This window comes from Pongo pygmaeus, chromosome 22 (genome assembly GCF_028885625.2).
Source record: "Pongo pygmaeus isolate AG05252 chromosome 22, NHGRI_mPonPyg2-v2.0_pri, whole genome shotgun sequence".
NCBI lineage: Eukaryota > Metazoa > Chordata > Mammalia > Primates > Hominidae > Pongo > Pongo pygmaeus.
In genome coordinates, this window is record NC_072395.2 from 39,728,621 (window position 1) to 39,800,709 (window position 72,089).

The following is a 72,089-nucleotide window of genomic DNA, read 5'->3' on the forward strand; positions in this document are numbered from 1 at the left end:
CCTGTCTTTACTGCAATCTCTAAACATAAATTGTAAAGATTTCATGGACACTTATCACTTCCCCAGTCAATACCCTTGTGATTTCCTATGCCTGTCTTTAATTTAATCTCTTAATCCTGTCAGTTGAGGAGGATGTATATCATCTCAGGACCCTGTAATAATTGCATTAACTACACAAATTGTACAGCCTGTGTGTTTGAGCAATATGAAATGTGGGTACCCTGAAAAAAGAACAGGATAACAGCAATTGTTCAGGGAATAAGAGAGATAACCTTAAACTCTGACCGCCCGGTGAGCCGGGCAGAACAGAGCCATATTCCTCTTCTTCAAAAGCAAATGGGAGAAATATCGCTGAATTCTTTTTCTCAGCATGGGATATCCCTGAGAAAGAGAATGTGCACCTAGGGGTAGGTCTCTGAACTGGCCCCCCCAGGGCGTACCTGTCTCTTACGGTTGAGACTGCAGGGGTGAAATAAACTCCAGTCTCCCATAGCTCTCCCAGGCTTATTAGGAAGAGGAAATTCCCACCTAATAAATTTTGGTCAGACCGGTTGATCTCAAAACTCTGTCTCCTGATAAGATGTCATCAATGACAATGGTGCCCAAAACTTCATTAGCAATTTTAATTTTGCCTTGGTCCTATGGTCCTGTGATCTCGCCCTGCCTCCACTTGCCTTGTGATATTCTATTACCCTTTTAAGTACTTGATGTCTGTCACCCACACCTATTCGTATGCTCCCTCCCCTTTTGAAACTCCCTAATAAAAACTGGCTGGTTTTTGTGGCTTGTAGGACATCACGGATCCTACCAACGTGTAATGTCTCCCCCGGATGCCCAGCTTTAAAATTTCTCTCTTTTGTACTCTGTCCCTTTATTTCTCAAGCCAGCCAATGCTTAGGAAAATAGAAAAGAACGTACGTGATTATCGGGGCAGGTTCCCCGATAGCAAACAATATTTACATTACTTTTAATGGCAAAAATCGCAATTTCTTTTGCACAAACCTAGTATAAAGTGCTGTGCTTTCCAGCTCTAGTTCCTCTCAAATGAATGAAACGTTGGTGGGATTGTTAATTTAAGGCATCAGTTTGATTGAGGTGCCCAGGTATTTAGTCAAACATTATCTCTGGGTGAGTCTGTGCAGGCATTTCTGGATGAGATTAAGGGTTGAATTGGTAGACTAATTAGAGTAGATGGCCCTCCCCAGTATAGGTGGGATTCATCCAATCCATTGATGGACTGAAGAGGGTAAAAGGCTGAGTAAGAAAGAATTCTTTTTCTCTGACATTCTTTAGTTGTGACATCATTCTTCTCCTGCCTTAGGAGTTGGACTGGAGCTCAGACTTGGTTTGAAACTTTCACTATAATTTCTCTTGGTTCTCAGGGCTTCAGACTCAGTCTAGATCCACAACATTTGCTCTCTTAGGCCTCCAGCTTTCCAACTGCAGATCTTGGACTTCTCAGCCTTTATAAGATTGTAAGCCAATTCCTTCTGGTGACTATCTATCTATTTGCCTATAGTAATAGTCCTGTTTCTTTGGAGAACTCAGAATAATACACTTGGATCTTACTTGTAAGTTGCTGATTCCCTAACAGAAATAAACTTTATCTGTGCATTTTGCAGTGGTGATATCTAAAGATATATCCGTTGTGCATACGATAACCATGAAAGAATATTGCTAGATTTAACAATGAGAAGATTAATTTATAAACTTAGTGACTTTGTTGATTTTCTATTATAGTTTCTCTTATTCCTCAGTTTCTTTAAATACATTTTGTGAATTTTGTTTGTTTGTTGTCTAATGGTAAGCCAGTCTTTCTGAAACAGACTTTCTTGCAAACCTTGTTTTACAATTACGCGTCTTTTCTTTTGGCCTGAAATCTTTTGTATCTAAGTCTTTCTTTGTTAGATATATTGCTAATTTTGAAGAAGGAAGTGAAAGAAAATGTGGAAATCAGAATAGACAATAAAAAGAGAGCATGTAAATTCAGCTATAGACGTTAGCAGACATAAAATTTAAAAATATATTACCAATATAAAAAAATGACAAAATGGAGGATGTAACTATAGAATTGGAATCTATTTTTAAAAGTACCAAATAGTATTCCTATAATTAAAAAAAACCTAATGCTTAGGAAAGTGTGTAACAAAAATGTGAGTAAAAATGAAAAGTTATAACATACATATAATTGGAGTCACCACAAGAGAAGAACATGAGAATGGGGCAAAAATTATATTTTAAAAAGTAATAATATAGAATTTTTCAAAACTGATTACAGACCTTGGGCCACAGGTTCAAAAACTTACAAACTTCAAACCAATTTAAATAAATTTTGCACATTTACATCATAGTAAAATTACTAAAAACCAAGAAAAAAGAAAAATCTTAAAAGTAACCAAAGGGAAATAATGAATTATTCTCAAAAGCAAAAATACCGGTTGATATCTAGCTTTTCAATGGAAATAATGAAAGACAGAAAAAACTGAAATGTCTTCTTTAAAGGGTTGAAAAAATATAACTACTAAATCAGAATGCTATTTCCAACAAAAAATATTTATTTTAAAAGGATAGAGAAGTAGACACATTTTCAGAAAAACTGAAGTTTTTAGCTCTCTATAGTCATGCACTTTCTATGTCAGCAATGGACCACATGTATGATGGTGATCCATGAGATTATAATGGGATCTATGTAATGTAAAACAAAGCATTATAACCTCATGGGATCACCGTCATGCATGTGGTATCATACATGTGATATGTTTAGCTACACAAATACAGTCGTCCTTCAGTATACTCAGGATTGGTTCTAGGACCTCCACCTATACCACTATCCCCGCATTCTCAAGTCCCCCAGTGGACCCTGCAGAACCCATATGTAGGAAAAGGAAAAGCTGGCCCTGCCTATACATGGGTTTTGCATCCTGGGAAGCATTATATTTTCAATCTGAGTTTTGTTGAAAAAAAAATATGCATATAAGTGGACCTGTCCCGTTCAAACCTATGTTGTTCAAGGGTCAATTGTATTTACCATGGTGTTAAAATTGGCTCCAGCATTCAGTACAATAACATGCTATACAAGTTTTTTATCCTAGGAGGAATAGGCTGCGCCTATTCCTAGGTGTATAATAGTCTATACCTATAGATATATAATGGTATACCCTAGGTATATAATAGTCTATACCACTGAAATTTGTACAAGATGCTCTGATGTTCTCACGACTATGATATCACCTAAAGATACATTTCTCAGAATGTTCCCATTATTATGTGATACATGACTGTATATATAAACACTGCATTCAACAATTGCAAAATGCATTATTTTCAAGTGTACATGGAACATGTACCAAAGTAGGTCACTATATGCTGGGCCGTAAAGCAATTCCCTACAAGTTTCAAAGGATTTGAAGATGAAATTAAAGAAAGTTTGTTCTGACAAAAATGAAATTAAACTGGGAATAAAAACAACAAAAATAGAAAGATAAGTAATAAAATTGAACTTTAAATATTAAATATTACATTTGGAAATCATCCATATGTCAAAAAAATCACATGAAAATTAGAAAATATTTTGGACTTTCATAATGTATGTAACATTGTCATAAAATATAATGACAATGCATAAAATCGTCTCTGTTCTAGTAATGTGAGTGATATAAATTAAGGTAATTTACTGAATTAGTAAAGGAGAAAAACATATGATCATCTGGTTAGGTGCAGAAAAGTATTGATAAAGTCAATATCTATCTTTTAAAAAATGTCTTGGAAAACTGGTAATAAAGGGAATTTCATTACTCTAATAAAGAACATTGTGTCAGTTTGTTATTATAGCCTAACAAATTATCTCAAAACTCAATGACTAAAAATACATATTTATTTCATTTTTGATACTTTGGATTGGCCCATGTCGAATGGATTTGCAACTAACAAATAGAAAATAAAATATATAAATAAGATTTTTAAAAATAGCACCAAACATATCTAATGCCTATAAGTAAATCAAATGAAAGATGTACCAAATCTCAACAAAGAAAATTACAAGACAAACATTACTGAAAGAATAGAAAAGTGCAGACAAATGCAATGATCTACCATGTTTATGGGTAGAAAGAATTATCACTTAAAGATATCAACAACGTCCCTCCCAATAGTAAATACAATACAATATCGCTCAAAATCTCTGCAAGTCTGCAAGTGTGTATGTGTGTGTGTGTGTGTGTGTGTGTGTGTGAATGTATATTAAAAACTGATTCAGAAATGTTTCTGGAAATTCAAGAGGCAAGAATAGCAAAGAAAATTGCGAAGAATGAATTTGGAGAATGTACACTACCAAATATCAAGTTTCGTTATAAAACTAAAGTAAAACTGTGTGGTATTGACACAATCAAACAAATAGTATAGTGGGAAAGCAGGAGGAATACAAAATGATACATTCATAGAAACAAACACACCATTATAACAAAAGTATCAAAACAATGCAGTAAAGAAAGGGTCATATTTTCAGTATATGGTGCTGGATGAAGTGGGTACCTATATGGGGAAAAATAGAACTTGAAATTTTCATTAGATGATGCTGGGTCAATTGGATATCTAAATGAAAGAAAAATTGAATTAAATGTTTTGTCATGTCTTACACCATATTTAAAAATTATGTGTAGATGGATTGAAGATTCGAGATGAATTGAAGATCTAAATGTGAAAGGTAAAACAATAAAGTATCCTCTTACCTTCAAATTGGGGGCTGTGTTCATTGTTACAATGTGGATGAGTTGCTTTATAAATTTAACTGTGAGAAGTCAGATAGGACAGAATGTATACTCTACAATTTCATTTACAGTATGTCCTCCTTAGCATCATTGATAGATTCTTGGAAACAGAGACCATAATAAGAAAAGCAACATATAATAAAACCAATATTACCATAGCCTGATTAATATAAAAAAGAGTTAAGTTCCTACAGCCTATTTCTCATCAGGAAAACATCACCAAACTCCTCAATAAAGACCCAAACACTTCTAACATTAAACATTGACATAAATGTGAGCTACACAACCATTTAAGAAAGGGAAAGAGGCCGGGTGCGGTGGCTCACGCCTGTAATCCCAGCACTTTGGGAGGCCGAGGCGGGGCGGATCACAAGGTCAGGAGATCGAGACCATCCTGGCTAACACAATGAAACCCCATCTCTACTAAAAAATACAAAAAATTAGCCAGGCGTGGTGGCGGGCGCTTGTAGTCGCAGCTACTCAGGAGGCTGAGGCAGGAGGATGGCATGAACCCGGGAGGAAGAGCTTGCAGTGAGCAGAGATCGTGCCACTGCACTCCAGCCTGGGCGACAGAGCGAGACTCCGTCTCAGAAAAAAAAAAGAAAAAGAAAGGGGAAGAAAAACAAGTAAGATAATTACTAGCCCAATTTTTGGTGGGTCACTGAGTGATGGCAGTCATAGTAGTGGTGGGTTATGTTAAGGAATAAATGTTTGCAAAGTGAAAATTCTAAGGAGCACTTCCTACCTCCACGCAGTTCAAAAACAAGCATTAACACATATGGCAGACTTGCTGAGTGCTTTCAGACCACATCATTGATTGTTATGCATTTGTATGGTAATAGTATAAACATTTTTATTTTGCAATAATTTGTATGCATTCATTCATTCATTCATTCCTTTTTCAACCTGCTTATTCCAGGGTCTTGGGTGACAAGAGCCTATTCTTGCAGCTTAGGAACAAGGCACAAACTAACGCTGGACAGGACGTCATTCCAACATAGGTCACACTCAAACACACACCCACACTCACTCAGACTGCAACTATTTAGACAGGCCAATTCACCTAATGTGTGGATCTTTGTGATGTGGAAGAACCCAGGGTACCCAGAGAAAACCCACACAGATATGCGGAGAACATGCAAACTCCACACAGAGAGCGGCCCCAGGAATCATTTTTTCCTCATCAACGCTACAAGGAAACAATGTTGAATGAAACAACTTTATTCGAGAACCTGCTATATACAGAGATTCCCCCATAAAGTAAAATGAATCAGTGATGCTGGAAGTCACATAGTAGCTACCTTGGAGGGCTAATTATGTGAATTTGTATGAGGTGTCTTCTGTAGTGCTGGTTATGTCTATAATGTCATTTACAACAGCCTAAAAAAGCTACAGATGCCCATGAATAAATCGAATAAAATATGTGAAAAGCTTCTCCATGGAGAACTAAAATATTAAAAACCTATTGAGAAAAATGAAAAAAGAATGCATGAATAAGTGACATACCATTTTCATGAGCTGGAAGATGCATTGCTGTACATATGGCATCTGTACCCTTAAAATAATAAATGCAAAGCAATCACAGTCAAGGTATGCTGTCTTATATTTCAACATAAAACGTATGTACTTTGTGCTTCAATAAAAACGGCACAACAGAAGAAATAAAACACAAAATGAATTGTAATTACTTAGAAAAAAAGAAATATATTGTCGTTGCAGCATATTCTTGTATTTTCATGGTTTAGATGATGAAAACGTAAGACTGTCTAAATATGGTGCTAATACATTTCATTGCTCATGTCAAACTTCTCACCTTCTCATATGGCATGAGTGCTCACACATTTTGGACCTTTATATCTATGACATTTTGGGAAATGGCTTTACCATGCCACAGTAATATTTTACAAGTGAACTTGATTTGGAAAGAATCACTGGCTTGAAATGTATTTGTTCTCTAGTAGAACTGTTAGCAATCTTCTTAGTGACAGTACATCACAATCATATCCACGTGCATCAGTGTTCTGATGCCCATTGTAACATACCTCACTATCACATGAGACAGGGCATAAAGGAAAGTTGGAATCAAAGTACTGTGTTCTACTTTTTTATTTCCAGTTAAAATCTGTGACCGAGCATAGCACATAGCAGGTCCAGTAATTTATGAACGTAAAATTATTAAAGAAGAGAAAAGCTATCCTACTTGTATAATAATTTAATAGTTTGTTATAAGGCTGCACGGTATTTTATGACAGTACTGAACAGATGATTTGTGAGTCTTTAGAGATAAATGAATCTGGCTTCTACTTGACACAGATTTCCCCTGACGTGGCTTTGTAAATGCTGTTTGAGTACCTCTAAAAATGTAAAATCCATTATGGAGCAGTTTATTAAATTTTATAGATTTCTATTAAATTATTAGAAGACTTTTATGCTAATCTAAAATATCTCTTCCTGTGATTGATATTTTAAATAATTCTTTCTTTTGGTGCACACAGAATAAAAGTTTAATTTCAGGCTATATGTCGCATACTCACTTTTTTTTTTTTTTTGAAACAGAGTTTCGCTCTTGTTGCCCAAGCTGGAGTGCAATGGCGCGATCTTGGCACACCGTAACCTCTGCCTCCCAGGTTCAAGCGATTCTTCTGCCTCAGCCTCTCAAGTAGCTGGGATTACAGGCACCCACCACCACGCCTGGGTAATTTTTTTTTGTATTTTTAGTAGAGATGGGGTTTCTCCATTGTTGGTCAGGCTGGTCTCGAACTCCTGACCTCAGGTGATCCACTGCCTCAGCCTCCCAAAGTGCTGGGATTACAGGTATGAGCCACCGCATCTGGCGTAGTCACATATATTTTTATATTGTTTACGATATTTTTTGGTCTTTTAAATAAAATCGAACTGAAAAACAATCATATATTTTGAGCCAGGTAACACAGTGTGTTCAATGTACTGAGTTCAATAAAAATAAACTTGTATTTTGATTTTTCATAAATAAGTTGATAATCGATTTCTATTCTAGACCTTCTTTACACATGTCTTCTTTATCCAAAAGTGTGGGATCATCAATTCAGTTACTAAAGCCAGAAATTCTTGACTCGAACTCTCCATATTGAACTTATCAGCAGATTCTGCAGGTTGTACCTAACAGGTCTATCTGACCTCACTTTTGATCTCTCTATTCCGTTTTTCACATAGAACTGGCAATCTTTTAAAATTAAAAAATCATGATATTTTGTAGTACGCAGCCTTCTAAGGCAGACCACAGCAATCTCCATCTCCTGATAGTCATGTTATTGTGCAATTCTCTTCCCCTGAAAGATTCATAGATATATTGACATCTAATGCATAGAATATGTATACCATTTCTGAGCTTATGTTGCAAAAGACTGTTACTTCAGTCTTGTTTGCTGTTTCTTTCTGGCTCTTCTCCATTACTCCCTCTGATGAGGGAAGCTGCCATGCTGTGAATTGCCTTATGGAGAGGTACATGCAGCAAGGAACTGAGGATGGCATCCAGCCAACAGCCAGTGAGGACCTGAGGCCCTCTGTTCAACAGTCTACAAAGTGCTGAATCCTGCCAACAACCACATAAGTGATCTTGGAAATGGTTTTCAAGTCATGCCTTGAGATACCTATATTCCCAGCCAACACATTGCAGTCTTCTGAAAGACCCTGAGCTAGGGGTTCTCAGTAAGCTGCAACTGATTCCTGAACTATAAAAATTGTAATTTGTTAAATGTTGTCTTAAGCCTCTAATTTTGGAGTCATTTTGGACACAGAAATAGATAACCAATGCATACTCCTTTGCATTAGTAAAAAATACAATACAGTACAAAAATCTCTTTGGTTAACTATGCAATCAATAGCCCACTACCTACTGATCTATCCTCCCCTTGTGCTTCTCCATTGCCTACAGTGCTCTGGTCAGACTAGGCTTCTTTTAGTTCTTGGAGCAAGTAAAGTTCTTGGCCACTTAAGGCTTTTGTTCATGTTGATGTCTCTACTGGTGTGCTTTAAAAAAGTATTTTATTCATACGCAATTTTACATATTACATATTTACGGGGAACATGTGGTATTTTGATACATGCATACAATCTGTAATGTTCGAATCAGGGTATTTAAGATATTTATCACCTTGAACATTTATCATTTCTTTTTGTTGAGAACATTTCAAAATTTCTATGTACTTTGAAATATACAGTATTTTGTTGTTAACTATAGTCATCCTACTGGGCTATCAAACATTAGAACTTATTTCTTCTATCTAAGGGCATTTTTGTACCTATTAACCAACCTGTCTTCATCCCTCCTCTCCACTCTTCTTTGGTATTAGTAGAGAGCAGAATGATAGTTACCAGAGACTATCGTTCTACCATTCTCTCATTCTTCCATGAAATCTATGTTTTTAGTTCCCACATAGGAGTAAGAATATGCGAAACTTGTCTTCCTGTGTCTGGCTTATTTCACTTACCATAATAATCTTCAGTTCCATCCATGTTGCTGCGAACAACAGGATTACATTCTTTTCTATGGCTGAACAGTATTCCATTGTGTATATATCTATTTATCCTTTTATTCATTGATGGACACTTAGGTTGATTTCCTCTCTTCTCATGGCTGGCTTCTCATCACCCTTTGGTCCTCCTGTATCCTCTATGTAATAAAGCTCTTCCCCAATACCTCAATAGATACTTTAGTCCTTTGTTATGTTCAGAGCACTTTTCTAGCTTGATATAATTTCAATTATGAGGCTTTTTCCTTTTTTCTCGTTCTACTGAAAAGAAACTCTAACTGAGGCCTGGTCCAGCCAGAATTCCAGCCAAGGTCTTGAGCACCTGAAGCCCTGTATTCCCACTGTGCCATGGCTGCTGACAACATTGGATTGTTCTGGTTTGTAATACTCTGTAAATTAATGCATTTGTTATCAGATTTTCATTGTAGTATTAGAGGATGCAATCTGAATATTTAAAAAGTTTCAATAGTATTTAGAATAACAATCAATAAAGAGTTACAACAAAGACCCAAGTCAAAATCAATGCCATATACTAGCCCTTTCATTCTCATTATGGAATTTATCTCTGTTCATATATTTTTGTAGAGTTTTTTTCCATCTAAGATTACATTATGAAGAGATAATTGAGACAATTTTATTGTTTGTAATCCAAAATATACCTTACAATTATAATTTAAAAATTGCTCAGAATATTACATTGGATTCTTAGCTGATAAATGAATACAGCATATTTTTCTCCTTCATCAGCCATTGTGTCCAGCCTGTGGGACACTTGAAGCCATTTAAAATGCATTGGTATGAACTTTTAGAAAATGTTTTCATAGTTGTATATTAAGGGGAGAGTCATCTGAGATGAATAAATATTGAGAAAAGTATCAGGGAGTAGATATATTTTAGTACTATACTACCCCTTTTTTAAAACAGTTATGAAAACCTCTCAGACTAAGTAAATGTCATATCAATAACATTAACATCCCTGGAATATTTTCATAGAGGAGCTCACAGAAATCCTTAGAAATAGATGGATGCATTGGTCTCCGTTTCAATGACACTGACTAGCATTAAGGATAAGATTCTATCACTTAAGAATTTACTATACTGAGTATCTAAGAGCCCAGTGCCACTTTCAGTGTGATTTATTAACATGATTCAAACTATATAAAATGAATTCATTCTTCAGTTGGTCAATTTTATTTGCCCGATTTATTGAATGGTTCCGCCAACTACGAGGAAGGACAGTCAGTTCTTTCTTCTTTTTGAAAATATCTAAGCTTTCCCTTTCTCCTTCCTTCTGCTGCTTGCCTCAGGGCCATTTCATGCTGAAAAGCTTTGGATTGATTTCTGTGCTCACTGGTGCTTCCATTTACCATCTGTTGGCTGAAGCATTTTTATATTTAGAAACAGAGGAAGGATAGCCCGTGATGAATTGGAGAGGTTTGAATATATAGCAACTATCAAACATTTTGTATGAACAAATAGTTATTCCTAATACGTGGAGAGTTGTAATAAGACGTGAGATTTTAAGATCATGGAATAGCTGAAAAAGCACTGAAGCAAAGGAAAAACAATGACTCAAAGAACGTGTAAAGAATGTTAGCATACACTGGAGTTTTTAAAACTAGAGACTTTTAAAAAAATAACTTTACTGATCATCTTAAAAACTGTTAACTTGTCAAAAAATTTATTATTGGTGGAGGCAAATGTGTGCATTAAACCTGACTGAAAAATATTGTAACCCTGTCTCGTGTCTTGATCAGTTTATTGCTACCTTGAGAGCATGAAGAGCTTCTTATTAGAGTACTAAAATTCACATGTATTAAGAGAAGGCAATGAAATATTTTAGTTTAATTGTGTAAATGCTTTGTAATTTGTGAGTTGTGTAAATTAATCCTTTTAAAAGCATATTGGAAAGTAAGCATCTTAGAATAATGTGAAGGTATCATTCTGAGGTCCGAAAAACTCGAAAAGAAGAACTTGTAGCATCTTTTGTTATTTAAGTTACTCTCTGAGGTTTTCACACATACACACACACACACTCTCTCTCTCTCACGCACACACATTTGAACAACCAGTGAAAAGCATTACTCATTCATTATTCTGTCTGGGTTTTTTGGCATTCTCTCTCCCTTAGCCTCCCCTTGCTGCTCCCGATATTTCACCTTATTTTTCTGCACTTCCCTTCTGGTTGTCCTGTGATTCTGTGCACCTCCTTATGGTGGACTCTGGCCAATGTCAACCATTGTTCCCATGATGTTTACTACCTCAATTAAATCAGGCTGCAACTGAGCTCTGCTTCCAAGATTTCTTTTCCCATAGCAGTAACTGCTCCCACAAAGATTACATTTACATAATATGTCAGCATCTGGAAAATCTGTGGAGGTTACAGCTTATGATCCACAGTTGGAGCTCTGACATCAGCAAGTGCATGAGGCAATGAATAGGAAGGAACTCAGGACATCAAAAACAATACCCATGGGAAGCATTTGACCCACCCTGTCTCTGTGTCCCCTGAAGGGATTCAGCAAAAAATAAAAATAAAAAATAAAAAAGAAATAATTTCCTTAAGATTTAATCTTTAGAAGAGGAAGATCAGAATACAATTATGAGAATTTAGAACCAAAGAGGACCTTAGAGATTATATGATTTATATGCTCCTTATCCTAGTTAATGATGAGACCTCGGATAATGAAGACAAGAACAAACAGACTTGACAACTTTTAATTATCTGGATTTTTTATATAGACACAGTTTGAAACTTGAATAAGATTAGTTTTTTGTTTACTGACCACTGCACTTATAAACTGGAAAAACTGTGTGTGTGTTTGTGTGTGTGTGATTGTGTATACGTGTGTGGTATATATACAAATATTTTTGTTAGCATTGATTTTGAAAATCTTTATCTACTTATATAGCAGAATTAAGATTGTTTTTGTAGGCTTGACTATAGAATAATAGACATATTATCATGCAATTTGTTTATAAGATTAATACATAACCATATAAGAATATATCATGCTATAACTCATAGTTGACATAGATTTACATTGTATAGGTACTTAATGATATAGTTATGAATTTAGCTTTGCAATATTCTTAAACATTTGGAAGCCAATACATATTCCCTACCCCAGGTCTCAAACATTGTTATATGCCCTTGGAAAATCAGGGTCCTTAGGCAGTGTGATTGTATTGCCTAGTAAGTAAAATAGTCTTGAATGTAATATATTGGAAAGAGATCTGAACTAAGAAAGAGAATTGATTTCATGTTTACCACTAACTAAATATATGTCCTCTGGAAAGTCACTTTTCCTATGTGGACCTCATCTGAAAAATAACAGAATTAAACCAATCATCTTTATATCAGTTCCAGCTCTAAGATACTAGGAGACTATTTTGAAAAAAAAAAAAAAAAAGATATTCCAGTCTCATTTTTCAACGGACAAGCTTACTTAGTCAACTCGCACTAAACAGAATATTGAATTGAAATAGGATTTGCAGTTTCTACTATACATCTCTTTTTAAAAATTAATGAGTTTTAAGGCTCAGATAAAAATATCATAAACTCCCTTTACGAACATCTAGTTTTCATTCATTTTGAGATTTTCTAATATGATTGATAAATATCTTGAGATATATACATATACTATATATATATACACACACACATATATATCTATATGTGAATTTAGGCTGTCATCTCATTGTACTTTTATTTTTATTTTGTACTATGATCGATAAATATCTTGAGATATATATATTTTATATATATATGAACTTAGGCAGTCATCTCATTATTGTACTTTTATTTTTATTTTGTGCTATCTACTTTTATTTTTTTTCTTTACAAAAGTTTAAAATGTGCATAGTGTCTAGATAAAAGCCACTGTAAGTTTTATTTCCCCTGAGAAAGGGACTGCCCAACTACCCCTATAAATGCCAAGTAGAGCACCCCAGATTAGCAGCTGATATGCTTCCTATGCAAGCCATGGGGGCCTGGCTATATGATGACAGGGGTTTTCACCTGGGGAATATGCCTGTTTAATATAACATATTAAAAGTAGATAGTCTTAAAAAGGCCCTGATATGGGATGGAACACGGAGTATTCCCAACACTAACAGCAGCCCAGGAAGAGAGGTAGTCAGCAGGGAGATGTGTGAAGGAGGGGTTTGGGAAAGAAGAACTGGACCCAGGCAGTCTTAAAAGATATGATATAGATTTATCAACTTGAATTAACAATAATGAAATGACTACCTGAGTTCTAATATCTCTATATATCTCTCAAGATATTTATCAATCATATTAGAAAATCTCAAAATAAATGAAAACTAGATGTTCTTAAAGGGAGTTTATGATATTTTTACCTGGGCAATGTTGAGATAAATTAATCAAAATAAAGATCAACAAAAGACCTTCTTCCTTTAGCTCAACCCCTGGTAAGAACCCAAATTCTTTTTCACCAGAGAGGGTAAAATGGTTTCAGTGTAGAAAAAAAAAAGATTCCTGGGACGAGAACATAAAATATAAAAGTTGATAGTATTATGAAAGTTAACATATTTAAACACACTTTGTATAAAGTAGTTGTATCTCCATCACCTAAATGTTTTCTGGGAATAAATATTGTATATGATTAGGGGATGTTCCCCCTAGGGCATGGTAAGCGCTGTAATTAAGGGGGCCTATAGCGGGCACCTGTTACTTAGGTCATGGTAAGTGCTATGGTGAAGGGGGCCTCTTCTATGTGGGCACCTTATGTGATGATGTTCCCTTGGAGGAGCCTTATCAAATTTGGTGTCTCAGCTTTTCCTCATGGGTCTTATAGATGCTAATAAAACATTAAGTTAGTTAAAAAAACAAATGGAGACAAAATGGAGAGTCAAAGGATTCATCCCAGGGAGGTGAAAATCTTTAAATGGTTATTTTTTTAAATAAGGTAAATGAAAAAGAACACATTGAGAGGGATAAAACTAAGAGGTTAAATAAAAGGGGGGAGAGAAGTCATGGGACTCATCTCAGAAGGGTAGAAAATCTTTACTTGGTTACTAGGAAACCGAATGAATGAAAGGAAAATTGATGAGATTAAAACAAAAGTCTTAATACAACACTACTTAAGGTTGGGTGGACCAAAGAGGGCCCTTGCTGGTCCCCCAACATTAAAAGGTTACAAATCAGTTTTCTCTATTTACTTCTGATTAGAGAAAGTTCTTAATAATAATCAGAAGGCAAAGATTGGAATGAGAAAGCTGACCAACAATTGCCTGGGGCAATGTTGAGATAAGTTCATAAAAATAAAGATCAACAAAAGGACCTTCTTTGTTTGGCTCAACCCCCCTTGTCGGATCCCAAATTCTTTTTCTCCAGAGGGGATAAAATGGTTTGGGGGTAGAAAAATTAAAAAAAAAGATTCCTGGGACCGGAACATAAAATGTAAAAGTTGATAGGATTATGAAAATTAAAATATTGAAACATGCTTTGTATAAAGTAGTTGCATCTCCATCACCTAAATGTTTTCCAGGAATAAATATTATATCTGACTCAGGGATGTTCTCCATACTTAGTACTATAAGAAGGAAGGCCCATAAATCTACCCTCCCAGCAATTTTCTTTTCTTGAGGCTTTATGTATTATTGTGTTTCTTTCATTTTTTGAACTTATATTTACAGTGGGAGTGACGTGCCACAAAATGATTGGAAACTCTGTTCACGGGTGGATTTTCCTAGAAGGTGATCTGGATTGGCTGTCCTGCTAGGGAACACCAAGGAGCCTGTTAAACTAGTTGGTTTCTTCAAAGAGAAATTTTTTCATTTCCTTTATACAAGTTATAATTCTAGTTGCCAATTGGTAGATCTGTGTGTAAAGAGATCTAGTGTGGTCTTGCCATTCCATGTGTAGACTTTTACTTTAACTGTTCTCAGTATGTCAACTTACTCTTGTCAGAGGCATTCAAACCAGAGTCACTCCATCTTGAATAGGGGCTGGATAAAATAAAGCTAATACCTACTGGGCTGCATTCCTAGGTGGTTAGGCATTCTTATTCACAGGATGAGATAGGAGGTTGGCACAAGATGCAGATCACAAAGACCCTGCTGACAAAACATGTTGTAGTAAAGAAGCCGGCCAAAATCCACGAAAACCAAGATGGCAACAAAAGTGACCTCTGGTCATCCTCACTGCTCATTATATGCTAATTATACTGCATTAGCATGCTAAAAGACACTCCCACCAGCACCATGACAGTTTACAAATGCCTTGGCAATGCCCAGAAGTTATCCTATATGGTCAAAAATGGGAGGAACCCTCAGTTCTGGGAAATCCCTGCCCTTTTCCCAGAACACTCCACCTCTTGTTTAGCATATAATCAAGAAATAACTATAAATATATTCAGTCAAACAGCCCCTGCCACTGCTGCACCTATGAAGTAGCCCTTCTTTTATTCCTTAATAAATTTGCTTTCACTTTACTCTATGGACTCACCCCAAAATCTTTCTTGCATGAGGTCCCAGAACCCTCTCTTGGGGTCTGGATTGGGACACCTTTCCGGTAACACTCTCAACTATAATTGCCGTTCGCTTTTATCTGCTTCTCTATAATATAAATATATAATTTCTGCCAGGGTTCAGTTTAGGCATTTTACTAGTGGATCATTTTTGGAGAAAGAATTTGGGAGCTAAACTGCATCTCATGTAGTCTCTCAACCAACCCTTATATTTTCAGTCAACAACCCCACTTTAAAATGTATCAATGCCTCCAAGTTTTGAGAATTTCTTGGGGTCTATAGCACAAATAATACTGTTTTGAGGTTCTGTTATTGCAAACATTGCTTTTTCACCATATTTTGTTAGTTGTTAGATGTCACTAATCCACCAGCTCTCCAGTTTGCAAAATACTCTTGCTCTTACTTATTTTTTCTCCTTTTTATCCTCCTTATAAATTTGTCATTTACAATTTTTTTTACTGTCATTTATGTGGAATTTTGGGGGGAAATAGAAATAAACAAAGTTTCAATTCACCATCACCTGCAGCTATCATTCTTTAATGTAATGCAAAAATCTCCTTTATTGGAACTTCAAAAATTATTTTAAAAAGGATGAAATGCGACCAGGCATGGTGGCTTATGCCTGTAATCCCAGCACTTTGAGAGGCCGAGGCAGGTGGATCACTTGAGGCCAGGAGTTCGAGACCAGCCTGGCCAACATGGTAAAACCCCGTCGTTACTAAATATGAAAAAAATTAGCCAAGCATGGTGGTATGCACCTGTAATCCAAGCTACTTGGGAGGTTGAGGCACAAGAATTGCTTGAACCTCAGAGGTGGTGGTTGCAGTGAGCAGTGATCATGCCACTGCACTCCAGCCTGGGTGACAGAGCAAGGCTTGGTCTCAAAAAAAAAAAAAAAAAAGAAACGTAAAAAGACGTAGATGAAAGGATGAATGAATGAAAATAAGCCTACTTTATGTAATACAATCTGATAAACACTTAGTATAAGTGTCTACAAATATATACAGAAGATGTATGCAGTTGCTTTAAAGTAATAGATCATTTCTATATTTCTAATGTGTGCTTAAAGCTAAATACAGATTTATACAAATGCTAGCGTCTAAGAATGGATAATGCTCCAATATGCAACTGTGTTTTCCATAGCTAACTGGGTACAAATTACCGTAGTTCATGAAGAAAATATTTTATTGGCATGTGCCATATACTAGGCTATTTGCTGGGAATACATTGTTGAATTAAATATAGCTCCTGCCCTCAAAAAATAGTTCATGCTTTCTGTGATGTAGTGTGATATATAAATCCTGTTGACATTTGAAAAACAGAAAACTATTCATTTAACTGCTTTCTCAAAGAATATGTCTTCAATATTTAAACAACAAAATTTACTCTAATAGTAATTGCATCCTGTGTCAAATTGTTGAATCACTGTAGATGACATAGTATCTGACATAGTATCTAAAATTCACTGACATGAACTAAGGACCTACTATGTGTTAGACTTTGAGGCACTTTTGCCTACCTTATTTAATCATCTAAGCAATCAGTTGCTGTAAATAGAATTATTTTTCTCAGGCAGGAGAGATGGAATCCCAGGTTATTAAAAAGAATGACTACATTATGTTGTGGGAGCAAAGAGTAAACTGCAAAGAAGAAAACTACAAAATTTTAGTGTCTTTAAACAAAAAAAAATCCCTCATGTATACAAAATGATTAATGAGTTTGCCTTTCTCACTCAGGGTTCTTGAGTTTCCTCTCTAGAACATTGCTGATTATGGTAGAAGAAAGCAAGAACCTGCTTGACCTTATCCTATAAGTTACTTTAACCTATAACCATAGAATACAGCTGGTTATATGACTCATCCTAATTTTAAGGGGTCAGTGATCCCCTTCTTCCCACCTATAAATAAATGTAAACCTGACATTGGTGAATAGTTGTCATGCTTAGTGGGCCTGGTGGGTACTTCCTAACCAGAGCTTAAAACAGACTGCCATATATATGGCAGGTACCTTCTGCATATACTGGCTTCATAATCAAATCCAATACTTCCCAAACACTGTCTTCAAACCCTGGACCATGACTGCCTGTACTTACCAGACATAAACCTAGGATGTCATTGAGAAGGGGATTCTGGGAAACATAGTTCCAGACCTCTTCTCTGGGATATGTAGGGAGACATAGAAGCAGGTGGGGGTAATGAAGCCTTGTAGCACACTCAGGAAAATTAAATAACATGTCTTAAATTCCAACAGGAAATGTATGGCCACACATCCCTTATGAGACCAATGTTCTATAACTGCAAGTTCAATATTATTTTGATCATGCTGGTGTTTCTTAGGCTTTATTGCAATTATAGTAACACCTTACCTTGCTATTTATATCTTTTTAAATTTTTGACATTTTTTTTGCTTAAAGGCTTTTAAAAAAAAAAAAATCAGTGCATGAGAAAGTAAAAGACAGCGCCAACTTAGGAAGGACCATGGTCCCAGACAGAAATAGCTATACCCAGAATTAAAAGAGAGAATCTACGAGTACCAGGGCAGGACAGAGAGATGTATCCCCCGTCCCATGGGAATGAGAAAATTAGCAATTTAGATTAGAGAGTGAACAGTTGAAAAGCAGACACACACAGGGTTCCTGATATTCTGCCAGAATAAGAGAGCTTGAAACCATGAAGGAAAGTTCTGCCAAGGATGAGATGGGAATAGACTGACATTTGAAATTCAATGTATGAGATCATGATGGACCTGGGAGAGCCGGGCCAGGTCTGAGAAAGCAGTGCTGGTGTTGAGAAGTGGATAGATCCTCAGAATGGGGGATAGAGGTTGGGCTAAGGGACAGTGTTGGCTAGGGAGGCATGGAATTTAAAGTTAAAATTATCGTGAGAGATGGTTTAGGGAAAGGTGATAAAGGAAAAGTGTGGGTTAATATTATATGGGCCTTAAGTTGTTTTTGGGGTGAGGAGTAAGAGATGGACTTGTGACTGGGGTGTGGTGGCTGAAGCAGTGAGGACCCGGGGTGCTGCTGCAGGTTAGAAGCCTCCTGCATCACATTAGAGCAGTGTTGGGTTGGGAGATCCTGCAGTAGCAGGCATCTCTGCTCTTCTGAGCTAGGACCTTGAATGGACCAGCTTCTGTTAAAACTGGGCAAGGAAAGATAACATGAATACCATTTTCTTCTTTTATTTTCTTCTTAGTGCCTCATGGTTCCCTTTCACATCAACTCCAGTCAAGGCAATAAATAGTGTATAGGTAATGTCTTTTAATAAGTATTAGTTTAACAACATGTGCTCTCTGATACTAAGTAAAATATTCTTTAAAATTTTTGTGATTGCAATAAATAAATGGGCAAATGCATGAAGAAGATTCTAAATTGCTCTTTTTTTAACCTTTGTTTTTAGATTTTACTCCTTAATTTAAACTGATGAAAATATTCAAAAGTTTAGTCAATGGAGTGTATGAATATTATTTCAATTTATGTAATGCACAATAGAAATATGCTTAGATTATTTTTAACAAATAACATGGCAGAAAGTGCTATCAAATTTTAATCAACAGAACTCAGCTATGAATATCGTTGTGTGTGTATGTGTGTGTGTGTGTGTGTGTAGGATAAGAGGGTATTTTCCCTGCCTTTTCTTTTCTTTTTTTTTTTCTTTTGAGGAAGCAAGACTGAAATTAGCACTAAAATCTGGACCATTTACAAGGTTGCTTGGCTTTATGAAGATTGCAGATATCTAGGCCTTGGGATCCAGTGCCTTAATGCATCTTGTTTTACCCTGAGAGGCACCTCCTTTTTTAGAAATCTTGTCCTTTCAACAAAGGAAAGTCACTGAGTGGTAATTTAATCTTGAAAACTAGCTTGGATTTTCTGGCAACAAAAAAAGAGAAAAACAGTATTGGAAAAAAATAATACTTGTAACTAAAAGCTGGAGAGGAAGGGGGAAAGAACTCCTTGAAAACAATTATGACTCAGGCAGTTTCATCTGTTAAATTCGTGGTACTAGGTGAAAGAGCTTGAGCGTTGTGGGATCTTGTCACCAGCTCCAATTAGGGGCCAGCCCAGAGGTCACCAAAAAGAGAAGATAACTCACAAAAGATTTTCCTCTTTAAGAATATTTTTGTTTTTTACTGATGGAAGAATGAGTTATTTACTTGTTTTTCTAGGACTGCAATATTTTTAGAAATAAGAAAAACAGCACAATAACATTTTTATTGCGCTGGAATAAGGCATGCCACATTTTTTTCACTGGATGTAATCACGATGTTAAGAATCTGATTGGATTGTGGTTGTTTTTGCTATTGTCACTGAATGTCATATTGGCAACATTTAAAACCCAGATGTGTCAGGAAGTGACGTGGAAAGGAACTACTCAAAACAAACGTGCGCAGCTGACTTTTAAAATATTTATGCTTTTTTAAACAGAAAGATTATACTTTTCACTTGGAAGCTTCTTAAATGATTTATTTTTTGTAATTTACTCAGAAGTAGTGTATTAGTCTGCTGAGGCTGCTATAACAAAATACCACAGTTGGGGTGGTGTAAACAACAGGAATTTATTTTCTCACAGCTCTGGAGGTTGGAAGTCCAAGATGAAGATTTAGGCCATTAAGTTTTGGTGAGGTGTGTCTTCCTGGCTTGCAGGTGGCCATCTCGTTATATGCGCATGTGACTTCTCTGTGGAGAAAGGGAAATCTCTCTCTTCTTTTCCTATAAGGCCACCAGTCCTATTAGGCCCCATTCTTATGATGTCATTTAACCGTAATTAATTATTTTCTAAACACCCTATTTCCAAATACAATCACATAAGGGGTTAAGGCTTCAAATACCAATTTTGGAAGGACATAATTTAATCCAAAGCAAGCAGCTTACACTAAAAGTGTTAGTTAGTGTCACAATAAAGACGGGGTAAGATGTGAAAAATGGTGACTATTCTTAGAGTTCTAGGCATTCTTTTCAGAGGAGCCCTTTCCATTTACACACACACACACACACATATACACACACATTTAGAGAGAAAGACAGAGTAGATTGTTGCCAATGATGGACTATAAAAGTTGACTTCTTTCTTGAAAATGCATTCGTATAAAAATCTGAAAGTAACTCCAAAGATACCATTAGAATTTACATTGCATAGCTATTGTTAAGCTTAAGATATACAATACCGTACATTTAGGTTTCATTTACTATTTTTTAAATATCTCTCCAGGTGAAATATTTTGTGTGATCCTTGCAATTCTCCTGATGGGAAATCTGTCCTTAGGCCTTGGCTGTGTGGCTGAGGGAACTGAGTAATAGCATAGTAGAGACAGCAGTAAATACACTGTAAAATTAGAAGTTCCAGAGAGAAGCTCCAGCTCTTTGCCTGCAGGAGGTTAAATTAGTAATCTGGGATATGGGACTGTCTCTCAAACATGAGGGTGTTGTGTTGAATGAAATTCCAAGGCTTCTCCTTGTTTTAAAGGTCTGTGTTTCTATGAACCACGAAGAAAATGAAGAGATTTGCTTTTAGCCACATAGTGAATTAATAAAAGTTATGAACTTAAAACTCTGTTTTTATGACTTTCAGCTCATGGAATTTTGCAGAAATATCAAAGCTCTAGTGTCAAGGTTCCTCACCCTAATTCTCTTGACATCATTGGAGGCTTATGTTTCGCTTACTTCAATGGTTAAAATACAGAAAGGACATCTCCCTTTAAGGCTTAATAGGAGAAAATACCTGTTTTCTGTTCTATAGAGAGTTGTGTTTTTTCTTAGAAGAGAAAAAATGATGACTGCAGATATTTAAGAGGGTGGCTATAAATCCAGTGAGCTATAAACAAGAATTGTGATGAGAATAAAACCCGGTGCCCTTATAGGGAAACCCAGACATGCAAAGATTTGTACATGCGCCTTGTGCTATGGTTGGGTTTTTTAAAGCAACTTGTGGTGGTGCTAAGAGTTTGTCTGTAAAATGAGACATGAATGATGTCTGGCAGAGCTGAAGCTCAAAGAACGATCTGAGACTGCTTGTGTTTACACTTGCACAATGATAGTTGTAAGCAGATCTTTTTAAACAAGGCAGAACAATTTAGAAGGATTAAGAGATCTAAACTAAGCAGAGTGTGTGCCACAATTTTCTTCCTTTCTAAAGCTTCTTGAAATTAAGCTCCCCATGCTGATAAACCAAGAAGAAAGGGATTTTGAGAGTTCCTTTTAAGAAATTTGCTCCTTATGGGATCTTGTTGCTTGTTACTTGAGTTTATAATGTCACTTCTTTTGTTCCACGGGGCTAATCCATTTTGGTTATTTTCCATGAGGTAGCAAACAGTTTCACTGAGGTAGCTCCCTGAGGCTAGGTGAAAGGACACATAGATTTTCAGTCTCATTCTTTGTTTACATATGTTCAGAATATAATGGAAAATGTCCTTCAGTTCATAAATCATCCTTGTTTTGTCTCCATTCCAAGATAAATTTAGTTTAGGAGAAGTTGCAATACCATTCTCTGTCACTTTTGATTTATGTTAGAATGAAAGAAAAACTCCAATGGTGGATCCCTTCTCTACTGCTGTCCTGGGACTTCATTTAGTATTAGGGTTGCCTTTCCAGTGAAACCACATAATTAGTCCTTTGGCAGCTATATTGAACAACAATCTCAATTTCTCACATTCAACCAATGTTGGGGAGAAACTTCAGCATAATACCTTTTGTTGCTTGGGAAGAGCACATACGTTTCGATACATCAAATTGGAAGTCACCCAGAGGAGAGCCATAAGTCCATGACTAAGCTATATATCCAGATGTTTCATCACTGAGTACTTTACACTGAATAAGAATGTGACTCAGAATATTACTATATACAAAAACATAGGACTGATTAGCAGGTTCTTGTGGACAGGGAATTTTATATAAAATTATACATATATAATATACCTTATACTAACCATATAATTACACTCCTATAATACAAGTGATAAATTAATATATTATATATAATAGCAACAATAAAATTAGATTATTGTCATAATAATCATACAATCATGTAGATCTCATTCAATGAACTGTTTTTTGAGCAATTTTATTAATTTAGCTCTCATGTTGACATTGCTAAAAATACAAAAGAAGGGTATGACAGTCCCCGATTCATCCAGAACTCTTAAAATGAAAGTATTATATTTGTTTCCACCAGGCTGGAGGGATATAATACAGCTGAATCGCTTGAATAATTTTTTTTTTGAGACAGGGTCTCGCTCTGTTGCTAGACTGGAGTACAGCAGTGCCATTGCGGCTCACTGCAGCCTCGAACTCCTAGGCTCAAGCGATTAGGCTCAAGCAATTCTCCCACCTCAGCCTCCCGAGTAGCTGGGACTGCAGGCACATACCACCACGCCCAGCAAATCGGAGTAATTTTCATCAAGAAAAGAATAAATTTGCGATTTACTTTTTCAATGTGATTACTTTTTAAGATTGTCAATATAAATTGATGTATAACATTTTACTGCCCAATAGCTTTCTCTCTCCCTCCCTACCTTACCCGACATCCCTGCATCTTTCTTTTCATTTCTTTCTTTCTTTTTTTAATTGATAATGTTCTAGGCAACCTCTGGTGTTATGTGGAGTTAGATAGGGCAGGTAGGCTTCAATTGCTTCTGCCTCACCACACCAGTCCCCCTAAGTAGTTCAGAGACCTTTCTGAATGTTCTTTGTTACTGCCCTTCCTAACACAAATGCTCAGCTCAACTTTACTCCAGTGAGTACAGTTGCCTTCTTCTATCATATTGATATGGAAGGGAAGTTCTGGGAAGGGAAGAGTGTGGTCCCTTTAAATGATACAGAACAGGGAAGGGAAGGGCATGGTCCCTGGCTGGGGGTCCATCCCCCAGGCCTGTGCCCACAGACCTACCTAGGTGAGGACAGGTATTTTTGTTTTCCAGTCCAGATATTTCATTTCCCAAGGCCACTCTGGCCTGCCACGCCACCCATCCTGTGCCTATGAAAACTCTGGAGACCCTAGCAGGCAGGCACACAAGTGGCTGGACATCAAGAGGAGTGGATCGGTGGAAGAAGATACAGGTAGCTGGATGTTGAGAGCAGCACATCAGTGGAGGAACAGATGGGCAGCTAGATGTGGAGAGGAGCACATCAACAGGCACCGATACACTGGCAGGCCACAGACCAGCAGAAGAACAATGCAGAGTTTGACTGGGGCAGTAGGAAGAGAGCCCAGTGCCATGTGGCACTGAGAAGAATATATATACTGTTGATTTGGGGTAGACAGTTCTGTAGACATCTACTGGATCCACTTGATCCAGAGCTGAATTCAAGTCCTCAATATCCTTGTTAATTTTCTGTCTGGGTGATCTGTCTAATACTGACAGTGGAGTGTTAAACTCTCCCACTATTATTGTGTGGGAATCTAAGTCTCTTTACAGGTCTCTAAGAACTTGTTTTATGAATTGGGTGTCCTGAGATATCCTGAGATACCTTGTATTGGGTGCATGTATATTCAGAATAGTTAGCTCTTCTTGTTGAATTGTTCCCTTTACCATTATGTAATGCCCTTCTTTGTCTTTTTTGATCTTTGTTGGTTTAAAATCTGTTTCTTCAGAGACCAAGATTGCAATCCAAGCTTTTTTATTTGCTTTCCATTTGCTTGGTAATTTTTCCTCCATCCTTTTATTTTGAGCCTGTGTGTGTCATTGCACATAAGATGGGTCTCCTGAATACAGCACACCATGGGTCTTGACTCCTTATCCAATTTGCCAGGCCATATCTTTTAATTGGGTCATTTAGCCCATTTACATTTAAGGTTAGTATTGTTTTTTTTTTTTTTTTTAAAGTATTTTTTACTAACATATTCAAGTATATTGTAATACATACACAGACACATATAGTAACAGATAGCAGACAAATCAGAGTATCTGACGCCAAGTTTTTATAGTCCAAAATAAAATGGTAATTACTACACACCAACACTGAAGGAAAACCTATTGCTTTAAATTTTCTAAAAGGTTATAATGACTTTTATCTTTACAACAAATTGAATAGAGAGTCTCAACCCAATTATAGGAAACAAACTCCTACCAATAGTGTTAGACGATCCTAATTGTAAGTGAGAGACCTTAGATTTAACATAATATCCAACCTAATTATATTTCAAACACATTAGAAGACATAACATTCTACAGGAAGGAAACTTAGTTGACTTATTGCTTAAATTATGGAAAAACAATTCAGTTATAGGATGGATTCTTGCATTTAAGTTTTTTCTACATAATGGCCTTGTAGTTTGTGTTAAGAAGTAGATTCCAGTTCCAAAGAATCATCATGCATTTTAAGTTGTGCTCTCATCTAGTTCCACAGATACATGAATTGATCTGAACTCAAGGTTCTCACCAAGGTTTCAGAGGCAACTCTTATTTAGGTGAGGTTCCATTCTACAAACATATTTTAACTTTTTGTCTACCACTCTCCCTTGTACATTACAATGTCCTTGTTTATCATTGATAAATAATGATAAAATATGGCACAAAAAGTACTCCCCTGATAGAAAGGTACAAAAATATTTATAAATGTGCTCTTCCATTTTAAGTTCTTGAAAAGGTATCCTAACATTTTCCAATATTAAACAATCTTAATGTCTGCTACTTGGGAGTTTTCAGGTTTTCCAGGCTTCTGAAGCTCCTTTTTTTTTTTTTTTTCTTTTATTATTATTATTATTATACTTTAGGTTTTATGGTACATGTGCGCAATGTGCAGGTAAGTTACATATGTATACATGTGCCATGCTGGTGCGCTGCACCCACCAACTCGTCATCTAGCATTAGGTATATCTCCTTTTTGCATTGAATTTCATATAGAATTATTTCAATTTCTTTTTTTTTTTTCTTTTTTTTTTCTTTTATTATTATTATTATTATTATCATTATTATACTTTAGGTTTTATGGTACATGTGCACAATGTGCAGGTAAGTTACATATGTATACATGTGCCATGCTGGTGCGCTGCACCCACCAACTTGTCATCTAGCATTAGGTGTATCTCCCAATGCTATCCCTCCCCCCTCCCCCCAACCCACAACAGTCCCCGAAGTGTGATGTTCCCCTTCCTGTGTCCATGTGTTCTCATTGTTCAATTCCCACCTATGAGTGAGAATATGCGGTGTTTGGTTTTTTGTTCTTGCGATAGTTTACCGAGAATGATGATTTCCAGTTTCATCCATGTCCCTAAAAAGGACATGAACTCATCATTTTTTATGGCTGCATAGTATTCCATGGTGTATATGTGCCACATTTTCTTAATCCAGTCTATCATTGTTGGACATTTGGGTTGGTTCCAAGTCTTTGCTATTGTGAATAATGCCGCAATAAACATACGTGTGCATGTGTCTTTATAGCAGCATGATTTATAGTCCTTTGGGTATATACCCAGTAATGGGATGGCTGGGTCGAATGGAATTTCTAGTTCTAGATCCCTGAGGAATCGCCACACTGACTTCCACAAGGGTTGAACTAGTTTACAGTCCCACCAACAGTGTAAAAGTGTTCCTATTTCTCCACATCCTCTCCAGCACCTGTTGTTTCCTGACTTTTTAATGATTGCCATTCTAACTGGTGTGAGATGGTATCTCATTGTGGTTTTGATTTGCATTTCTCTGATGGCCAGTGATGGCGAGCATTTTTTCATGTGTTTTTTGGCTGCATAAATGTCTTCTTTTGAGAAGTGTCTGTTCATGTCCTTCGCCCACTTTTTGATGGGGTTGTTTGTTTTTTTCTTGTAAATTTGTTGGAGTTCATTGTAGATTCTGGATATTAGCCCTTTGTCAGATGAGTAGGTTGTGAAAATTTTCTCCCATTTTGTAGGTTGCCTGTTCACTCTGATGGTAGTTTCCTTTGCTGTGCAGAAGCTCTTTAGTTTAATTAGATCCCATTTGTCAATTTTGGCTTTTGTTGCCATTGCTTTTGGTGTTTTAGACATGAAGTCCTTGCCCATGCCTATGTCCTGAATGGTAATGCCTAGGTTTTCTTCTAGGGTTTTTATGGTTTTAGGTCTAACATTTAAGTCTTTAATCCATCTTGAATTGATTTTTGTATAAGGTGTAAGGAAGGGATCCAGTTTCAGCTTTCTACATATGGCTAGCCAGTTTTCCCAGCACCATTTATTAAATAGGGAATCCTTTCCCCATTTCTTGTTTTTGTCAGGTTTGTCAAAGATCAGATAGTTGTAGATATGTGGCATTATTTCTGATGGCTCTGTTCTGTTCCATTGATCTATATCTCTGTTTTGGTACCAGTACCATGCTGTTTTGGTTACTGTAGCCTTGTAGTATAGTTTGAAGTCAGGTAGTGTGATGCCTCCAGCTTTGTTCTTTTGGCTTACGATTGACTTGGCGATGCGGGCTCTTTTTTGGTTCCATATGAACTTTAAAGTAGTTTTTTCCAATTCTGTGAAGAAAGTCATTGGTAGCTTGATGGGGATGGCATTGAATCTGTAAATTACCTTGGGAAGGATGGCCATTTTCATGATATTGATTCTTCCTACCCATGAGCATGGAATGTTCTTCCATTTGTTTGTATCCTCTTTTATTTCCTTGAGCAGTGGTTTGTAGTTCTCCTTGAAGAGGTCTTTCACATCCCTTGTAAGTTGGATTCCTAGGTATTTTATTCTCTTTGAAGCAATTGTGAATGGGAGTTCACTCATGATTTGGCTCTCTGTTTGTCTGTTATTGATGTATAAGAATGCTTGTGATTTTTGCACATTGATTTTGTATCCTGAGACTTTGCTGAAGTTGCTTATCAGCTTAAGGAGATTTTGGGCTGAGACAATGGGGTTTTCTAGATATACTATCATGTCATCTGCAAACAGGGACAATTTGACTTCCTCTTTTCCTAACTGAATACACTTGATTTCCTTCTCCTGCCTAATTGCCCTGGCCAGAACTTCCAACACTATGTTGAATAGAAGTGGCGAGAGAGGGCATCCCTGTCTTGTGCCAGTTTTCAAAAGGAATGCTTCCAGTTTTTGCCCATTCAGTACGATATTGGCTGTGGGTTTGTCATAAATAGCTCTTATTATTTTGAGATACGTCCCATCAATTCCTAATTTATTGAGAGTTTTTAGCATGAAGGGTTGTTGAATTTTGTCAAAGGCCTTTTCTGCATCTATTGAGATAATCATGTGGTTTTTGTCTTTGGTTCTGTTTATATGCTGGATTACATTTATTGATTTGCGTATATTGAACCAGCCTTGCATCCCAGGGATGAAGCCCACTTGATCATGGTGGATAAGCTTTTTGATGTGCTGCTGGATTCTGTTTGCCAGTATCTTATTGAGGATTTTTGCATCAATGTTCATCAAGGATATTGGTCTAAAATTCTCTTTTTTTGTTGTGTCTCTGCCAGGCTTTGGTATCAGGATGATGCTGGCCTCATAAAATGAGTTAGGGAGGATTCCCTCTTTTTCTATTGATTGGAATAGTTTCAGAAGGAATGGTACCAGCTCCTCCTTGTACCTCTGGTAGAATTCGGCTGTGAACCCATCTGGTCCTGGACTTTTTTTGGTTGGTAAGCTATTGATTATTGCCACAATTTCACCTCCTGTTATTGGTCTATTCAGAGATTCAACTTCTTCCTGGTTTAGTCTTGGGAGGGTGTATGTGTTGAGGAATTTATCCATTTCTTCTAGATTTTCTAGTTTATTTGCACAGAGGTGTTTGTAATATTCTCTGATGGTAGTTTGTATTTCTGTGGGATCGGTGGTGATATCCCCTTTATCATTTTTTATTGCATCTATTTGATTCTTCTCTCTGTTTTTCTTTATTAATCTTGCTAGCGGTCTATCAATTTTGTTGATCCTTTCAAAAAACCAGCTCCTGGATTCATTTATTTTTTGAAGGGTTTTTTGTGTCTCTATTTCCTTCAGTTCTGCTCTGATTTTAGTTATTTCTTGCCTTCTGCTAGCTTTTGAATGTGTTTGCTCTTGCTTTTCTAGTTCTTTTAATTGTGATGTTAGGGTGTCAATTTTGGATCTTTCCTGCTTTCTCTTGTGGGCATTTAGTGCTATAAATTTCCCTCTACACACTGCTTTGAATGCATCCCAGAGATTCTGGTATGTTGTGTCTTTGTTCTCGTTGGTTTCAAAGAACATCTTTATTTCTGCCTTCATTTCGTTATGTACCCAGTAGTCATTCAGGAGCAGGTTGTTCAGTTTCCACGTAGTTGAGCGGTTTTGAGTGAGATTCTTAATCCTGAGTTCTAGCTTGATTGCACTGTGATCTGAGAGACAGTTTGTTACAATTTCTGTTCTTTTACATTTATTGAGGAGAGCTTTACTTCCAAGTATATAGTCAATTTTGGAATAGGTGTGGTGTGGTGCTGAAAAAAATGTATATTCTGTTGATTTGGGGTGGAGAGTTCTGTAGATGTCTATTAGGTCTGCTTGGTGCAGAGCTGAGTTCAATTCCTGGGTATCCTTGTTGACTTTCTGTCTCGTTGATCTGTCTAATGTTGACAGTGGGGTGTTAAAGTCTCCCATTATTAATGTGTGGGAGTCTAATTCTCTTTGTAGGTCTCTCAGGACTTGCTTTATGAATCTGGGTGCTCCTGTATTGGGTGCATATATATTTAGGATAGTTAGCTCTTCTTGTTGAATTAATCCCTTTACCATTATGTAATGGCCTTCTTTGTCTCTTTTGATCTTTGTTGGTTTAAAGTCTGTTTTATCAGAGACTAGGATTGCAACCCCTGCCTTTTTTTGTTTTCCATTTGCTTGGTAGATCTTCCTCCATCCTTTTATTTTGAGCCTATGTGTGTCTCTGCACGTGAGATGGGTTTCCTGAATACAGCACACTGATGGGTCTTGAGTCTTTATCCAATTTGCCAGTCTGTGTCTTTTAATTGGAGCATTTAGTCCATTTACATTTAAAGTTAATATTGTTATGTGTGAATCTGATCCTGTCATTATGATGTTAGCTGGATATTTTTCTCGTTAGTTGATGCAGTCTCTTCCTAGTCTCGATGGTCTTTACATTTCGGTATGATTTTGCAGTGGCTGGTACCGGTTGTGCCTTTCCATGTTTAGTGCTTCCTTCAGGAGCTCTTTTAGGGCAGGCCTGGTGGTGACAAAATCTCTCAGCATTTGCTTGTCTGTAAAGTATTTTATTTCTCCTTCACTTATGAAGCTTAGTTTGGCAGGATATGAAATTCTGGGTTGAAAATTCTTTTCTTTAAGAATGTTGAATATTGGCCCCCACTCTCTTCTGGCTTGTAGGGTTTCTGCCGAGAGATCCGCTGTTAGTCTGATGGGCTTCCCTTTGATGGTAACCCGACCTTTCTCTCTGGCTGCCTTTAACATTTTTTCCTTCATTTCAACTTTGGTGAATCTGACAATTATGTGTCTTGGAGTTGCTCTTCTCGAGGAGTATCTTTGTGGCGTTCTCTGTATTTCCTGAATCTGAATGTTGGCCTGCCTTGCTAGATTGGGGAAGTTCTCCTGGATAATATCCTGCAGAGTGTTTTCCAACTTGGTTCCATTCTCCCCGTCACTTTCAGGTACACCAATCAGACGTAGATTTGGTCTTTTCACATAGTCCCACATTTCTTGGAGGCTTTGCTCGTTTCTTTTTATTCTTTTTTCTCTAAACTTCCCTTCTCGCTTCATTTCATTCATTTCATCTTCCAGGGCTGATACCCTTTCTTCCATTTGATCGCATTGGCTCCTGAGGCTTCTGCATTCTTCACGTAGTTCTCGAGCCTTGGTTTTCAGCTCCATCAGCTCCTTTAAGCACTTCTCTGTATTGGTTATTCTAGTTATACATTCTTCTAAATTTTTTTCAAAGTTTTCAACTTCTTTGCCTTTGGTTTGAATATCCTCCCGTAGCTCGGAGTAATTTGATCGTCTGAAGCCTTCTTCTCTCAGCTCGTCAAAGTCATTCTCCGTCCAGCTTTGTTCCGTTGCTGGTGAGGAACTGCGTTCCTTTGGAGGAGGAGAGGTACTCTGGTTTTTAGAGTTTCCAGTTTTTCTGCTCTGTTTTTTCCCCATCTTTGTGGTTTTATCTACTTTTCGTCTTTGATGATGGTGATGTACAGATGGGTTTTTGGTGTGGATGTCCTTTCTGTTAGTTTTTCTTCTAACAGACAGAACCCTCAGCTGCAGGTCTGTTGGAGTACCTGGCCGGCCGTGTGAGGTGTCAGTCTGCCCCTGCTGGGGGATGCCTCCCAGTTAGGCTGCTCGGGGGTCAGGGGTCAGGAACCCACTTGAGGAGGCAGTCAGCCGGTTCTCAGATCTCCAGCTGCGTGCTGGGAGAACCACTGCTCTCCTCACAGCTGTCAGACAGGGACATTTAAGTCTGCAGAGGTTACTGCTGTCTTTTTGTTTGTCTGTGCCCTGCCCTCAGAGGTGGAGCCTACAGAGGCAGGCAGGCCTCCTTGAGCTGTGGTGGGCTCCACCCAGTTCAAGCTTCCAGGCTGCTTTGTTTACCTAAGCGAGCCTGGGCAATGGCGGGCGCCCCTCCCCCAGCCTCGCTGCCGACTTGCTGTTTGATCTCAGACTGCTGTGCTAGCAATCAGCGAGACTCCGTGGGCGTAGGACCCTCTGAGCCAGGTGCGGGCTATACTCTCCTGGGGCACCGTTTACTAAGCCCGTCGGAAAAGCACAGTATTCGGGTGGGAGTGGCCCGATTTTCCAGGTGCCGTATGTCACCCCTGGAAGGGGAACTCCCTGACCCCTTGCGCTTCCCGAGTGAGGCAATGCCTCGCCCCTGCTTCGGCTGGCGCACGGTGTGCTCACCCACTGACCTGCGCCCACTGTCTGGCACTCCCTAGTGAGATGAACACGGTACCTCAGATGGAAATGCAGAAATCACCCGTCTTCTGCGTCGCTCGCGCTGGGAGCTGTAGACCGGACAAGGTTAGTATTGTTATGTGTGAGTTTGATCCTCTCATCATGATGCTATTTGGCTATTTTGCACGCTAGTTGATGCAGTTTCTTCATAGTGTCATTGGTCTTTATATATTGATGTGTTTGTGAATGGCTGGTACTGGATTTTCCTTTCCACATTTAGTGCTTCTTTCAGAAGCTCTTGCAGGGCAGTCCTGGTGGTAATGAAATCCCACAGCATTTGCTTGTCTGGAAAGAATTTTATTTCTCCTTTGCTTATGAAGTTTAGTTTGGCTGGATATGAAGTTCTGGGCTGAAAATTCTTTTCTTTAAGAATTTTGAATATTGGCCCCCAATCTCTTTTGGCTTGTAGAGTTTCTCCTGAGAGGTCTACTGTTAGTCTGATGGGCTTCCCTTTGTAGGTGACCTGGCCTTTCTCTCTGGCTGTCCTTAACAGTTTTTCCTTCATTTCAACCTTGGAGAATCTGATGATTTTGTGTCTTGGGGTTGACTTTCTCATGGAGTATCTTAATAGTGTTCTTTGTATTTCCTGAATTTGCATGTTGGCCTGTCTTGCTAGGCTGGGGAAGTTCTCCTGGATAATGTCTTGAAGTGTGTGTTTTCCAGCTTGTTTCCATTCTCCTCATCTCCTTCTGGTACTCCAATCAATTGTAGGTTCAGTCTTTTCATTGAAGTCCCATATTTCCGGGAGGCTTTATTCGTTCCTTTTCATTCTTTTTCTTGTATGCATGCCTTATTTCAGTAAGGTGGTCTTCAAACTCTGATATCCTCTCTTTGCTTGGTTGATTCAGCTATTGATACTTGTGTATGTTTCAGGAAGTTCTTGTGCTGTGTTTTTCAGCTCCATCAGGTCATTTATGTTCCTCTGTAAACTGGCTATTGTAGTTAGCAATTCCTCTAACCTCTTATCAAGGTTCTTAGCTTCTTTGCATTGGGTTAGAACATGTTCCTTTAGCTCATTACAGTTTTTTATTACCCATCTTCTGAAGCCTACTTCTGACAGTTCATCCATCTGATCTTTCATTCAGTTCCGCACCCTTGATGGAAAGATGTGTGATCATTTGGAGGAGAAGAGAGGTCCTCTGGCCTTTTGAGTTTTCAGCATTTTTTTCTTTGATTCTTTCTCATCTTTTTGAGTTTGTCTAGCTTTAGTTTTGAGTCTACTGACCCATGGATGAGGTTTTTGTGGGGGCCTTTTTTTGTTGTTGTTGATGCCATTGTTGCTGCTTTCTGCTTGTTTGTTTTTCTTTCAATAGTCAGGTCCCTGGTTTGTAGGGCTGCTGCAGTTTGCTGGGGATTTGCTTCAGGCCTTATTCATCTGATTCTCTTTCCCCATGTGGCTCTTAGGTGGGTCACCACACCACACTGTTCTTCCTTCTCTTTGTGGGTCATGCCAGACTTCTAGTCAATTTTGATGAGAGAAACTGGATACCTTGGTTGCCGGTGAAGGATTCACATGCATATTATGGTATTTTTCTATGGGCGCCTCTGAACACAGCTGCTTCCACTCCGCCATATTGGCCCCACCGATATTGATGATTTTCATAACATCATTTCCTCTAATTTTAAGAAAGGACAATGGGGAAAAAGTATTTTGAATCTATCCCATGAGTTCCCAGTATAAATGTTCTGATGGTTAATACCAAGTGTTAACTTGATTGGATTGAAGGATACAAAGTATTGATCCTGGGTGTGTCTTTGAGAGTGTTGCCAAAAGAGATTAACATTTGATTCAGTGGGCTGGGGAAGGCAGATCCACCCTTAATCTGGTAGGCACAATCTAATCAGCCACCAACGAATATACAAGCAGGCAGAAAAATGTGCAAAGGAGAGGCTGACCTAGCCTCCCAGCCTACATCTTTCTCCCATGCTGGATGCTTCCTGCCCTCAAACATTGGACTCCAAGTTCTTCAGTTTGGGACTTGGACTGGCTCTCCTTGCTCCTCAGATTGCAGACAGCCAATTGTGGGACCTTTTGATCATGTAAGTTAATACTCAATAAACTCCCCTTTATATATATATACACACACACATATATATATACACACACAGGCATATATACATATACACACATATATACATATACATATATACACACATATACATATACATGTATACACACACATATAGGATATATATATAGATATATATAACATGTGTATATAGGATATATATATAGATATATATAACATGTGTATATAGGATATATATATATAGGATATATATCCTATTAGTTCTATCCCTCTAGAGAACATATATTTTATATATATATATATATATATATATATATATGAAAAACAAGCAAAAAGCAACAACAATGGCATCAGCAACAACAACAACAAAAAGGCCCCCACAAAAACCCCATCCAAGGGTCAGCAGCCTCAAAGACCAAAACTGGACAAACTCACAAAGATGAGAAAGAATCAAAGAAAAAATGCTGAAAACCCAAAAGACCAGAGGGCCTCTTCTCCTCCAAATGGTCGCAACATCTCTCCATCAAGGGTGCAGAACTGAATGGAGGATCAGATGGATGAATACCAAAATCTGTATTGGTCAGGGTTCTCTAGAGGGATAGAACGAGTAGGACACCCCTCTATAGAACCCTGACAAATACAGATTTTGGTCCCAGGAGGGATTCTAGACAAATAGAATATTAAAGATGGAGTTCTTTTGTTGGTTTTGGGGTTTCTGGAGTTGGCTGCTTAATATGATTAGACCCCAAAATGCTAAGGACTCTACTTCTAACAGTATGGAGAATACTGATAGTCATTGGCATGAACTATTTAGAGAGTTATGCAAAATAAATGCATTTGACACTCTTGATTCACTGCTTATGAGAGGTGAGGAGTTTAGTTACATAATACCTTTGATCATATATGGAGAACCAAGGAACGTAATGAAGCTGGTTGGTTGCTCCTAAGTTCACTGGACAAAGTGATAAAAGAAAATGATGAACGCAAGGATTATGTCTCCCAATTTCAGAAGCAGATATTGAGCATGAAATCTACTAAGATTGCCCTGAGTATCTCCTGTAGAGAAAGAGCTCAAATTGTGGAAAAACAGACACAAGCTCTTATCATGCGAGTGGCTGACTTGCAAGGAAAAGTGTATGCACAGCCTTGCCAGGTGTCTACATTAAAGTGAGGGCATTGATTAGAAGAGAATGGGACCTTGAAACTTGGATGTGTAGGAGGACCTTGATGAAGCTGGGGACACTGAGTTTGTAAACTCTGATGAACCTTTTCTTTTTGCCAGAAGGAACATCTTCCCCATCCCCAGTAGTGGCAACATCCACTCCCCAACCCATGCTACCATCATCCTTTGCACCTTTGTCTGAGGATGTAAACCCTGTGTTGCCTGAGGCAACAGTAATGGCCTCCCCTGAGGCAGTTGCCAGGCAAGATAATGTTGATTATCCTCAGGAGCCACCCCCAACACCCTTGTTTGCTTCTAGACCTATAACTAGACTAAAGTCCTGGCAGGCCCCTAGAGGTGAGGTTGATAGTGTGACCAATGAGGAGGTGCACTATACTCAAAAAGAACTGTTTGAGTTATCTAATTTATATGAACAAAAAGCAGAGGAACAGGTATAAGGATGGGTATTAAAGGCATGGGATAGTAGCAGAAAGAACATAGAGTTGGATCAGGCTGAATTTATTGATTTTGGCCCACTAGTTCGGACTCTGTTTTTAATTTTGCAGCTCAGGGAGTTAAAAAAAGTTCTCAATAGTTTATTTGCTTGGTAAGCTGAAATACGGATTAAAAGATGGCCCACTATGAGTGATATCCCTTGATTTAATGTCAAGGAAGGGACCCAAAGGCTTAGGAAGATTGGGGTGGTGGAGTGGATTAGTCACTTTAGACTTACTCATCCCAGCTGGGAGGATCCAGAAGACATACCCTTGACCAATGGATTTAGAAATAGATTTGTGAGGGCAGCACCTGCATCTTTGAAGGGACTGTAATTGCTCTTCTCTGTATGTGAGATCTAATGGTGGCAACTGCAGTCACTCAACTACAGAATGTAAATACAATGGGAATAATTGGATTCCGAGGTGGCAAGGGCCAAGTGACAGCACTCAACTATCAAAGGAAGGTGCATGTAGCTACCATAATGGACAGCAGAGGCAAAGCAGTAATCAGAATAATCTGACTTGGGTAGAGCTCTGGCATTGGCTAATTAATCACGGTGTTCCAGGAAGTGAAATTTATAGGAAGCTTACTGCATTCCTACTTAATTTATACAAGCAAAAAACTGCTAAGTGAAATTTACAAAAGACTAATTTGAATTATAAAAACAGCGTCATGGCTCCTCAGTCAATTTCCAGACTTGAGTCAGTTTACAGACCTAGAACCCCTTGAATGAAGGGGAGGCTGGGTTTCCTCTAAATTACTGACAATTTGTGCAGTGAATCTGTCTCCCATCCTTCCCTTCATAGACCTCTGGCCTTTTACCAGGCTAAATGTGCACGGGGGGAAGGGAAATAATCAGACACTTGGGGGTGCTACTGGACACTGGCTTAGAGCTGATGTTGATTCCAAGGGACCCAAAGCATCATTGTGGTTCTCCAGTTAGAGTAGGGGTTTATGGAAGTCAGGTAATTAATGGAGTTTTAGCTCAGGTCTGATGTACAGTACATCCATTTGGTCCCTGGACTCATCCTCTGGTCATTTCTCCAGTGGCAGAATGCATAATTGTCATAGACATACTTAGCAGCTGGCAGAACCCCCACATTGGCTTTCTGACTGGTAAGGTGAGGGCTATTCTGGTAGGAAAGGCCAAATGGAAGCCATTAGAGCTGCCTCTACCTAGAAAAATAGTACGTCAAAAACAATGTCACATTCATGAAGGGATTGTGAAGATTAGTGCCACCACCTAGGACTTGGAAGATTCAGGGGTGGTGATTTCCACCACATCCACATTCAACTCTCCCAATTGGCCTGTGCAGAAGACAGATGGATTTTGGAGAATAACAGTGGATTATTGTAAGCTTAACCAAGTGGTCACTCAAATTGCAGCTGCTGTACCAGATGTAGTTTCATTGCTTGAGCAAATTAACACATCTCCTGGTACCTGGTATGCAGCCTTTGACTTGGCAAATGCCTTTTTCTCCATTCCTGTCCATAAGGCCCACCAGAAGCAATTTGCCTTCAGCTGGCAAGGCCAACAATATACATTTACTGTCCTACCTCAGTGGTATATCAACTCTCCAGCTTTGTGTCATAATCTTATTCAGAGAGACCTTGATTGCTTTTAGCTTCCACAAAGATATCACACTGGCCCATTACATTGATGACATTATGCTGATTGAATCCAGTGAATAAGAAGTAGTAGCAAACACATTGGACTTATTGGTGAGACATTTGCATGCCAGAGGACGGGAAATAAATCCAACTAAAATTCAGGAAACTTCTACCTCAGTAAAATTTCTAGGGGTCCAGTGGTGTGGGGCATGTTGAGATATTCCTCCTAAGGTGAAGGATAAGTTGCTACTTTTGGTCCCTCCTACAACCAAGAAAGAGGCAAAACACCTAGTGGGCCTATTTGGATTTTGGAGGCAGCACATTCCTTATTTGGGTGTGTTACTCTGGCCCATTTATTGAGTGACCCAAAAGGCTGCCATTTTTGAGTGGGGTCCAGAACAGGAGAAAGCTCTGCAGCAGGTCCAGGCTGCTGTGCAAGCTGCTCTTCCACTTGGGCCATATGACCCAGCAGATCCAATGTTGCTTACGGCTTCAGTGGCAGATAAGGATGCTGTTTGAACATTTGGCAGGCCCCCATAGGTGAATCACAGAGGAGGCCTCAAGGATTTTGGGGCAAGTCCCTGCCATCTTCTGCAGATAACTATTCTCCTTTTGAGAGACAGCTCTTGGCCTGTTACTGGGCTTTGGTGGAAACTGAACGTTTGACTATGAGTCATCAAGCCACCATGTAACCTGAACTGCCTATTATGAACTGGGTGCTTTCTGACCCATCTAGCCATAAAGTGGGTCATGGGCTGTAGCATTCCATCATCAAATGCAAGTGGCCTAATGTGATCGGGCTGGAGCAAGTCCTGAAGGCACAAGTAAGTTATATAAGGAAGTGGCTCAAATGCCCACAGTCTCCACTCCTGCCACCCTGCCTTCTCTCCCCCAACCTGCACTGATGGCCTCATGGAGAGTTCCCTAAGATCAGTTGACAGAGGAAGAGAAGACTAGGGCCTGGTACACAGACAGTTCTGCATGACATGCAGGCACCACCCAAAAGTAGACAGCTGCAGCACTATATCCCCCTTCTAGGACATCTCTGAAGGACAGCAGTGAAGGGAAATCATCCCAGTGGTCAGAACTTCAAGCAGTGCATTTGGCTGCTGTGCACTTTGCACAGAAGGAGAAATGGCCAGATGTGTGATTATATAGTGATTCTTGGGCTGTAGTCAATGGTTTGTCTGGATGGTCAGGAACTTGGAAGAAGGATGATTGGAAGATTGGTGACAAATTTGGGAAAGATGTATGTGGATGGACTTCTTTGAGTGGTCAAAAACCATGAAGATATTTGTATCCCATGTGAGTGCTCACCAACAGGTGACCTCAGCAGAGGAGGTTTTAGACAATCAAGTGGATAGGATGACTCGTTCTGTGGACACCAGTAAGCCTCCTTCCCCAGCCACCCCTGTCATTGCCCAATGGCCCATGAACAAAGTGGACATGGTGGCAGGGATGAGATTACTCATGGGTTCAGCAATATGGACTTCCAGTCACCAAGGCTGACCTGGCTATGGCCACTGCTGAGTGCCCAATTTGCCAGCAGCAGAGACCAACACTGAGCCCTTGATATGGCACCATTCCTCAAGATGATCAGCCAGCTACCTGCTGGCAGGTGGATTATATTGGACCTCTTCCACCATGGAAAGGGCAGAGGTTGGTCATCACTGGAATAGAAACTTACTCTGGATATGGGTTTGCCTGTCCTGCATGCAATGCTTCTGCCAAGACTACCAACCATGGACTCATGGAATGCCTTATCCACTGTCACAGTATTCCATGCAGCATTGCCTCTGACCAAGGCACTCACTTTACAGCTAAAGAAGTGGCAGTGGGCTCATGCTCATGGAATTCACTGGTTTTACCATGTTCCCTATCATCCTGAAGCAGCTGGATTGATAGGTCAGTGGAATGCCTTTTTGAAGTCACAGTTACAACGCCAACTAGGTAACAATACTTTGCAGGGCTGGGGTCAAGTTCTCCAGAATGCCTTGTATGCTCTGAGTCAGCGTCCAACATATCATACTGTTTCTTCCATAGCCAGGATTCACAGGTCCAGCAATCAAAAGGTGGAAGTGGAAGTGGCACCACTCACCATCACCCCTACTGATCTGCTAGCAAAATGTTTGCTTCCTGTTCCTGTGACATTACATTATGCTGGCCCAGAGGTCTTTGTTCCAGAGGGAGGAACGCTGCCACCAGGAGACACAACAAGGATTCCATTAAATTGGAAGTTAAGATTGCCACCTGGACACTTTGGGCTTCTCCTACCTTCAAGCCAACAGGCCAAGATGAGAGTTAGTGTTGGCTGCGGTGACTGACCCATAGTATTAAGATGAAATCAGTCTACTACTCCACAACAGAGATAAGGAAGACTATGCATGGGACACAGCAGATTCATTAGGGTGTCTCTTAGTATTACCATGTCCTGTGATTAAGGTTAATGAGAAACTACAACAGCCCAATCCAGGCAGTACTACAAATGGCCCAGATCCCTCAGGAATGAAGGTTTGGGTCACTCCACCTGGTAAAAAACCACAACCTGCTGAGGTGCTTGCTGAAGGCAAAGGGAATACAGAATGGGAAGTAGAAGAAGGTAGTCATCAATACCAGCTATGACCATGTGACCAGCTGCAGAAATGGGGGCTTTAATTATTATGAGTATTTCCTCCTCCTTTTGCTAAAAATATGTTTGTGCATGTATACACTTGTACTAAGAAAACATCTTTTTTTTCTTTTCTTTTGTCATGTGATATAAGATTCATTGATTTCATATCAGCCTTTAAATATTGTTAAGTTTACGTAATAGCGTTTGAGTTGGGGATTGGTGTGTTTCTGGCTGTACAAAGGATAGTTGTATTATGTTAGGCATAATTATGACCTTATTGTTGTCTTCATTTGAAGATTATGTATGATCTCAGGAGATGTGTATGGGTTCAAGTTTACAAGGGGTGGACTTGTGATGGCTAATACCGAGCGTCAACTTGATTGGATTGGAGGCTACAAAGTATTGATCCTGGGTGTGTCTGTGAGGGTGTTGCTAAAAGAGACTAACATTTGAGTCAGTGGGCTGGGAAAGGCAGATCTACCCTTAGCGTGGTGGGCACAATCTAATTAGCTGCCAGCACACATAAAAGCAGGCAGAAAAACATGAAAAGGAGAGACTGGCCTAGCCTCCCAGCCTATGTCTTTCTCCTGTGCTGGATGCTTCCTGCTCTCAAACACAAGACTCCAAATTCCTCAGTTTGGGGACTTGGACTGTTTCTCTTTGCTCCTCAGCTTGCGGACAGCCTATTGTAGGACCTTGTGATTGTGTAAGTTAATATTTAATGAATTCCCCTATATATATACACATATATACGCATATAGTATATATATACACAAATATATACACATATATACGCATATAGTATATATATACACAAATATATATGTGTGTGTGTGTATATTTATATATATATACATTTCCTATTAGTTCTGTTCCTCTAGAGAACCCTGACTAATACAAAATATTGCTCATAAGAGTTCTTTAGGTCTAGTCCAAGTGTAATTTTTTATGGGTTTACTGTCAAAATTTCTGAGTCACTTAAAAAAAGAATGTTCTCAGGTCAAAAGCAGAGACATTGTTTTTGTAAGCTTTATTAATTGCTTTAAATGATTCAATGTTTTATTTTGCTTCACATTTGTGATTTTACGTTACTATGCAAGTTTTAAAAAATGTTTTTCCAGGAATTTTAAAGTATTTTTCTTTTTATTGCATTATTTGCCTATGTCATATTTTTAAGTGTTTTTCCAAATGTTCATGCGTTCCATAAAGGGGAATTCCCCTTTCATTCCCAGATAACTCTATAACTCTATCTGGGAATCCTGTTTTTTTTTTCTGTCTCTCTCTGTCTAATATGTACTGGTTGCTCTTTAGTCCAGGTATACTAATGTTTTAGTATTTCCTTTATTGCTCTTCAAGTTCAGATCCTTTGTTTTTGAATTCTATATTTTTCCCTTCCTTAGTTTATTACCTTATTTGTTGGAATATATTCTCAAGTAACTTCTTAGGAAGATATAAATGGGGATAAACTCTCTACTTACATGTCTGAAAATATCTGATTTTACCACCTTCATTGGTAGTTTGATTGGGGAGACATTACTTGGTTTTATCAGTCTAGATGTTTTTATGCTGCTTCAACAAACAGCTCACAAATCTCAATTATTTAACATAAAACTTTATTTTTTAGTAAAGATACATGTCTAGTGCAGATTGGAAATGGAACTCTGCTCATTATGGTTCAATTCAGTGGGTTTGTATCTCAACAAATGATTCTGCAATTACCATGGCAGAGAAAAGGAAATACAGTATACTGACTTGGAAAATTCCATTTGAAAGTGACACACTTATCTCATTTATTCTTTATTGGCCAAGCAATTCACAGGGCCACCTTTATCAAGGCAGGTAAAAGGGAGCATGACACATCATGCACCTTCTACCTTGAAGTGATAGATGTGACTATCACTCATACTTAATTGGCCAACACTACGTTTCCACATTCAATATTAAAGAGGACAGGGAAGTGTAATTTGCCTGCCTAGCTAGGAGAGGAGAATTAGATCACTTGTGAGTAGTCATTGCCTATAAATTGATTAAAAATAAGTTCATCTTTGATTTTCGAGGCATTATTCCATTGTGTTTTATCATCCAGTAAACTTTGAGTGCCGTTCTTTTGTATGTGATCTGTTTTACCCAGATAGGGTAAGATTTCAGGATTATCTTTTTATCTCTGGTGTTGTAAAACTTGTGATGATATGACTCAGTGTGAATGTTTTAAAATTTATTTTACTTGGCATTAAGTAGGATTTTTAAGACAGAAAGCTTGCATCCTTCAATTCTGAACAAATTCTTGAATTATATCTTTGATAATTTTCTCTCCTCATTTCTTTATTCTCTCATTCTAGAACTCACACTAGCTTATGTAAAGAAGAAATAGAGCTCTGCAAATCTTATATGTGAGATCAGAAAACTGTGACAGCAGAAATTCCTGTAAACTCAGGTGAATGATGAAGAGAAAAAGATATCTGTCTCACAGTTAGTTAAGTGCAATGAAGAAGAAGTAAATGAATCAGGAGGCAGTATACCATATAGCTTTCTTAGCAAATTCTATGACTCCATCTTCTTAACATCTCTCTCATCAAAATATTTTAATCCTAATTTTTCTATAATGGGTACAAAAACTGACAAATTGTTTTTAAAAATAGAAAATAGAAGAAATAAGTTCCATTATTGTATTGAAAATTATTGACATAAAATGAGAATGATACATGTTACATTTTAAATAATTACTTATAAATATATGATCTAAGAATCATATTACATTATGTATTACCTATACCCTGTGTCAGTTAAGATTATTTCAAGTGTAAGTAAAACCAAGTAATAATGGCAGTAGATTAAAGTAAAAAGAAAATTATTATATGCTTAATAAGAAGTCCAGAAGTGGAGGGGCCTAGAATTGTTTCGGAAGTTTTGCCATAACATCAAAGAACAGAGCTCCTTAGAGTGTTTCATTTCACCATTATGAGGCTTATTTTTCTAGTGGACATGAAACATTTATTGTAATAATATTATTTATATGGGTGTTAGCAATTAGGTGACTTAAAAGAAAATGACTAATATATTTTCTAGAGGTCAAAATTATAAACTTATGCCTGGGATCTTCACCTTAAACAAATGAATGAGCCAATTTTGCTGGGGCATATATTATTCCAGACCACCTAAGCCTAATTAAATACAATGCTTTATCAGTACTTGGTTCTAAGATATGTGTGGAGGCTGGGGGCGGTGGCTCATGCCTGTAATCCCAGCACTTTGGGAGGCCGAGGCGGGCGGATCACAAGGTCAGGAGACCGGCCTGGCTAACACGGAGAAACCCCGTCTCTACTAACAATACAAAAACAAAATTAGCTGGGCGTGGTGGTGGGCGCCTGAAGTCCCAGCTACTCAAGAGGCTGAGGCAGGAGAATGGCGTGAACCCAGGAGGCGGAGCTGGCAGTGAGCCGAGGTGGCGCCACTGCACTCCAGCCTGGGCGACAGAGTGAGACTCCTTCTTAAATAAATAAATAAATAAATAAATAAATAAATAAATAAATAAAAGACGTGTGTGGGAAACAGCAATCTCCTTCGTCTTCATCCCCCTTTTACTAGGGACCAGTTGTAAGGTCTTCCTCAGCACCAGTAAGGGAATGTCATTTATCCCTTTGGGATCCAAGAGTTTGGATAAATGCTAACCCAAAGGTGACAGGTTCTGTCCTAAACATCAAATGCCTTGAAGAAAGTCCAGTTTCACTGTGTTCCAGGAATCAATGCCAAGAACAGAAGCCAAGTACAGTTGGATTGACATGAAAGAAATTCTATTCTTAGGGTGACTTAGCAGCAACAGTCAAGATCCATAGAACCTGGAATAGAATAAAGTGCCAGAGACAGGGTGGCAAAAGTTACAGAATGCATCTGCCAAGAAAAAAGAGACTGTCTTTCATTTTTGTAAGGAATCATTTTCCCCACTTTTGCTTCTATTTGTTTAACAACAAAATGAACGTAATGGTCCTTTAGCCTTTAATTTTAGAACTAAAAGAAGATAAATTAACCCATAAGACAAAACCAGATTAAGAATCACCACAGTGAAAAGGGATAATCAGAAGGTTAAATAATATGTTCTTTGCACTTAAGGGCAATGCTTTGTTTTATTAATGTATTTATATCTGTTTCTATCCCAAAGTATGTTGTATTTTGCCCATTTCTCTTTTACCAGGTATATGTGTGGACTTTTTGAGTGGTATTACCAGAGACTAGTTTATTAAAATGTTACTTAAGATGTTGGCAGTATTTTAGAAATCTGAAACCTATTTCAGAATATAAAGTTGTCAAAAGAGCACTAAGTAAGATGAAGGAACATGGATTTTTTTTACCTGCTTTTGTTATGAACTGGTTATGTATATTTTGGCAACTGTGTACACTCCCTAGCCCTTTTCAGCTGTAATGTGATGGCTTTGGACCAGATGGCTGTAAACTCTTTCCAGTTCCAATAGCAATGAATATGCTCAGGCTTCCTCTTGGTTCACGTTCCACCAGGCAACATGGGCGTGCAGCACATTTAACTTTCCTCTTCAGCCTGGCATAAGCCATAGCTTTTGGGGAAGACTGAAAGCAGCTGGTTTTTACCCCACTCCTTCCTTCTTACTTCATATGTTTTCATTCCTAGAATAATTTCATGCATTTCTAAATTTTGCTTCAACAAGTCATGGCTAGCACTTCACCTGAAACAGCAGAGAGCACACCACAGTAAACAAAAATCACATCTGTACCCACCTGCTTATGCTGCAGCTGGCTGTTACCTGCAAACGTCATCTTCTGTCATGTAGGTTGAACCACACAGCCCAATATTAAACCAGCTGACAGAAGTGCATAGGACCATAACAACAAAGCCAAAAAATCCCACCGAACACTTTCCCAGATGAGAAGAAACCAGCATAAGAATTCTGCCTCTGTGAAAAACCTCAATGTTGTGACACCATCAAAGGTTCACTCTAGCTCCCCAGTAAGTTTCTAGCCAAAATGGATGCACAGAGGTGACAGATGGAGAGTTCAAAGCATGGATTGCAGGGAATCTCAACAAGATCCAGGGCAAGGTTGAAAATCAACACAAAGAAACTTCTAAAGCAATCCAGGAAATAAAAGAAGAGGTAAACACCTTAAAAAAATCAATCAGAGCTACTGGAACTGAAAACCTCACTTAGGGAATTTCAAAATATAATTGAAAGCTTTATCAGTGGACTAGACCAAGCAGAAGAAATAATTTTTGAGCTTGAAAATCAGTCTTTCAAACTAACCCAAACAAAAATAAAGAAAAAAGAATTTTAAAAAATGAACCAAGTCTTTGAGAAAAATGGGATTATGTAAGGTGACCAAATCTATAAGTTATTGGTATTCCTGAGAGAGAAGCACAAAAAGTAAACAACCCAGAAAACATACTTGAGGGAATAATTCAAGAAAATTTCCCTAAGCTGGCTAGAGGGGTAGACATGAAATCCAGAGAACAACTGTGAGTTACTATACAAAATGAACATCATCAAGACATATAGTCACCAGGCTGTCTAAGACCAGTCCTAAAAAAAAATTCTTAAAGGCAGCTGAAAAAAAAGGTAAGATCACATACAAGGCCATCCAATCAGGCTAACAGCATACCTCTCAGCAGAAACCCTATAAGCCAGAAGAGACTGAGGCCCTATTTTCAGCATTCTCAAAGGAAAGAAGCTTCAACAAATAATTTCATACCCCACCAAAGCTTCATAAGTGGAGAAATGAATTCTTTTTTAGACAAGCAATCACTAAGGAAATCTGTTACAACTCGACTAGCCTTACAAGAGACTTGTAAGGGAGTTCTAAACATGGAGACAAAAGACTTATGCATGTTTCCACAAATCACATCTAAGTACCTAGGCCTTTTAAAGCATCTACACAATAGAAACTACAAAACCACCAGCTAACAACTTCACGATAGAATAAAAACCTCACTTATCAATATTAACTTTGAACATAAATGGTCTTAATGCCCCATTTAAAAGGCACAGAGGATCAAGTTGAATAATGAAACAAGACGTATCTGTCTACCATCTTCAAGGAGTACATCTCTCACATAATGAAATCTATAGACTCAAAGGGTTAGAGAAAGATGTATCATACAAACAGAAAACAAACAATAAGCAGGAGTCACTATTCTTATATCAGATAAAATAGACTTTAAACAAATAACAGTAACAAAGAACAAAGAAGGGCACTATATTATCAAAAATGTTCAATCTAACAAGATGACTTAATTATCTGAAATATATATGCACCTAACATTGGCGCACCCAGATTCACAAAACAAGTTCTTCCAGAGCTACAAAAAGACTTGGAGAGCCACACAGGAATAGTGGGGGACTTCAATACTCCACTGATAGTGTTAGATCACTTAGGCAGAAAACTAAAAAAGCTATTCTGGGCTTGCATTTTACACTTGAATAATTGGACCTATTAAACATCTACAGAACACTCCACCCATCAACCATAGAATGTACCTTCTTTTCATCTATTCATGAAACATATTCTAAGATTGATTATATGCTCAACCAAGAAGGAAGTGTCAAATCAAAAAAAAAATCAAAATCATACCAACCATACTTTCAGACCACAGTGAAATAAAAATACAAATCAATACCAAGAAGATCTCTTAAAACCACACAATTACATGGAAATTAAACAACTTGTTCCTGCTCCTGGATGACTTTTGGGCAAGCAATGAAGTTAAGGCAGCAATTAAAAACAATCTTTAAAATAAATGAAAACACAGACACAACATACCAAAATCTCTGAAATGCAGCTAAAATAGTGTTAAGAGGAAAGCTTATAATACTAAATGTCTACATCAAGAAGTTAGATCTCGAATTAGCAATCTAACCTCACAGCTGGAGGAACTTAAAAAAAGAACAAACTAACCCTAAAGGTATTAGCGAAAACAAATAACTGAAATCAGATCAGAACTGAAAAAAATTGAAACCCCAAAATCCATACAAAACATCAATGAAAACAAAAGCTGCTTATTTGAAAGGATAAACAAGATTGATAGACAGCTAGCTAGATTAATGAAGAAAAGTAGACAGAGGATCCAAATAAGCATAATCAAAAAGAACAAAGGTGACATTACAAACAAGCCCACAGAAATAAAAAAATATTCCCAGAGACTATTAGGAACACCTCTATGCACACAAACTAGAAAATCTAGAGGAAATGGACAAATTTCTGGAAATATACAACCTCCCAAGACTGAGTCAGGGAGAAATAGAAACCCTGAACAGACCAATATCAAGTTACAAAATTGAATCAATAGTTTAAAAAAAAACCCTTCCAATCAAAAAAGCCCTAGACCAAATGGATTTCAGCTGAATTCTACCATATTTACAAAGAACAGGTACCAATCCTACTGAAACTATTCCAAAAAACCGAGGAAGAGAGACTTCTCCCTAACTTATTCAGTGAAGCCAGAATCACATTGATACCAAAATCGGGCAAAGACAAAACAAAAAAAGAGAAAGGCACAGGCAAATAGTCCCTGATTAACATAGATGAAAAATCTTCAAGAAAATACTAGCTGACTAAATCCTGCAGCACATCAAAAGTTAATTCATTTTGATGAAGTAGGCTTGATTCCTCAGAGCTGGTTCAACATGTGCAAATCAATAAATGTGATTCACTACACAAACAGAATTTTAAACAATATTATCATGTAAATAGATGTAAGAAAACTTTTGATAAAATCCAATACCACTTTATGATAAAAACCCTCAACAAATTAGGCATCATAGGAACATACCTCAAAATAGTAAGAGCTTGTATAACATTCCACAACCAACATCATAGTGAAAGGGCAAAAGATGGAAGAATTTTACGTAAGAATTGGAACAAGTCAAAGATGCTCACTCTTTCCAGTCATATTCAACACAGTACTGGAAGTCCTTGCCAGAGCGTTCAGGCAAAAGATAGAAAAAAAGGCACCCTGATAGAAAAAGTAGAAGTCAAAAGATCTGTCTTCACTGATGATATAATTCTATACCTAGAAAATCCCAAATACTCCACTAAAAGACCTCTAGAACTGATAAATGACTTCAGTAGGGTGTTAGGATCCAAAGTAAATGCAGAAAAATACACCAATAATGCTCAACCTCAGAGCCAAATCAATAACACAATTTCATTTACAATAGCCACACACTCACCCAAAATAAAATACCTAGGAATACATATAATCAAGGTGGTGAAAAACCTTTACAAGGAAAACTACAAACACTGCTGAAGGAAATCATAGATGATATAAACAAATGGAAAAATATCTCATACTCATTAATTGGAAGAATCATTATGGTTAAAATGGCCATACTACCCAAAGCAATCTACAGATGCAAGGCTATTTCCATCAAACTACCAACATCATTTTTCACAGAATTGGAAAAAAATTTTCTAAAATTCATATGGAACCAAAAAAGAGCCCAAATAGCCAAAGCAATTCTAAGAAAGAGAAACAAAGATGGAGGCATCATACTACCTGACTTCAAAAAATACTTTATGGTTACAGTAACCCAAATAGCATGATATTGGTACAAAAACAGACACATAGACCAATAAACATAATAAGAACCCATAAGTGAAGCCACACACCTACAAGCATCTGATCTTCAATGATTTTGACAATAACAGGCAGTGGGAAAAGAACTCCCTTTGAATAAGTAGTGCTGGAACAACAGTCTAGCCATACGCAAAAGTATAAAGCTTGACTCCCATATTTCACAATATACAAAAATTAATACAAGATAAATTAGATACTTAAATATAAAACCAAAAACTATAAAATCCTAGAAAAGAATTTAGAAAAAACCATTCTGGGCATTGGTCTTGGCATTCATGACTAAGACCCCAGAAGCAATTGCAACAACAACAACAAAAAATAGACAAGTGGGACCTAATTAAACTAAAGAACTTCTTCACATCAAAAGAAACTATCAACAGAGTAAACAACCAACCTACAGAATGGGTGAAAATATTTGTAAACTATGCATCCAGCAATGGTCTTATATAAAAAAACCTATGAAGAACTTAAATAAATAAGCAAAAAACAAACAGTCTCATTAAAAAACAAGCAAAAGAGTTGAACAGACACATCTAGAAAGAAGACATACATGTGGCCAAGAAATATATAAAAAAAATTCTCAACAGCTCTAGTCATCAGAGGAAGACAAATCAAAGCCACAATGTGATACCTACCATCTCACAGCAGTCTGAGTGGCTACTATTAAAAAGTCAAAAAATAGCACATGTTGGTCAAGCTGTGGAGACAAGGAATTGCTCATACACTCTTGGTGGAAATGTAAATTAATTCAGCCACTGTGGAAAGCAGTTTGGAGTTTTCTCAAAAAAATTAGAACTTAAAACCATTCAACCGAGCAATCCCATTACTGGGTATATACTCAAAGGAAAATAAATGTTCTACCAGAAAGACACATGTCTCAGATGTTCATTGTAACACTATTCACAATAGCAAAGACATACAATTTACCTACGTTCCCATCAACATTGGGCTGGATAAATGTGGTACATATATATCATGGAATACTGCACAGCCATATAAAAGAATGATATTATTTTTTGCAGCAACATGGATGCAGCTGGAGACTATCATCCTGAGCAAATTAATGCAGGGACAGAAAACCATACACTGCATGTTCTCACTTATAAATGGGAACTAAGCATTGAGTACACATGAACATAAAGATGGGAACAACAGACACTTGGGGCTATTCGAGGGGAGGGTGGGAGGAGGGTGAGTGTTGAAAAGCTGTCTATCAGGCACCATGATAGATAGTGATAGTGTATGAATAGTACACTATAGTGATAGTGTATGAATGATGGGATCATTCATACAGCAAACCTCAGTGACATGCAATTTGCCCATGTAACAAACCTGAACATGTACTCCCTAAAACTAAAATATGAGTTGAAAAAAATTTAAGATAGTTATAAGAAATTCCCAGCAAAACTCTGGCTTGCTTGTTGGGTTTGTGAGTCTACACCCACTTTCTTTTTTACCTCTTTTACTTATTTCCCCTTTCTTCTCCAGAATGGTTTAGATGAACACATTGTCATATTCTATTTGCTTCTTCTTTAGTATTATACAACTTTTACACACATCAGACTGCATACCAAAGATATGTAAATATAGATTCTTCAACTATACACTTGTTCCATCATGTCCCAAATAAATCCATTTCTAAAAGCATTAACAAACTGGAATTTATCTGGAAGAGCTAATACAGATGGTTCTCTATTTTTCAAGTACAGTGACTTTTCTCCGGCAGTGAGGAATGGGAACATCCAACATCTGAGCTCATGGTGGTTCAGGCCACATGAAAGCTGCTGCCATATTGCCTTGTCAACTGCAGCTTGGCATCACTTAATGGGTTCTTCATTTCTCTCTCATTTTGTGGGCACACTTCAGCAGTAGCTCAAGACATTCAACAGTTTGCATTCTACATTCATTTATAATTGATCTTTGTAAAACAAATATAAGAAATTTAAGACCAGTTAATTGGCTGGTCTTAAAACAGGGAGATTATTCTGGATGATTCTGCTGGGCCCAATATAATCAGAAGGATCCTTAAAAGTGAAAGAGGGAGACAAAAGAAAAATCAGAGTTATGCAAAGTGAATAGGATTTGACCTGCTGTTGCTGGCTTTAAAAATGGAGGAAGGCACCATGATCAAAGGAATACAGCAGCCTTTAGATGCAGAAAAAGAGAAGGAATCACATTCTCTTCTAGGACTTCCAGAAAGAATGCAGTCCTGACAACAGCTTCTTTTTAGCCTAGTGATATCCAAGCCAGACTTCTGACCTGCAGAACTAGAAGACAATAAACGTGTTATTTCAAGCCACTAAATTTGTGGTGATTTCTCACCACTGCAGTGAAAAACTAAAATAGCATCATATGATTAGTGTCAATGAGAGGTTAAAACCAGCCAAAAGATGGAGAGACAATGTGTGAGTACTTTTTTGAACTTAAAAGCACTATTGAAATAGAAGTCCATTCTTTACTGTAAAAAAGTAAAAACAACAAAAAGGATAATAATACTTAGTACTTATCCATAAAGTTGTAATAAACATTAAGTATTCCCCTTTCTCTTGAATATAAAATAAATATATAATAGGTCATGTGTGTGTATGTTTATATATATAAATATATAAAATATAAAAACATATAAATATATATTTAAATAATATATATTTATAAATATAAAAAATGTAATATTTATGAATATATAAATGTATAAATAAACAAGTATATACAGATATATAATTCAGTATTCAATTAGGAAAGCAGAAACATTCCACATAAATATAATATTGAACACTAATTACACAGGTAAGGGAAGAACTGGGAAGCCAAACAGGAAATGCTGAGACACTGTAGAGATTAACAAGAGCGGGAAGTCACCAGTGCCCCAGGGCTAGAAGGGCAACAGGAGGAAGTGGCGTTCCCAAACCCCAGATTCTGGTCATCCCACGGAGGCCATACCCTCCATGGGTGGTGGTGTGTGGTGCAGACTGTGTACCAAGCAAGAGCTGGAGTTTGAAAGGAGATGCTGCTGTCCAAGAGAAAGAGAAGGAGAATTGTCCTGTCTTCATCTTTCCTTCCATCATCTAATCTCACATCAGTGCCTCCCACTGGTTGAATCCAGCAAGAAACCAGCTGAAGTAAGTGCCTGGGAAGTGTAGCCCTCCTGTCAAACAAAGGGAAGCAGGGGAAAGGAGAGAAATAAGAGAGAAAGAAAAAAAGTGGGTACAAAAAAAGTCCTTACATATTGCCTTGTTGTGAGGATTAAACTATCTGAGTTGTGCGAAGCACTAATATGGCACTCATTAGCATGTATTCAGTTGATGTTTGCTATTGTTATTATTGCCTTAGCTCTAATTACACAATTAAAGTAATGAAAGTGATGCTTAAAACTTCTCACATAACCTAGGATTGTAAACCATTCTAAATGCTTTCAAATCTATTATAGTTTTCTCTAGAGGGACATTATCATGTGCTGAGCTTTATTAGGCAACAAAACATTGCTGAAGGGTACACCAGAGACAACTTGATGAACGAGATACAAAGCTAGCGTAATGTGACAAGTGCAAACAAATCTTCCCCTCACTCAGCTCTATCATCTTGCTTTGATCACATGTTGGTGAACTCTACAAATAACTTTTAAATTATCTTTTGAGAAAATTTAATAATCGTGCTTGGGCTGTCTCCTGAGTTTCTTTAAGAAACTTATCTACTATATTGTCAGCATGGAAAACTTAATATCTTGCCAACTAAAATATACATGTAAGTCATTGGTAAAGTGTTTAATTTCTGTCTTGTTGCATGTCTGTGTTTGGTGTTTGCAGTTAAAAAGACTCCTACATAGTCTTTAATTTCATTTCACTTTTCATCCTTTTAAGACATCTACATCATGTCTGAGATTCTAGCTTATTTTAGGTCATGGAAAAATTCCTGTATGTGTATACTGAACAGACTCTCATGTTTATCCTTTTATATTTTTGCTGAGCTCTAGAACCATATTTAGTTACTCAGTGGGGATTTCTACTCAGTTTTCCAACAGTAAATCATGCTTACAAGGCAACACATCATTGTTAAGCACAAATCTTCTGCTTTTGACCATGGCACATGTTTACCTATGTAACAAACCTGTACATTCTGCACATGTATCCTGGAATGTAAAGTAAAAAGAAAAATCTTCTGCTTTTGCTCCTGTAATTTATATCTTGGTGAATGAAATCATATTCCCCCTCCCAAAATCAGAAATAGAGTCATAATAATGTCCCCCACTCACTTCCTCTTTTTCTTTCTCCTGACCCCATCCAGTCAGTACATTGTGAATCCACCTTGTTCAAAAGTCTCCAATCTACTTCATCTTCTCATTTCCACAACCGCTGTCTTAGTTCACTCTCATGCCACCCGTTACCCAGCAGACTCCCTAAAATATCTGATCTCCTTGCTTCCAACAGGGCCCTTTTCCCGTCTAGTCTCTACTGTACAATTAGAATATTCTCACAAACACATGATTACAACTTTTCCAAATTTAAAAGTATTTGCTTGTTTCCTATGGTTTCTAGTTAAATTTCAAAATATTAGGCTAATATGCAATGCTGATGAAATTTGTAATTACTGAACTCTATAGCATTATGTCCTGCATGTACCATTTATGGCAACAATATGAAATTACTTTTATTACTCTAAGTAGCATCCCTTCCTCAAGAATGTCTTTTCTGAGAAGGCCGTCTTATTTAGATGGTTTTTTTCCTGAATATTCCTATCACTGCAATCATCAGACAGTGCTTTCCTTGTTTTTACGTGTGTGCGTCTTACTTATTTGACTATAAGCTATTTAGAGGCAAATTCCATGGTTCTAGATTTTTCTATTGCAAGTACCTCAAACTATGGTATCCAATATGGTAGTCACGGTGCATGGGTGGTTCAGTGGTAGAATTCTCGCCTGCCAATATGGTAGTCACTAGTCACATGTCTGTTGAGAACTTGAAATATGGCTGGCCCAAGTTGAAAGGTGATATAAGGGCAAACTACCCACCAGATTTTGAAGACCCAATATGCAAAATTAAAAAAAAAACTTTTATTGTTATATTTGATTGCATGTTAAAATAATATCTGGGGAATATTAGATTAATGTTATTGCTAAAATTAATTTCATCTGTTCTTCTTACTTTTTTATGGCTCCTAGAAAATTTAAATGACATACGTGGCTCACATTTGTGATTCTCATTAAATGTCTATGAGATGGAACTGTCACAGAATAGAACAGGATCAAGAAGCATTCACAAGTGAAAACAGACCTTTGAAGGAACATTCCGGAAAAAGTCTAGACATTTAAACAAGATCAAGAGTGCAAACTAAAGTAGAAAAGAAAAAGAAAAATAGACCATATACTAGCTTTGCAGTTGAGATTGAGTCGTCCAGGAAGGAGCAGCTAGAAGTCCACATAAGATTTTTTTTTATTTTTTATTTTTTGAGACAGAGTTTCACTCTTGTTGCCCAGGCTGGAGTGCAATGGCACAATCTCGGCTCACTGCAACCTCAGCCTCCCGGGTTGAAGCGATTCTTCCACCTCAGCCTCCCAAGTAGCTGGGACTACAGGTGGCCACCATCACGCCCCGCTAATTTTTGTATTCTTAGTAGAGCCAGGGTTTCACCATGTTGGCCAGGTTGGTCTTGAACTCCTGACCTTGGGTGATCCACCTGCCTCAGCCTCCCAAAGTGCTGGGATTACAGGCGTGAGCCACTGCGCCCAGCCACATAAGTTGTTTTAAGCTTATTTGTCCTGGAGATGAATCTGAATTTTGATTCTGAAACATGTGTGTATGGGAAGCATTTTTGAAACAGGTGGATATGAGCTACTTAAACATGGAAGAGTAATACATAAGTTGTTCTGGAGCCCCTTAAAGACTCTTAAAAAATAGCTGCCAAATAAATTTTTTGAAAAACAATACACCCACAATGACAAATAGAAGGGGGTAGCAGATAATAGTAATAACATCTTGGAAAAAGAAATCAGAGAGATAAGTAGTTAATAAGCAATGTGTAAGTAGAAGAATATCTCAAAGATATTAATATTCTAAGAGGAAAAACAAAACATGAACCAAGAAATGTGTCTTATGAAGCACTTCACAAAATATGAAGAAGCTCTTGGAATTTCTTGAACCCAGGAGGAGGAGGTTGCAGTGAGCTGGGATTGTGCTATTGCACTCCAGCCTGGGTAACAGAGCAAGACTCCATCTAAAAAAAGTAAATAAATCAATACATAAAAGCTCTTGACGTTAAAAATATGCTGTTATAAATGAAAAACTGAGTGGAAGAAGTGGCAGATAACATTGAAGATAGCTAGAAATCAGAGCAAACAGAGACAGAAAACAGAAAAGAAGATAAGAAAATTAGATGATTTGCTTAGGAGATCCTAATAATAGGAGTAATAGAATGAAAAAAATTGAGAAAACAGAGATAAGGAAATTATCATGGACATATATTTTTAAAATATATTCATTACTAAAGAACAAGAGTTTTAAGCCAGGGGTGGTGGCACACGCCGGTAATTCCAGCATTTTGGGAAGCTGAGGTGGGGGAATTGCTCAAGGCCAGGAGTTTGAGACCAGCCTGGGCAACAATGTGACACTCCATTTCTACAAAATATTTTTAAAAAAACTAATTGGGCTCAGTGGGACACACCTGTAATCTCAGCTACTCAAGAGGCTGAGGAGGGAGGATCTCCTGAGTCCAGCAGTTTGAGGTTTCAGTGAGCTGTGATTGTGCCACTGCACTCTAGCCTGGGTAACAGAAAGAAATCCCACCTCTAAAAATAAAAAATAAAATAATTTTTTTCTAATTAATAGGGTCCCAAATGTCTTACACAATAAATGCAAATAGACCCAGACCAAGAAACATAATTAAAATTTTAGAATAGTGGCGGCAAAGAGAAGCCTCTAGAAGCTTCTAGAGAGAGTTTTATGCAGAGAGTAAAATATCAGAAGGCCATCACATTTCTTAATAGAACATTGGAACCCTGAAGACACAGGAGACGTATTTTCACCTTCTTAGCACAAATAATCTACAACAAAACTGTTAAGCCAAATATCTAGTGTGGGTTTACGGATAAGATAATTTAAGAACTAAAAAAAAATTGTCTATGATCCTTTTACCTTTTTCAGGAGGTTGTGTTCTGCTAAAGTCAAGAAGAAAACCAGGAAACAGGAAACCATGAGATGTAGCAGAAGAGGGAGGCAAAGTAAATTCCTAGGAAGATGCAACAGAGGTATCAAGACCACAGCAAGCCTAGATCAACCAGTCCAAGTCCGAAGGCCTGAGGACCAGGAGCACTGATGGTGTAAGTCCCAGTCCAAGAGCAGGAGAAGTCTGATGTCCCAATTCACATAGTCCGCAGAGAGCAAATTCTCCTTCCTCTGCTTTTTGTTTTATTCCAGCCACTCAATGGATTAGATGATGCCCATCCACACTGTGGAGGGCAATCTCCCTTACTCAGTCTGCTAATTCAAGTCCTAATCTTACCTGGAAACATCCTTGCAGACACACTCAGAAATAATGTTTAAACATCTGGGCACCCCATGACCCATTTAAGTTGATGCATATTTTTAAGCATCACAGATGGTTAAAATACAAAGTAATCCATTAAAAGAGTTTAATATGTATGCTTCTGGAGAGGACAAAAATAATGAAAATATTAAGCATCTACTCTTTCTCATAACCTGTCTTACAGAACTCTTTGAGTTTTAAAAAATGGCTTAACATGTATGAGTAAATATGACTAATTAACAAAATGCGTATGCATGCAAGTCCAGAAGCACTGCACAGTTAGAGCACATAGTTAGTTAAATAAGGACAAAAAAAATCTGTAAACAAAGTCCAGTTTATAATACATACCAGTTCATGAAAAATCAAGCAGTCTTAACATGGTACTAGAAAGCTCATTTTCAGATTTTAAGAAGAACCATGGATCCACACTGAAACTTCAGCTGGTTGGGTTTAAAACATCTTTTTCAGTTTTGTTTACACATTATCAATAAGTAAATTGTGGCTTATATGAAACTTTACAAAGATTATAATTTGTACAAATTTTGATACATGGTATATGTGAAATATGTCTTCACAATAACAAGGTAGGCCTATATATAAGCCTGCTGTAAGGCACCTATTATCAAATAATAGTAGGAAACATTACTGAAGATTTTGGAGGTGTGTGGCATAGCCATAAACCACTGATTTATATATTTTCTCATTCAATAATCCCATGAAATAGAATGAGCTGTGTGTATCATTGATAGGAAGTTAAAGCTCAAGAAGTAAAATAATTTGCCCAAAGTCCTGCAGGTGCTTTTGATCCCTGAGCTGTAAAGACTCTTCTAAATGGGTGGTGATTGTTTTCATAGTAATCATTTTGAGGTGTTACATTTACTTCACTGATACTGCTACTATTGCTAAATCATAAAAAAGTGTAAAAATTTACATTCAGAAACATCTTTCCCATCATTCTTGAATATTTTCAGCTGGCAGATATTTTGGTCTTTGAGAATGGATTTGATTTTTCTTTAATATACAAAATTCAATTGGAGCAAAGCCTGATAAACTAAATTAATAATTAACTTGGGAAATGTTTTCTTTTTTGGTCAAAAGCTGCATTTGTGAATAAAAGGTATGTTTTGTAATTAGTAACTTTGCTAGGAAGGCATTTCTCAAAGAAGAACTCCAAATATGTGGTATGTAGATGATGTCATGAATGTGTGTACAGATTTGCATAGCAATATTCTGAATGACATTCAAATGCATTTCTCTCCCCCCTCTCTCTTTCTCTCTCTCTCTAATTTATCTATCTATTCATTCATCCCTCTGCACTTGCTAAAAATTCCATGCATTTACGAGTACATGTGCCATCATACTCATCAAGAACTTGCATTAGGGAAATTTATGTATATTTCTGGAGGACACATCTTTTCTTTCCAGTCTGGGTCATACTTGCTTTGCCTTGCATTCCCTAGCACTCTGTGTTTGTGTTGTACCATGTCCATAAATGCTTACTGCTGTGAAGGGATCCACTATGAAAGGCATATAAGCATTCTACGTTTTTGCACTAAAAATACTAAAAAATATTTTGAAATACTCGGAAATGGATTGTTGTTGTCCCTCCTTTTTCGTAAACATACCTAAAAAGGAGTGAAGTTGCATCCCAGAGGGTACTTCTCAGAAGCTGGGTCTTCTGCTTGCTTATAGTGTCCAAAGTTCTCCTGAAAGAGAGATGACTGCTACACTGCCGCTTTCTAAAGAAGACTCTTAGTTTTAAAATTTGTTAGTCACTTTTGCTCAAAGTTTGGTTTACTGAGCTGTAGAGTACCTGTAGAGCATACATTTTGTTCTAGCCTATTAGATGGTTAATATTGAGTGTCAACTTGATTGGATTGAAGGATACAAAGTATTGATCCTGGGTGTGTCTGGAGGATGTTGCCAAAATACATTAACATTTGAGTCAGTGGGCTGGGGAAAGCCGTTTCACCCTTAATCTGGTGGGCACAAGATAATAAGCTGCCAAGGAATATAAAGCAGGCAGAAAAAGGTGAAAAGGGGAGACTGGCCTAGCCTCCCAGACTACATCTTTCTCCAGTGCTGGATGCTTCCTACCTTCCAACATCATACTCCAAGTTCTTCAGTTTTGGGACTTGGACTGGCTCTCTTTGCTCCTCAGCTTGCAGACAGCCTATTGTGGGACCTTGTGATTGTGTAAGTTAATTCTTAATAAACTCCCCTTTATATGTGTATATCTATCTATCCTATTAGTTCTGTCCCTCCAGAGAACCCTAATACAGGCTGTTAATTAATTTTATTGAATTTCTCCATAAAACAATGATTTTAAAGAACAAACCTGAATGAATATTAAATCCTAAAGTCCTCATTATTTGAATACGATAAAGTATTTTACTTTGTTGGTTAAATGAGATCTAGCTAAAACTTAGTCACACTATCTAAGGAAAGAAGAGATGTGCGACCAAGAAGTCAGGAATAATTCCTGGAAATTGCTTCTTTTGATTTTGCCATTTCATCATGCAGTATGGTGACAAGTTCCTGGGCCTATTGCTGTGACACCATGATCACGAGGCAGCATGTGCACTTGGCTCACTGTGACAATCATCCTAAGCCAATTATCCACACATGATGAAATGCTCATCCTCAACGCTATTTCAATAGTGATTCAGAACCTATCTACTCATTTCCCAGTGTTCTCTTTCTATCCTGGTTTTCCTTTCATCAGAAGTGATGTAAATAAAATACTTCGGGGTTTCTGGAAAGGAGAAAGGAGTTTATGTTAATATCCTTCTAGTTTTCAGCCCTTAGTGCAGAATTCCAAATTATGGCTGAAACTTTGGGAGGTCAGCTAGATGCCTGCTTTGTGTTTTTATTACTCCCTTCCAGACGTACGTGCTTATTTCAGAGATATTTTGTAATCTCTGCTCTTACTCAGAAACTAAGTGGCAAGGAAGCAACCTTAACCATAGAACCCTTTAACAGCAAGAGAAAAGATTTTGCTAGAAAGACGAATCATTTAATAAAGGTAATTATCTCTGATATCTATTACCTTCAGTAGTCTGAATTCTAGTTTATACCTCAGAATTAAAGTTTACACCTCATGATTAAACTCTGCATGATTCCTCATTCATGTCAGTGAGGATGAGAATGGCTTTCCAGAGAACATTGCCTGGCTAGAAGAATGAAGCCTTCTATCCTCAAATATCAGAGATAAAAAAGCACAAGGAAAAAGACAAAAATATCTTATACACAGGTGAACTATTCTATGTAAAAGACAAGTTGAAATATTCTACCCAGCTTTCATTTCCAATTCCTGGTAGAGACATAAGTATTTGACTTGGCTGAAAAGCAAGCTGACTTAAGGGGTATGATTATGTCGTACTTTGAACAATGTGGCTTAAACCATTATTGGAAGTTGGTACAAAGAAACCTCATAATTTGAGAAAGATTGGAAAATACAAGGCCTTCGACAAAATGCTCACGCAGAGAACTTTTCCATCTTGTACTTCTCCTCAACTGCTTCTACTCTTGCCCTGTCCCTGTCTTCTGTCACAAAGGGATCATGATCTGTAATTGATATGCTAACATTTGGATGGCAGCAAAGGCTTAATGAATTATTCCTTCTGGACAGTTTTTGAAGGTCAACGTTCTTCAGGATCTTAAGCTAAAAGATGAGTCAGGGGTCATGTAAGCACAGCTGAGAATATTCTTGGTCAGAATTTTTAGAGAAAATATGTCCCATGTCAGAAACACAAGGACACACATTACATGTCTCCCCTTTGCTTTCGGAGGAAGGAATGTTTCCTCTGCTTCTCTTTGTTTTCAGACACAACCTGCACTTTATAGCCATTCTCTTAGGAATAAAGAATATATAAAGGAAATAAAGCACATGGTCTCTTTGCTTTTGGAAAGCTATTTGTGAAAGTTATTTGCATAGATTTTTGTCTTCAGGAGAGTTTAGAAATCACTGGAGAATTGCTTTGTGCTTTAATGGACAGTGGAGGGATTTAGTAATCAGAGAGATGGGGCACTGAATCCCAGCCCAACAGCTAACTGGCTTTGTGATTGGTCTCAGTTTGAATGTCCTCATCCATAATAAAAGGATGATAGAGATCCTAACAAGGTCCTTCTGAGCACCTGCCAGCAGACAGCCTTTGGACTGGAACTGAAACATCAATTCTTCCCTGGGTCTTAAGTCTGCAGGCCTAACATGTAGATATTTAGACTTGCTAATCCCCTCCATAATTGCATAAGGCCATTCCTAAAATAAATCTTTCTCTCTCTCTCTCCCTCTCTCTCTTTCTCTGTCTCTCCACACACACACACACACATGCATGGACACACACACTCACATCCTATTGGTCTATTTCTTCAGAGACCCCTAACTAACACAGATTTTGGAAGCAAGACCACTGATATTTGATAGATCCTAATTAAACCCTCATTTTGTCACATTTGTAATGTCTGAGAAGGATGATGGCTATCTTTTTTCCTTTATTCATTTTTACATCCTCAGTTTATGTCAGAAAGGTGACAAAACTGGATGAACACCTGAACTCAAATAAGTCTTAGGAGTCAATAATGAAGTATAAGAATAATTTATTGGGCACCTACCACATACCTGACTTCCTACTTGTTGACCCAGAAATTATATTGATTTATACACATATCAATATATATGAATCAATATCATTCAAAATGAATGATACATTTGTCCATTCACTCAATTATAAGCTCAACAAACATTAAATGAGTCACAATTATGTATCAGTGTGTTACTTGCAGAGGATGCATGAATAATTCTCTAGTGGAAAGATGCATACATAAATCATTATGATAATCCTCGCAATTAACATTTGATGAGTTCTTACTAAGTGCTGTGCTCTTTGCTAATCCTTTTACATGAATTATGTTATTTACACCTCAGAATGACTTTACGAGACAGGTGCTATTATTATATCAATTTTACAAATGAGTAAATAGGACACAGATGAAGGAACTTGTTTAAGGTCAAGTAGCTGGTTAGTATTTACAGCAGAGGTTCTGAAGCCTCTTAGACACTTTGATCTCAGCTGGGGAATAAAGGACATATGAGCAGTTTGAAGCCTATGAGTATGAATCAAGTTTTACAGATGAGATCATCTTTGAGCTTGGAGGGTGGGAGAAAATAAAGAAGGACAGATTCACAGGACCCGGGCCAGAAATGGCTTTATTTTTTACACTGTCATGTGGAAGGAAACGATAGTTAAACTTTTCTTCTTTTTTAATTTTTTTTGAGACAGAATCCTGCTCTGTCTCCCAGGCTGGAGTGCAGTGGCGCAATCTCCGCTCACTGCAACCTCTGCCTCCCAGGTTCAAGCAATTCTCCTGCCTCAGCCTCCCGAGTAGCTGGGACTACAGGTGCGTGCCACCACACCTGGCTAATTTTTTGTATTTTTAGTAGAGATAGGATTTCACCGTGTTAGCCAGGATGGTCTGGATCTCCTGACCTTGTGATCCACCGACCTCGGCCTCCCAAAGTGCTGGGATTACAGGGGTGAGCCACTGCACCCGGCTGACATTTAAACTTTTTTAAAAGGCAAATTATGTAATCTGATTTGGATTTTTTAGAAAAATAACTCTGGTAGCTAGAGAGAAGGAAGATTGGAAGAGAATGAGATCAGAGACAGGGAGATAGGCGATAGAATGCACAGTTATCTGGGTAAAATTGATGAGAGGCTGAGGTAAAGTGGCAGGCTGGGTGGAGGGATGAGATATGTCACAAGGAGGGCTGAGTGGCTCGGATGATGTATTGGCTTGGAGGCTTGCTGGAGAGTGAGAAATTTTGGATGACAATCGGCCTCCACCACCAACATATTTCTATTTGGGTTGACTAGGGTGGCGATGATGCCATTGTCTGTAATAGTGACCAGGGACAGTGCATAATCTGCTAGTGGGCAGGGGGCCCGGAGGATGGCTTCTGTCCCATGTTAAGTTTAAGCAGCCCATGGACACTGAGGAGGAGATTCCATTAGTCTGTTTGAATATAGAGATCTAGACCTCAGAAGGAAGGCTGGGGCTGAGATATCAATGTAGGGATTATCAGCATTCAGGAGGTGGTTGAGATATTTAGAAGGTATGAGGCCAGGGAGAGCGTGGACAGAGGGGAAAGAAGACGCTCAAGGTCAGAACCACGATGAACTTTAATATTTTAATCCAGAAACGTAGAGGAGGCCACAAAGGATACAAATAAGAAGCGAGGGAGGCCCTTTATCTTATTTTTTAAAAACTTTTTTTGAATGGCTATGCAGACTAAAATGCAGTTACAGTTAGCCTTTCACATCCATGGGTTCCACATCTGTGGATTCAGCTAACACTGGATTGAAAATATTTGGAAAATAGAAAATTCCAAAAACCAAAACTTGGATTTGCCTTGTATCAAATACTATATATATATATATATACACACACATATATATTTTTTTTTTTCTGAGATGGTGTCTCGCTCTGTCACCCAGGCTGGAGTACAGTGGTGTGATCTCAGCTCACTGCAAGCTCCGCCTCCTGGAATCAAGCGATTCTCCCACCTCAGCCTCCTGAATAGCTGGGATTACAGGCACATGCCACCACGCCTGGCTAATTTTTGTATTTTTAGTAGAGACAGGGTTTCACCATGTTGGGCAGGCTGGTCTCGAACTCCTGACTTCAGAAGATCCAATTGGCCTACCTCGGCTTCTCAAAGTGCTGAAATTACAGATGTGAGCCACCATGCCTGGCCTCAAATACTGCTTTGAATCCATATGAATAAAGTAATGTGTAGGCATTGTGTTAGGTACTATAAGTAATCTAGAGATGATTTAAAGTATACAGGAGGGTGTGTAGAGGTTACATGCAAATCCTATACCATTTTATATAAAGTACTTGATCATCTGTGGATTTCAGTATACTCAGTGGGTCCTGGAACCAGTCCCCCATGGATATAGAGTAATAACAAAACAGAAAGTAGGTTCAGAGAAAGATGTCAACAATTTCTGAAAAATGGAAGTAGATAAAATTCAGAGGAAAAGTGAATGGAATAACATCCCTACCATGAGAGTGATACTGAAATTTTTCTTCTGTATTCGAACTCTCTTTATATTTTTAAAAGGGTAATATATAGCTTTGGCCACTTTAGTTTTTTGCTTTTTTCTTTCTCATGATTCTTAACCATATGAATGATGATGTATATGACTGCATTTTTGTTGTTTATAATGATTTATTCATAAAACATCTTATAGTGCATGGCCAGTTGTCTCCCAAATTTAATTTTTTAAATTTCTACACGTACAACTGTGCTTTTTTGTTACAGTGGAGAGGTCTTTGAGCTGACATCTTTTCATCAAAAGGTTATAGATTCTTCTCACACTTAGCAGTTTCAATTGACAAAAGAATTGCTTTTTTTTTTCATAGCATTTCCCAACTGCTCAGGATATTGGAATGGCTACATGCATAAAACAAATGACTCTTCTGACATTGGACATTGAATGGCTCCACTTTCTCACACATTCTTGGACTATGTAGTGTTTTTCCTGTGCAGGGCCTGTGACCTACAGATGGCTATGGCAGATTCAATAAAATGAAAAAAAACTAAACAAAACACAAAGATGCTCATTATTACATTATTCTACATTTTCCTTTTTCTTCTCATGGGATTGTTTGACAATGGTTAAATTTAGTGGTTGGCATTTAGCACAAATGATTGGTGGTACAGGATCTCACTATACAGAACTTTTTATTTCAGAAGAATTGATTTCTAAAGTGCTGTTCATTTATAGGCAGAGGAATCATAAATTTTAGCACAGTGTTGATCTATATATACTTCCCAATGGAAAAGGTCTCCTTTGGCAGTAGAAAGACTTGAAGTAAAAATTACTTAGAAAAGTTCTAGGTTTGAGAATGGAGAAATGAAATAAAATAATATTTTTATTAAATTTTTTAAAGTCTATTATTTATTTTTTAGAGATAGCATCTTGCTCTGTTGCCTAAGCTCGAGTATAGTGGTACAATCATAGTTCACTGTAACCCCCTCCTGGGCTCACATGATCCTCCTGCTTCAGCCACCAGCACATGCTACCATGCCCTGCAGAAATAATATTTTAATCAAATAGATGGTAAATTATAATCTTAGGAAGTGTGATAATTCTAGTACTCAGATATCTTTCACTATTAATATTATTTGAATAATCCTAGGTTAGATCATTATAACATATACTTGGAAAGCAAATAATAATGCTGATTGGTTGTAAAATAAATGCAAATACATTTTGTGTTAAAGAAAGCTGATATCTTCAAAAAACCCAGTCCTGATATTCTTCGATTTTCTTTTGGCTTCTATTTTGAGAAATGGTAAAATATTAGAGCATTAATGTCAGACTTGCCAGACACAATATTTTCTTCTTGTTTCGAATGGTCAACTACTAAAATCATGGTGTTCCTTTGGTTTTGAGATGCTTTTCACAGCTAATGGGTGTGATGAGAAAGAATCATAATAACACTCCGTGATCTGGAGAAGCATTAGGAGGGGGGACAAAGTAGTGGATAAGGTCAAGGGCTTCAATATTAAATAGACAGGGCTTCAGGTCCTAAGTTTTACTGTGTGATCCTGGGCAGGCTTTGTTTTTTGTTTTTTAAAAAACTTCAAAGCCTTGATTTCTTCATCTGCAAAATGCTGATGTAGTATTTCAAACACTAAGGTCTACCACCTTAGAAAAATCCGCTGTAAGTGGCAATTTGGGTCAAAACAAACATGTCACGTTAATGGAATTGTGTTTATCAAGCTGACTGGGAGAAGGCATTTTGGAGTCCCTAGGGCAGGACTGTGGTAGGGATGTAGGGATGCACATGGCCTATTGTGGGAGATGCTGGGGTTTGGTATGTAGAATGAGGTAGAATTTGTCCAAGACAACCCACGATTGTTTGGTAGTGGGTACAGAGTTGACAGCAGAGCCCTGGTTGTAAGAAAGCCAGCTGTTAAGTAAGAAGCCCTTGTCTTTTCCAATGGCCACATAAGTACAGAAATGACAGGGTAAGTAAAGATGTTAGTACCTGGGAGAATGGTAAACAGGATATGGAATGTGGATAAATGGTTTGGAACTAACAGGGTGATGAAAGCAACTACCTCATACATAACATGAAAGAAGCATGTGAGGTGTCTACAGCTGTGAGCTTGGCCAATAGAAGTTATAAACTATACACTTGTATATTATTAGCATTATGATTTTTGAGCAATGGGTTGGAAAAAATGTAGCCTCAGGGCCAACTTCCTGAGATTATGACTTGTGTAAAAGCACAAGACTTTGTGTTTAGAAGGAACTGGTGCTTGGTTTGAGCCTTCTTTGACATTTTTAATATTTTTTGAACAAGGAGCTTGCATGCTTATTTTGCATTGAGCCCTAGACATTTTGTAGGCAGTCCTGTGTAGCATGCCTATCATAGACATGTGGTTTTGAACCAGTCACCCCACCTCCCTGCCTGTGGGACATTTGATGATGTCTGAGTTGTTTTTGATTGTCACAGCTGGTGTATGCTCCTGGCATCTATTTCATAGAGCCCAAAGATGCTATAATTGGGCTGAACGTGGTGGGTCACACCTGTAATCCCAGCATTTTGGGAGGCCAAGGCGGGTAGATCACTTGAAGTGAGGAGTTCGAGACCAGCCTGGTCAACATGGTGAAACCCTGTCTCTACTAAAAATACAAAAATTAGCCAGGTGTGGAGGCACATGCCTGTAATCCTAGCTACTCTGGAACCTCAGGCAGGAGAATAGCTCGAACCCAGGAGGTGGAGGCTGTAGTGAGCCGAGATCATGACACTGCACTCCAGCCTGGGCAACAGAACGAGACTTCAACTCAAAAAAAAAAAAAAAAAATGCTGTAAACATCCTATAATGCACAAGTGACAGCCCCATAATAATTACTTGATTTTTTTTTTTTTTTTTGAGACGGAGTCTCGCTCTTTCTCCCAGGCTGGAGTGCAGTGACGTGATCTCGGTTCACTGCAAGCTCCGCCTCCCGGGTTCACACCATTGTCCTGCCTCAACCTCCTGAGTAGCTGAGACTACAGGCGCCCGCCACCATGCCCGGCTAATTTTTTGTATTTTTAGTAGAGACGGGGTTTCACTGTGTTAGCCAGGATGGTCTCCATCTCGACCTCGTGATCCACTTGCCTCGGCCTCCCAAAGTGCTGGGATTACAGGCGTGAGCCACTGCGCCCAGCCAAGAATTACTTGATTTTAACTATCAATAGTGCCAAGGTGGAATAAAAACAAATCTGTCTGTGGATCCTTGGACAATATTATTGTTAGCAAATCTGGGAAGGTGCAAGGTTAACTGGTAAACTCTGGAGGAATTAAGCTCCATCTCGTTCTGTGTTGCATGTTTTGCATGGCATTCCTGCTAATAGGAGGATGTATTTTTATAACTGAGTCAAGGTATCATAAAGTTGAACGTAATGGATGCCAGAGGAGACTCATTTGACTTGGCAGCTATAAATAGCTCACCAGCAGCACCTGTGTAACTCTTATAAGCCTTATTTTTAAAATCTGGCAATGGAAAGATGGATTCTGGCTGAATGGTCAGAAAAGCTTCTTTTCTAAGTGTCAAATCACACTCCTTGCTGTAGTTCACTTCTGGGTCAGTTTCCTATTAGCTCAGAAAAAAAAAAAAAAAAAAACCATCTCATTCCCTTACATGCATAGGTTAGAACAATGCACTGTTTAAGGCAGGGTTTTCCTAAAGATTTTTGGAATAAATGCTTTACCATATAAACAGGGCCCTATCAGCTATTTACTCTGTTGTTGTGTTCATTTGTTTTTGTGGGTCGTAAAGATTGAGCTAAACAGCCTTGTGCCCTAGAGATTATTTTACGTGGGCCAACGTTGCGGGTTTCCTTCCTATGCAGGCAGGGCTGCTTCAGTCACAGGAAAACTATTTTATGGCCCCAGATCTATCACCTGCATCTAAGGGTCATGTCAGAAATGTGGACAAGTATGACCAAGGACATAAAAGGAAAACAGGTGATGGCAAATGGACAGACTCATTAACATAACTGGATAAATAACTCAAAATGCATAACATCATTACTGTGGGACAATCACAGTCCATTTGTGCAAGAAAGCCAGCAGGGTTGTTTTAAATTTACATTTTAGACCATGGAATTTTCTTTTATGTTTCTTCCCACGTGGCATCAGTACTCCTTATCGCTCATCTGGAAAGACTTGAGGATTAACTGCTAATAAATTACATTATTTCCAAAGTAAATTTAAGTGTAGTCATGGATTTTTTTTTTTTTTTTTTTTTTTTTTTGAGACAGAGTCTTGCTCTGTCACCCAGGCTGGAGTGCAGTGGCGCGATCTCGCTCACTGCAAGCTCCGCCTCCCGGATTCATGCCATTCTACTGCCTCAGCCTCCCGTGTAGCTGGGACTACAGGCGCCACCACCACGCCCGGCTAATTTTTTATATTTTTAGTAGAGACGGGGTTTCACCATGTTAGCCAGGATGGTCTGGATCTCCTGACCTTGTGATCCACCCGCCTCGGCCTCCCAAAGTGCTAGGATTACAGGCGTGAGCCACCACGCCCGGCCAGTGTAGTCATGGATTCTAAGTCTCATTTCTCTGCTTTCAAATTGTTTACATATTGGTTGTCCGAACTTTGTAATCCCATTCAAATTTTAAAAAGTGATTTTCATGATTTATTACAATGACTGCATTTTAAACACATCCTAGAACTCAAGACGGCAGAGAAAGTTATACAACCTGGAGTTTCTCAGGCTCTTCAACATCTGAAATAAACGTTTAAGATGAGAGAGATTGTACACATCAGGATCTCTTATCACTGATAAAATCTTAGAATGTCTACTGTTTACATATAGCACAAACTAAAAAAAGACTAAATCAATCCCATTAAAGAGTGATTTTAATAAATAAGTTGGTGCAAAAGTGGTTGCAATTTTTGCCATTACTTTAAAAAAAAAAAAGACAAAAACTGCAATTGCTTTTGCACCAACCTAATATTACTGAGGTTTATTTTTTTCTATGTGGACAAGGGAAAGTTTGTTTCTGGAAAATTTTTACATGTTTGCAATCTTTTAGTAGTATTTTTTACCCTAAAGGTATGTAAACAATAACTTTATAGTTGATTATGCTTTTCAGAGTTAATTATAATTCAATCATTCTGATCTAGGGAGACTATTCTTAAGAATTATTTTCGGCTGGGCATGGTGGCTCACACCTATAATCCCAGCACTTTGGAAGGTTGAGGTGGGCGGATCATGAGATCAAGAGCTCAAGACCATCCCAGCCAACGTGGTGAAACCCCGTCTCTACTAAAAATACAAAAATTAGCTGGGCGTAGTGGAGGGCGCCTGTAGTTCCAGCTACTCGGGAGGCTGAGGCAAGAGAATTGCTTGAACCCAGAGGCAGAAGATGCAGTGAGCCGAGATTGCACCACTGCACTCCAGCCCCGGTGACAGTGCCAGACTCCGTCTCAAAAAAAAAAAAAAATTGTTTTCACAATGTATCAAAAAATAATTTTAAAATAAAACTGGAGGAATAATTTGCATAATTTTTTCCACAGAAGGAATAAGAAAAGGTGTCTATTTTCTAAGATGTGTTATAGATTGAATTGTGATCCCCCCAGGTTCATATGTTGAAGTCCTAAACTCCAGTACCTCAGAATGTGACTGCATTTGGATATAAGGTCTTTACAGAAGGGATTGAGTAAAAATGATTGTTAAGTTGGGCCTGAAGCCTAGAGTGCATTTATAAGGAGAGGAGATTAGGACACAGACACACACAGAGGGAATGGCATGTGAGGAGACACAGGAGAAGAAGGCCATCTGCAAAATAAGAAGAGAGGCTTGGGACAGATCCTTCTCTCTTGGCTTTTGGAAGAAACCAACCCTGTTGCCACCTCAATCTTGGACTTCTAGCCACTAGAAATGTAAGAAAATAAGTATTTGTTGCTCAAGCTCCCATTCTGTGGAATTTTGTTATCGCAACCCTAGGAAACTAATACATCATACAACTATTTTTTGGCATGGAACATGGATTTTGTTTGCCTTTGATTTTTTAGCATTGATAGCTGTATCTTGAAAATAACAGATGTTCAAAAAATGTTTCTGTTTTTGCATAGAGCTATCTGGATTGAGAGAAGAGGATTTATTTATCCTTTGTAGCACAGACCCCCTGAAGTCCATCAAAAGTTCATATGTCAACTTCTAGAGCAATGTAATTCAGAACTACATGTCCCACCCAGCCGCCTTGCATCTAAGTGGGCCACTTGATCATGTCTCCTTATCAGAGAATGACAGGGAATGATTGTCAAGTGGCTTTTTTTTGGCCAAGCATGGAAGGAGCACATGTGCCTTCTTCGTTCTCTTTTCCTTTCTGCCTCCTGGATGTGAATGCCCAAGGCAATCCGGTACTGAAGATTCTGAAGCCGCCTGAATCCCTAACAGCATGAACAGAACAGAAGCACTTCCTCACCCCATTTAACCTTCTTGAAGAGGCATCTCTAAGGGACTGTTACTTAAAGGGGAAATAACCTCTCCTGTGTTTAACAACTGAGATGCTATGGCTCATTTGTAGAGCAGATAACATTACCCTAAGCTGTATAGACGTGGTTATATGCAGCATGTGCTGCTAAAATAAAAACCTAAAATATATGACAGTGGCTTAGCAGTCAGGCAGCAACCAAAGAGGAAACACGCTGCCCAAAGAACCACTTTTTTTGGTTTTGTTTTTGAGATGGAGTCTCCCCTTGTTGCCCAGGCTGGAGTGCAGTGGGGAGGTCTTGGCTCATCGCAACCTCCGCCTCCAGGGTTCAAGCAATTCTCCTGCCTCAGCCCCCGAGCAGCTGGGACTACAGGCGCCCGCCACAACACCTGGCTGATGTTTGTATTTTTAGTAGACATGGGGCTCTACCATGTCGGCCAGGCTGGTCTTAAACTCCTGACCTTAGGTTATCCACCCGCCTTGGCCTTCCAAAGTGCTGGGATTACAGGCGTAAGCTACCACATCCGGCCAGAACCACATTTTTTATGGCAAAACGTTTGGTAAAATTTTGCCTGTAATACATTGAAAGACTGACTACTTGTTTACTAAGGCTGTAGGGGGAAAAGTTTGGAAAAAGTCAGATATTAATAGCTTATGTTGGTTGTCATTTGCTGAATTGAGCAAGTTATTACAAGGAAAGAGATGAGCTCAGGCAATAACTGGTGTGATTGAGAGCTCACAGAGATGAGAATAAAACAGTGCAGGAATTGAGGCCTCTTGGGGTTGGAAAAGCTTCCATTGCCAAAATGAGAAGACCTAAGGCCTAAAAAGCTTTCAGTCTCAAAGGCCCATTAAGACTCAGCACTGTGTCAAAGGCCACATAAAATGTGGATTTTCTCATCCATCTGATTGTTATAGTAGCAGTGTAGTCACCGTGATCTTGAAACGGAGAGCTATTGCAGTGAAACCAAGGACTAGACATGATGTGAGGACAGTATCTAGAGAGAACTTGGGGTATTATTCTTGATACATGGATGCAAAGAATTCACGGTAGGGCAGCCAGATTTAGCAAATACAAACATAGGACACTTGGTTAAATGTGGATTTCAGATAAACAACAAATGTTTTAGTATAGGTATGTCCCTTTTAATCTATTCTATAGTAAATATAGTATATAATATGTGGGGTAAACTAATGCTAAAACATTATTTGTGGTTTATCTGAAATTTAAATTAAACTGTGGGCACTCTGTTTTATCTGGTATCCACAACTCATGGGCCCTGAGGATTTTGAAGGGAGCTATATTACAAAGAAGCCATAAGCCCAATACTCTGAGTATTAAAATCTTTAAATAACACTTGGGTCCACTCCCAAAATTTCAGAAGAAACAAGTGAGCATGGAAATCTGAGAAGCCTGCTATGAGGGCATTACTTCCTGATGTCTACTTCAGATGTGGCATGGAGAATAACATTTAAGGAAGAAATTTCCAGAAGACAGAGTTACGGGCTACAGAGAACAATGAACAAGGATATTTCTCCTAGAAGTAGAATTAGGATCTACTCAAATACTCCCAGTGCTAGGACATTTGCACCTTCTTGTGTTTTTGCATGATTTCTGTGTATGTTGCTACTGAATCTCCTATTTTCCTTGTCATGGATGATGATGTTTGTTGCCCCTATTCTTGCTCTATTGTTTTATATTGACTGTGAGCAAATGCATAGAAGTTGATGATAACATAATTTATTATTTTCTAGTTTATGAAGAACACTATCTGGATTGGAGGACAGAGATCCTAGACTTTGAGCTGCATGCTGTAATGGGATAACACTTAATGTAGTTCCCTAGAGGGAAGTATAAGAGTTCTGTATGTGGGAGGGAGTCCACACATAAACTGAGAGGCTACAAGGGCTGAATATTGCAGCAATCTGCCTCTCAAGTCAGTTTTTTTCCCTGTGCGTAGGAAAGGGTCAGCAAATTTTTCGGTCAAGTTCCAAAAAGTAAATATTTGACACTTTGCAGGACAAGAGGTAAAATAGGGGACATTATGTAGTTACTTTAATAACAACCATTTAAAACTGTAAAACACATTCTTGGCTGGCAGGCCATATAAAAATAGGCAGGAGGCTGGATCTGACCCAAGCCTGTAGTTTTTGATTCTTGGTATTGAGTTGTTGGTAGGAAGCAGCTTCCTAGCTAGGGACTTTTTTTTTTTTTTTTTTGCCCAGGCTTCTTTGCATTTTTGTGGGATCATGTGACTAGTTCTTACCAATGAAACGTGAGCAGAGTAAGTCACTTTTAACATGAAAGTGTGCCATTTTCACGTTTTCTTTCCTGTCTCATCACCTGATTTTAATGCATAGACAACCTAGAAAGTCAACAATTAAAAATGCAAAATAGAGACCTAGCGCGGTGGCTCACACCTGTAATCCCAGCACTTTGGGAGGCCAAGGCGGGTGGATCATGAGGTCAGGAGATGGAGACCATCTTGGCTAACATGGTGAAACCCCGTCTCTACTAAAAGTACAAAAAAAAAATTAGCCGGGAGTGGTGGCGGGTGCCTGTAGTCCCAGCTACTTGGGAGGCTGAGGCAGGAGAATGGCGTGAACCCTGGAGGCGGAGCTTGCAGTGAGCCGAGATCGCGCCACTGTACTCCAGCCTGGGAGACAGGGCAAGACTCGGTCTCAAAAAAAAAAAAAAAAAAAAAATGCAAAATAGAAATCAGCTGTCTCCCTAAGGAGAGGCTAAAGCAGATGTCTACAACTCCAGGGACACACACATTGGTCTATTATGTGAAAAAGTAATCCATATATATTACATTAAGCCAATGGATTCTTGAGTTTGATTTATTACTGCAGCTAGTGTTATCCTAATTAAAACACTGCTCATTTCATTTATATGTTTTAAGTTTGCTAAAGCATATTTAAATGCAGCGTCCCTCCAGAAGCCTAGCATTCTTGTCTATTA